The sequence below is a fragment of the Hyla sarda genome, chromosome 4, assembly GCF_029499605.1.
Source record: "Hyla sarda isolate aHylSar1 chromosome 4, aHylSar1.hap1, whole genome shotgun sequence".
Lineage (NCBI taxonomy): Eukaryota > Metazoa > Chordata > Amphibia > Anura > Hylidae > Hyla > Hyla sarda.
The window spans coordinates 3,309,208-3,381,296 of NC_079192.1; the positions used below are offsets into that span (position 1 = coordinate 3,309,208).

A 72,089-nucleotide genomic window follows, 5' to 3' on the forward strand; every position below is an offset into this window, starting at 1 on the left:
AAGGGGTACTCCGCTGCTCAGTGTTTGGAACAAACTGTTCCGAACGCTGGAGCCGGCGCTGGGAGCTTTTGATGTTATAGCCCCACCCCCTCATGATGTCATGCCCCGCCCCCTCAATGCAAGTCTATGGGAGGGCTCATGATGGCTGTCACGCCCCCTCCCATAGACTTGCATTGAGGGGGGGTGTGACATCATGAGGGGCAGGGCTATGACATCATAAGCTCCCGGCTCCAACATTCGGAACAGTTTGTTCCAAGCGCTGAGCAGCGGAGTACACCTTTAAAATGAAGAGTCATGGACAGCAGAAGAAGAAAGGTTAACCCTCTGGCTACCTCTACAGTGGATTGAGCTGCTGGCCGACCCCTTGTTGTCTATATCTCCGAGTCATTCATCTGCAATTGCCACAACATCTTTATTATTCATTACCAGAGACATTTCTTACAGGTTCAGGTCTATACAAGTGCTGTCTGTAGCTCAGTTCAGGAGAATTTTTTTTATTGAATTGTTAGCACCGCAAAATAGTTTAGAACTAGAGATGAGCGAATAAAATCTGACGAATCCGAATTCGTTACAAATTTCATGAAAAATTTGATTTGCAACGTATGGGAATATTGCCGCGATTCTATCCCGCGAATCACTTCATTAAACTCCATTTAGTGCGGTCCAGGCTCCAGGGCATCTAAAATGGCGGATCCACATGTCAGTACATGGTGCAAGGAATCCTGGGAAGACGGGAACAAGGGTAGGTGCGATTACACTTAATCACATGCAGTATGCAGCCTATCAGCAGCCAGATAGCCCTGTAATGTCACAGCCCTATATAATCGGCAGCCATATTCTGGCTCGTCACATCATCCTTTCACTGCAGAGAGATAGGACTTCACTGTATGTTACACAGAAGAGCAATTTCCAGCAGCATTTGACCTCCTAGTCACATCAGTGTTCTATTGGACAGCGAGCAGTGCGTTTTTCACAGAAAACATTTTTTACTGCAGTCATTAACCCCTTAAGGCATTTTTCACCTTAAGGACTGAGCCCTTTTTCGCAATTCTGACCACCGTCACTTTACGAATTAATAACGTGAAAACGCTTTTACCAAATATTCTGATTCTGAGATTGTTTTTTCGTGACATATTCTACTTTATTTTGTTGGTAAATTTTTGGCGTTACTTGCATCCTTTTTTGGTGAAAAATCCCCAAATTTCATGAAAATTTTGAAAATTGTGCATTTTTCTAACTTTGAAGCTCTCTACTTGTAAGGAAAATTGATATTCCCAATAAATTTTATTTTTATTCACATATACAATATGTCCACTTTATGTTCGCATAATAAAATGGACATATTTTTGCCTTTTGAAAATATTAGAGAGCTTCAAAATAGAGCAGCAATTTTCCAAAAATTCATGAAAATTGCTAAATCTGAAGGGACAGATGTTACAGAACTACAACTCCCAGCATGCCTGGGCAGTCCAAGCATGCTGAGAGTTGTAGTTTGGCAACAGCTGGAGGGCTACCCTTTGGGCACCACTGTAACAGTGGTCTCCAAACTGTGACCCTCCAGATGTTGCAAAACTACAACTCCCAGCATGCCCAGACAGCCTTTGTCTGTATGGGCATGCTGGGAGTTGCAGTTTGGCCTTCCTTGTGGTTGCCACACAGTAAAGATCGTTTTACTTTCACTTTCAATTCCCCCCCCCCCCCCCCCCACACCGTCGCTTCCCTACCTGATCCAGTATCCACCAGTCTTGAGCGAAGATCCGGGGTCCCCAGGCATCTTCTCCTGCAGGCACCGGCCTCCACCTTCTTCCCACGATCCCTTCTACATTCAGGGGTGGGCAGAACGGTGGCTTGCCATGGCAACCTACTGTCCTGCTCTGCCATTTGTCAGAATCAGTTCTGACCAATGGCAGGGGATAGGAGGAGATCGCAGCTCTGCGATCTCACTCCTAGCCCTCAAGATGACCGGGGCTGTCCCTGACAGCTCCGATCATCGCTATTTTGCGGGTGATCAGGTCACCAGAGACCCGATCAGCCCGGAATAGCAGAAAATCGCATGTCTGAATTGATATGCGATTTTCTGCGATCGCCGACATGGGGGGGTCTCAGGACCCCCCTGGGCGATGTGCCGGGGTGCCTGCTAAATTATTTCAGCAGGCATCCCGATCCGGTCCCCAACCGGCTAGCATCGGGGACCGGAATTCCCACGGGCATATCCATACGCCCTCAGTCCTTAAGGACTCGGGATGCAGGGCGTATGGATACACCCGGCATCCTGAACAGGTTAACCTCACAGTTACATTCTACTGCATTGTATTACAGGGGCAGAGACCTGTGTGTTGCCTCATACATTTGAACAAGCTGTCTCAACTTCATAAACCTTAGCAGAGTATGGAGGAAAAAGTTTTTAGCACAACTCTGTGTCTTTGTTCCACAACAAATGGTCTGCTGGTTATACTAGTCTGTAGATGGTATAATACCCAGCAGTCCATTCCTAACAGTCTTTTGGGTTTAGTACACAGCGACTGTGTGCTGCAGCACTGTCATGTACTGCTGGTGCTGTGCACAAATACGTTTTTAAAGCATACTGTATGGCATTTTTCTGCCCTCATAAGTGCATATCACATACCTACATCTAAATAGTGTACTATTTTGTACCTGTTAATCTGTCAAGGGCCAAGATCCTGAGAAAATCCAGGCAAAAGTAATCACCGGCTGGTGTTTTACTCCAATACTTTTTTGAGCATACTGTAGCCCATTTTTCTGCTCTCATAAGTGCATACCACATACCTACATATGAGTAGTGTACTATTTTGTACCTGTTAAAGTCTCAAGGGTCTAGATACTGTGAAAGGACAGCCAAAAGTACACTTCTGCTGCTGTTCTAGACAAATACTGTTTTAACCCCTTAAGGACCAGGCCATTTTACACCTTAGGACCGGAGCTTTTTTTTGAACATCTGACCACTGTCACATTAAACATTAATAACTCTGGGATGCTTTTACCCATCATTCTGATTCCGAGAATGTTTTTTCGTGACATATTCTACTTTATGTTATTGGTAAAATTTTGTAGATACTTGCATCGTTTCTTAGTGAAAAATTCCAAAATTTTATTAAAAAATTGAAAATTTTGCATCTTTCTAACGTTGAAGCTTTCTGCTTGTAAGGAAAATGGATATTTCAAATATAAAAAAAAAATATTCACAAATACAATATGTCTACTTTATGTTTGCATCATAAAATTGACGTGATTTTACTTTTGGAAGACACCAGAGGGCTTCAAAGTTCAGCAGCAATTTTCAAATTTTTCACAAAATTTTCAAACTCACTATTTTTCAGGAACCAGTTCAGGTTTGAAGTGGATTTGAAGGGTCTTCATATTAGAAATACCCCACAAATGACCCCATTATAAAAACTGCACCCCCCCCCCCAAAGTATTCAAAATGACATTCAGTCAGCGTTTTAACCCTTTAGGTGTTTCACAGGAATAGCAGCAAAGTGAAGGAGAAAATTCACAATTTTCATTTTTTACACTCGCATGTTCTTGTAGACCCAATTTTTTTATTTTTACAAGGGGTATAAGGAGAAAATGTATACTTATATTGGTAGCCCAATTTCTCTCGAGTAAGCACATATCTCATATGTCTATGTAAAGTGTTCGGCGGGCGCAGTAGAGGGCTCAGAAGCGAAGGAGCGACAAGGGGATTTTGGAGAGCACGTTTTTCTGAAATGGTTTTTGGGGGCATGTTGCATTTAGGAAGCCCCTATGGTACCAGAACAGCAAAAAATCCCCACATGGCATACCATTTTGGAAACTAGACCCCTTGAGGAACGTAACAAGGAATAAAGTGAGCCTTAATACCCCACAGGGGTTTCACGACTTTTGCATATGTAAAAAAAAAAAAATAATTTCACTAAAATGTGTGTTTCCCCCCAAATTTCACATTTTTGCAAGGGTTAATAGCAGAAAAGACCCCCCAAAATTTGTAACCCCATCTCTTCTGAGTATGGAGGTACCCCATAAGTGGACCTGAAGTGCACTACGGGCAAACTACAATGCTCAGAAGAGAGAGTCATCCTTGGCTTTTGGAGAGCAAATTTTGCTCGGGGGGCATGTTGCATTTAGGAAGCCCCTATGGTGCCAGGACAGCAAAATAACCCCAACATGGCATTATATTTTGGAAACTAGACCCCTTGAGGAATGTAACAAGGTGTACAGTGAGCATTTACCCCCCACTGGTGTCTGTCAGATCTTTGGAACAGTGGGCTGTACAAAATTTTTAATTTGCACAGCCCACTGTTCCAAAGATCTGTCAGACACCAGTGGGATGTAAATTATCACTGCACCCCTCATTATATTCCGTGAGGGGTGTAGTTTCCAAAATGGGGTCACATGTGTTTTTTTTTTTTTTTGCGTTTGTCAAAATCGCTGTAACAATCAGCCACCCCTGTGCAAATCACCTCAAATGTACATGGTGCACTCTCCCTTCTGGGCCTTGTTGTGCGCCCCCAGAGCACTTTGCGCCCACATATGGGGTATCTCCGTAGTCGGGAGAAGTTGCATTACAAATTTTGGGGGGCTTTTTTCCCTTTTACCTCTTGTCAAAATGAACAGTAGAGGGCAACACCAGCGTTAGTGTAAAATTATTATTTTGCACTAACATGCTGTTGTAGACCCCAACTTCACCTTTTCATAAGGGGTTAAAGGAGAAAAAGCCCCCCAAAATTTGTTAGGCAATTTCTCCCGAGTACGGCGATACCCCATATGTGACCCTAAACTGTTGCCTTGAAATATGACAGGGCTCCAAAGTGAGAGCGCCATGCACATTTGAGGCCTGAATTAGGGATTTGCATAGGGGTGGACATAGGGGTATTCTACGCCAGTGATTCCCAAACAGGGTGCCTCCAGCTGTTGCAAAACTCCCAGCATGCTTGGACAGTCAACGGCTGTCCAGCAATACTGGGAGTTGTTGTTTTGCAACATCTGGAGGCTCCATTTTGGAAACAGTGGCGTACCAGATGTTTTTCATTTTTATTGGAAGGGGAGGGGGGCTGTGTAGGGGTATGTGTATATGTAGTGTTTATTACTTTTTATTTTATTTTGTGTTAGTGTAGTGTAGTGTAGTGTTTTTAGGGTACAGTCACACGGGCGGGGGATTACAGTGAGTTTCCCACTGCGAGTTTGAGCTGCCGCGCAAAATTTGCTGCATCGCAAACTTGCAGCCTGATACTCACTGTAAGCCCCCTGCCCATGTCAATGTACCCTGTACATTCACAGAGGGGGGGGGGACCTCCAGCTGTTGCAAAACTACAACTCCCAGCATGCACAGTTTATCTGTGCATGCTGGTAGTTATAGTTTTGCAACAGCTGGAGGCACACGGGTTGGGAAACACTGAGTTAGGAAACAGACAATGTTTCCAAACCAGTGTGCCTCCAGTTGTTGCAAAACCAAAACTCCCAAACATTCTCAGGCATGCTGGAAGTAGTAGTTCGGCAACATCTTTAGAGTCAGATGTTGCCGAACTACAACTCCCAGCATGCTTGGAATTGTAGTTTTGCAACATCTGGAGGACTACAGTTTGCAGACCACTAATACAGTGGTTCCCAATCTGTGCCCTTCCAGATGTTGCAAAACTACAACTCCCAGTATGCCAAAGCTGTCCAGGCATGCTGGGAGTTGTAGTTCTGCAACATCTGAAGGGCCAGATGTTACAGAACTACAACTCCCAGCATGCCTGGACAGTAAGGGCATGCTGAGGATGTGTAGTTTTGCAACATCTGGAAGGGCACAGTGGTCCAAAAACTGTGGACCTCCAGATGTTGCAAAACTGCAACTCCCAGCATGCCCAGGGCATGCTGGGAGTTGTAGTATACAGGGTCCCATTACAGCAATGCATGTCGCTTTACGGCTACGTGCATTGCTGTAAAGGGCCCGACAGCGGCTGAAGAGGAACTCACCTGTCGCCGCCGCCGTCTTCATCGCCGGGATCCGGGTCTTCCTGGACGAGGTAAGTACCGGGGCCGGGCTCCAGCACTCCCCCGCCCCCTGCCGCGTCCTCCGGTCTTCCTCCCACCCTCTCCGGACTTCCAGGGGCCGGGCAGGACGGGAGGAAGTAACCGCTCCCCCCTTGCGATTGGTCGGTTAGTTAACCGACGGATCGCAGGGATCGGAGAAGATGGCAGGCTTGCCACCTTGCTCCTAGTCTTCAGCATGGTTCTGGCTCTCTGTGACAGCCGGGATCATGCAAAATTACCGGGCGGTCGGGTCCCAGAGACCCGATCAGCCCGGTATCGCCGCAGATCGCAAGGGCGATTTCCCTTGCGATTTGCGGCGATCGCCGACATGGGGGCCTACATGGCACCCCTCGGCGTTTGCCCTGGATGCCTGGATGCATTTCAGCAGGCATCCGGTTCCGATCTCTGCCCGGCGAGCGGCAGAGACCGGAGAAACACCAGGACGTTCTCTAACGTCCTTGGGCATTAAAGCCCAGGTAGCGGGGACGTTAGAGAACGTCCTATGTCCTTAAGAGGTTAAGCATAGTGAAGAGTATTGTAATTCCCTCATATACGCACTAAACATGTCAGGCAGAGAAGTGCCAGGACGTGCACAGAGGAGTGGCAGAGTCCTAAATTCATCAGGTACAGGTCGCAGCAGACTAGGGGCGAGTGGCAGCAGGGGTCGCAGCAAGAGGCCTGAGCTCCCGGTATCAGCTAGCGGTCGTGTCTCGACCAGCAACCCATCTGCCGTCATCGATTGGTTAACACGGTCATCCACTTCCTCACAAGTGACATCTGACACCCCCAGTCAACAGTCGGTGGGTTCCTCAGACACAACCCTCAGTTGGCATGGCCCGGGAGCAGTCCCTGTCCTCCCATTGCCTCTGTCCTATGCTGTTCACTTCCCTAAGAAGCATCTTATTCTGTGGGTTCAGCTCCACTATTTACTGAGGACGATCTAATAGAGGACAGACAGCAGCTACTGGACAGCCAAGAAGGGGAGGAGACATGCGCCGCTTCCTCCTCTAGGCGGCCAAGTAGTGATGCGGAGAGTGACGTGGGAGGCGGTGTTGCAAGGGTTCAAGGTCCTAAAGCAGACACTGTTGAACCTGAGGAGGACATCAGTGATGTGCACACATCTGTTGATGATGATGAAGCTGATCGCAATTGGGAGCCGGGTGCAGAAGGGGCTTCATGATCATCAGGAGTAGAGAGTTGCAGGTTAGTATGGTGGCAGAAGTGGAAATTCTGGAACCAAACGTGCCCGGGGGAGACCACCTGCTTAGTGGCAGCCTACCTTCCCTGAAGGTAGTGGAACAGGGGTTCCTAAAAAAGTCGGCGGCAGTAGCAGTCAATTACTGTGGACTGTTGGTGGGAAAATCAGATACTCGGTGGGGTGGCAGTTTTTCATCCATCTGCAAGATGTGTCGGCAGAAGGTGAAGCGAGGCCAGGGTCCCAATGTTGGCACCACGGCCCTGCATCAACACATGCTTCACCACCATAAAGCGGCCAGGGAGAACCGTGGCTCTGATGTAGTGGTCCAGCCTGCTACATCACCTAGTGGACAGCTGCTCCCTCCTTCATCCAGCCAAGGCTCCACCACCTCAGCCGAAGGGAGCTGTGTGTCATACCCTCCTTCTGTCGCTCCAGATGCTCCTGCTTCTCCTACTTTTAGTCAGTCATTCCACCAGCAATCCATCGGTGAAGCCATTTTCAAGAGACAACAGTATGCGCCCACTCATCCAACGGCGCAGAAGTTGAATGTGCTCCTGTCCAAGTTGCTGGTGTTGCAGTCCCTCCCTTTTCAAGTTATGGACTCTGCACCTTTCAAAGAACTGATTGCTTGTGCCGAGCCGAGGTGGAGAGTGCCAAGCCGTCATTTCTTTGTGAAGAAGGCAGTACCAGCCCTACATAAATTTGTACAAGAGAAGGTGGGCCAGTCCTTGAGCCTCTCGGTGTGTTCAAAAGTGCACGGCAGCTCCAACGTCTGGAGCTGTAACTATGGTCAGGGACAATACATGTCTTTTATGGCCCACTGGGTGAATGTGGCTCCTGCACAGCCAGAACAGCAATTTGGACAGGTCACGCTGCTTCCTCCTCCACACTCTTAGGCCGTTGGTCCTGTGACAGTGTGTGACTTCGCCTTCTCATCCTCCACCGTGTCCTCAGCCTCCACTGCACTGACAAGTCTCAGTGGCCCTTCATCGTACCATGTGTGTAGGGCATGTGTTCTTCACATGGTTTGCCTTGACAAACGTAGTCACACAGGGGAGGAACTGCTAAAAGTCATTCATAAAGAAATAGGAGCATGGCTTACTACTTAAAAACTGGAAATGGGAACCATCTGACCGACAACGGGAAAACATCTTGTCTACACAGCGACAAGGAAGGCTGAGCCATGCACCCTGCATGGCACACGTGTTCAATCTGGTTGTCAAGCGGTTTTTGAAGTGTTCCCCCCCCCCATTTGCAAAACGTCCTAACAATGGGAAGGAAACTTTGCATGCACTTCAGGCAGTCGTACACCACGAATCACACCCTCCTTGAGCTGCAGCGTCAGAACGGTATCCCCCAACATAGTCTGATTTGCCACATGTTGGAATTCCACCCTCTATATGTTGGACCGACTATACGAACAGAGAAAAGCCATCACCGATTTCTTGATGATCCAAGCAGATAGGAGTACTCCCCTGTGTAACTTTAATGTCAACCAGTGGCAGCTCATACGTGACACCTGCTGTCTACTCAGGCCCTTTGAGGAAGCCACATTATTAGTCAGTCGCCAGGATTACGGGATGAATGACATCATTCCACTGCTTCATTTCCTACAACAAATGTTGGAAACAATGGCTGGTATGGGCACTGGAGATGTGGCGCCTACATCTCACGGCCACATGAGCCCTGTGGGGGCTGAATTGGAGGAGGAGGGGGAGGGGTACAGTGGAGCACAGTTTAGGTTTAGAGAAAAGGAGCCGCTTTTCTAGTCATCTGACAGGAGAGGAGGAGCAGGAGCAGCCAGCGGAGCTAGAGGGTTATGAGGAAGACGAGACAGAGGACCCAGACACACCGTGGCAGTATGCAGTGGAGATGGAGGCAGGGAGTCTCTCTGAGTTGCTTGCATATTGACCGCCGTATTGTCACCAGCACCGTCAGCGGGATTACTTTTGGCTCTCGACCTTATTGGCCACTCGATTCTGCCACAAAATGAGGGGGGACAAACTGACCTACTACAGAGACATCCTATGTAGTCAGTTGGCCTATGCCTATCTGAGCCATCGTCCATCTTCTTGTAGGTCTGACTCAGGGGGCCCTCTGTGCACACCTTCTACTGCCATGGCTGCTGGGAAGGGGTGGGGTGGCAGGAGCAGAACCAGCTCCATCAGCAGCAGCCTGAGTCTACAGTCGCTGATGAGTAGCTTTCTTCACCCGCATAGTGAAGCAACTCATCAGCAGCAGGTAGACATGGAGCAGGAGCTGAACCAGCAGGTGGCGGCATACCTTGACATGCCCATGCCAACACACCTTGAAGATATGCTGGACTTCTGGACAGCCAATCTTGATTTGCAGAGTTTGCCCTGGAAAAGCTGTCCTGCCCGGCCAGTAGTGTGCCATCATAGCCGGTGTTTAGTGCGGCCGGGGCCATAGTCACCCAAAGGAGAACTCGTCTGTCCACGAAAAATGTGGAGAGACTGACCTTTGTGAAGATGAATCAGGCATGGATCAGCCAGGATTTCCACCCACCAATGCCTGATGCATCAGAGTAGATTGACCATGGTGCCACACCAACACTGCACAAATATGGATAGTGCCAAACAGATTTAAGATGCTGCTTTTTTCACCCACCTTCTTCACCGGCTATTGGTATTGCCACCCACCGCACCACTCTGTCATCGGGTCACTTTCAGGACTCCTGATGCTGCTGCTGCCAACTCCAGGTTCTCTCATTCCACCACCATAAAGTCTCATCATGCTTCTTACACCTCCAGGCTTTGCCATTCAGTTACTTTATGTTCTACTCATGCTGCTGCCAACTCCAGGCTGTGCCATTCAGTAACTATATGGTCTCCTCATCTGCCACCAACTCCAGGCTGTGCCATTCAGTAACTATATGGTCTCCTCATCTGCCACCAACTCCAGGCTGTGTCATTCAGCCACTATATGGTCTCCTCATACTGCTGTCAGCTTCAGCTGTGTCACTGTACCACCATGTGATCTCCTCCTGCTGCTGGCACATTAAACAAAACTTTTTAGTTTTTTTTTTAGGTTCATCTATTTGAAATCTTCAATTTAAATGTTAAAAAATTTCTTCAATCTTTTCAATTGTGAGGCTCTATGGTCTCGTCAGGCTGTTGCCACCTCCAGGCTGGGTCATTTTTGGGAAAGTTCGGTGATATTAACCATATTCGGTGTATTGTGTGTAGACTTAATCCAGAATTACTTTCACCTTCTTTATTCCAGCTGTAATCACCACAAAAAACACTTTTCTTTTCAGTCACTGACAGGCGGATAGATTTGGACAGGGGTTCGCAATGCCCCACTGCCGCCACGCCTATCACCTATACCTCATCGCTGGGACTGCTGTTTGATTGACATAAAGGTCCCATCACATGTGTCCCTTCTGACCTTGTGTGCTCTGACCACCAGGAATTTACACAGCAAGCGCTAGCTCCCCCGACTAGCAATCGCTCTTGCTATCTGACATCACCGCCAGTACAATGCAGGGAGCCAGCGAACTATCTTCCTCTAGTGAATGCAGTTACAAACAGAGAAGAAGAGGAGAATGAGCACTGTTGTCGAGTCCCCACCAAGCACCTTCTCCCTCTGTCTGACATCTCTGTGCGCCTGTGCAATGCTAGAGAGCTCGCTCCCTGCCTCTTGCATTGTACAGGCGGCAATGTCAGACATCAGGAGAGAGTGCTGGCACACACAAAAAGATCAGAAGGGTGCATGCGCTGCGACCTGTGTTTGAATCACACAGCGGTCCCATTGCTAAGGTATAGGGGATATACATGGTGGCAGCGGGGCATAACAAACTCTGGCCAGGTCTATTCAACTGTCAGTTGTGGTGTTTTTGTGGTGATTACAGCTGGAATTAAGAAGGTGAAAGTAATGCTGGATTAATAGTGATGGTGAAAGTGACATTTGTGCTTTAAATACAGGGAGAAAGTAGAGGCAGGCAGCACAGATCCCGGTCAGCAATCCATGTGAGCAACAGGAGAATAAGAAACCAGGAGACAGGCACAGGTCAGGATACATAGTGTATCAGGATCAGGAGAGATCACCTCTAGAGATCAACAATGCTCAGGAACAAGATGCTGGGCTCAACCACCTTATATAGCTGCTGCCTAACATAGATAGGTGTTGGAAGACTTGGAAATGGTCGCAATTGCCATTAAAATTGGTGAGAATACGTGCAGCGGGCTCCTAGGGGCCAAGCCTGGAGACACAGCAGTAGAGCTGCGGCTGAGTGAGGAGTGGGACACAGCCTGGAGGAAAACATTGTGCCGGCAGGGACCTGTAACAGAAGAAATGGTAGAGAACAGACGGCATGGGACCTGGGATAGGAGCGGTAAGACAAGGAGCACCAGAGGGAGCGCTACAGGAAGTAGTGCAGGTGAGTAGTCAATGAGCTAGGTCAATAACAGATTTTAATCAGATAAAAGTTACATTTATCAAAGGAAAACACCTAGAATTGGCACAGAACTGAGTGTATTTCAATTTGATATATGGCAGCCTGCTCTTTGGTTTGCTGGATACATGGGCTGTCTCGGCATACACTGCCCAGCATCTCTACCAGCCTCCGGAAACTTATTGTGGTGGAGGTTAGAGGGGCTGATAGGTGGCACTGCAGTGTAGAAAATGAATACAGATAAAGTTTAATCAACTGATCATTTATAGCATTATATTTATTAAGGTTGTGCCTAAGATGTAAGTCTCAATATTCTTGAAATTTATAGCATAAAGTCCAAGCTATCCTACGTGTAAATATTGGACACTAATGGTCTCTAGAAAAGTTATTTTGAAAAAAAAAGTTTTGCCTATAGTCATTTTGATGTCTTTGTTCCGTAAGCTATAGATGATGGGGTTACACAGGGGAGTGACAATGGTGTTAAGTAGAGATAATATTTTATTCAGATTTACAGAGTATCTTCTTGATGGAGCCAGATAAAGAGTAATGAGGGTCCCATAATAAGTGGATACGACAATAAGATGAGAACTGCAGGTGGAGAAGACCTTCTGTCGGCCATTGATGGAAGAGATCTGAAGAATGGAGGAGAATATGGAGATGTATGTCCCAACGACAAATAATAATTGAGATATACCAATTGCAATGACTGTAATGGACACCTGAACTTCTACACTTTTTGTATCAGAACATGAAAGCTGGAGAAGAGGAGCGAGATCACAGAAAAAATGGTCAATGAGATTAGGACCACAAAAGTCTAATTGAAATATAAGGATTTCCGTAATCATTGACAAAAGGAAACCGAACACCCAACATATCGAAGCCAAACAGTGAGGAAGATTCTGGCTCATAATGGCTGTATAATGCATGGGGTCACAGATGGCCAAGTAGCGGTCATATGACATCACCGCAAGGAGCATACATTCTATGAGAGCAGAAGCACCAAAGAAATATAACTGTGTGTCACATGACAGAGCAGATATGGGACATTGACCCCATATGATGACTCTCAGAGTGTTCGGACCAACATTTGTACTTATTAGTATGTCACATAGGGAAAGGTGAGTGAGGAAGATGTACATGGGTGACTGCAGCCGAGAAGTAGAGGACACCAGCCCGATAATGAGAACGTTTCCCAGCAGAGTGACCACATAAACTACCAGCAAAAGGAGGAACACAAACAACCAGAACATGTGAAGGTCTGGAAATCCCAAAAGAATGAACTCAAAAACTGTGGTCTGATTGTATCCGGACATTGTGCGAACATGAGGAGAGACTAAAAGGAGAAATTATAAGGTTATTGGTGAAGGTCTCAGGACTGAAATTTCAGTAAAATAATAATTACTGGAAGATATCTAAATATCAATAAATGTGGGTAATATCTGCATCTTCCTGGAGAACTTCTAACTACTATTAATGTAAAAGACCAGGAACCGGGTCATTGGAGATGCTGGTAGGAAATCGAGAAGAGGAGATGAGAGGGAATGGAGTAATAGGACTGAAAGCATGCATGTGGAGAGATGGAAACTATTTAAGTCAAAATCCACTCGAAAGTATTTTGTTGGCTCTTTATAGGTCATTCAAGCAATGGACAGAACATTGTACTTCTGTGCTCCTCGCTGCCTCCGAAAACTCCCGATTTCTGTTTTTCTCCTTATTCAGGTGCTGGGGCCAAATTCATTGAATGCCATCCAGCCAATCAGTGTCCTGCCTCAGCCTGTGGTTAATTTGCATTTAATGTATTTTCTGTACTTTCTGGTTCAAGGGCCTAGCACCCAAAGGTACCGAAGACCAGGAGCAGCATTACCGGAGGGAGCCGGGAAGTGCTGAAGGTTTGTACTGTATAGGATTATTTCTTAACAGACAGCCTGATCATATTCATAAAACCTTCTGCAAGACAACCCCTTTAATACTCCTGGTTATTCGCACTCAGTTCATCCTGAGGATATGGTCTTATGGTAGCACACAATGTCCAGCACACCTTCAGCTAAACAAAAATTCTAAAAGCCATTAAAAGCAAAACAATCACAGTAAGGTTTAGAACACCATGTTTTGAGAGCTATTTGCGTCACCATGAGTAAGAGCACATGTAGCCCTCATAACGTGTCAGCGTGCTAAACCTGTCTGTGATGGATTTCCTATGTTTTTAATGGCTCTTTGGAATAAAATATACGTTTTATCAGAAGGCATGTTGGGTATTGTATGCATTTTGCAGGGATCCAGGCTGCTCTCTGATGTTTATTCCACATCTGGGTGAGCTGGTGAGTTTTTTTGTATTTTCCTGAGACACATTTTTATAGTATTTAAGTTGTTTCAGAGTTTTTATTCTTCTAAATCTATGTCTTTCAATTCAAAATGTACCATAGATTTTTATTTTTAGTTTGTTTATTATACTTAAAAAGACTCCCATACCACTGACCTGACATCAGATTTGTCGATAACTACATAGATTTATCTCATATTTTGTATCAGATATTGTGTGATATTGTTTCTTATAGCTATTTTCTGAAATTTTGTATATGTTATTTATTATATAGTAAAATTCTTTTTAAAATTTAAAATAAAAAAATTATCATAGTCATGTTTTTCCTGAGGTTTCATCACCAATACCAATATCCTTCCCATCATGGTGAATCTTTTTGATACCATTTCTATTCCACATTTGGAGATTATGTGATGAAACTAGCATCTGGATTTTGCCCCTTTGTATGGCGGCTTGGAAAGTCATCCTTCTTTATAAAAATGTACCGTATATACTCGAGCATAAACCGAGTTTTTCAGCATGATTTTTCGTGCTGAAAACGCCCCCTTTGGCTTATACTCGAATGAACTCTCCGCCTGTCAATCCCTTCTCAGTGGTCTTCAACCTGCGGACCTCCAGATGTTGCAAAACTACAACTCCCAGCATGTCCGGACAGTCATCGGCTGTCTGGGCATGCTGGGTGTTGTAGTTTTGAAACCTCTGGAGGTCCACAGGTTGAAGACCACTGCGGCCTTCGTCATCATCCAGACACCCCCCCTTTTGTTTTGTACTCACCTCCCCTCGGTGGGAAGTTAGGGTGAGCTGGTTCGGGCCATCTATGCTGCAGGGACCATGCGGTGGGAAGGGTAAGTCATTGCGGGCTGTCAATTTTAACCGGGGGGCCCACTTCTCCGCACTTTGGGCCCTGCCCGGGACTAGTGACGTTGCCTTGACGACGACACACAGGGACGTTCATGCGCAATGTCCCTGTGCGTCGTCGCCAAGGCAACGTCACTAGTCCGGACAGCCCGCAATAACTTACCCTCCCCACCGGACGGTCCCTGCAGCATAGATGGCCCGGACCAGCTCACCCTTCCTTCCCGCCGAGGGGAGGTGAGTACAAAACAAAAGGGGGTGGGGGGCTGGATGATGACGAAGGCCGCAGTGGTCTTCAACCTGCGGACCTCCAGAGGTTTCAAAACTACAACTCCCAGCATGCCCGGACAGCCGATGGCTATTTAAAGGGCCAGTGCGTCTCTGATTGGCGCCTGGCCCAATTAGTAAAAACACCTGTGTCCATGCCTATATTACCTCACTTCCCCTTCCCAGCATCGCCAGATCTTGTTGCCCTTGTGCCAGTGAAAGCGTTCCTTGTATGTCCCAAGCCAGTGTTCCAGACCCTCTGCCATTGCCCCTGACTACGATCCTTGCTGCCTACCATGACCTTCTGCTACGTCCGACCTTGCTCTTCCTAATCCCTTGTACCGCGCCTATCTCAGCCGTCAGTTGCTATCGGGTGGAACGACCTGGGGGTTACCTGCCGCTGCAAGTCCATCCCGCTTTGCGGCGGGCTCTGGTGAAAACCAGTAACCCCTTAGACTCCGTTCCCCTGGTACGGCCCACGTCATCACCCCACTGACACAGAGGATCCACCGCCAGTATCCTCACATTATCCGGATCCTGACAGTAGATCCAGCCATGGATCTCGCTGAGGTCCCGCTGCCAGTTGTAGCTGACCTTACCACGGTGGTCGCCCAGCAATCTAAACAGATAGCGCAACAAGGACATCAGCTGTCCCACTGACAGTCATGCTGCAACAACTTTTGCCACAGCTTCAGCAACCATCTCCTCCGCCAGCTCCTGCACCTCCTCCGCAGCAAGTGGCCGCTTCCAGCCTCCGCTTGTCCCTGCCGGACAAATTTGATGGGGACTCTAAACAATGCCGTGGTTTCCTGTCTCAATGTTCCCTACACTTGGAGATGATATCGGACCAATTTCCCACAGAACAGTCTAAGGTGGCTTTTGTGGTTAGTCTCCTGTCTGGGAAGGCCTTGTCATGGGCCACACCGCTCTGGGACCGCAATGATCCTGTCACTGCCACTGTTCAGTCCTTCTTTGCTGAGGTTCGTAGTGTCTTCGAGGAACCAGCCCAAGCCTCTTCTGCCGAGACTGCTTTGTTGAACCTTGTCCAAGGAAATTCTTCTGTGGGCGAATACGCCATCCAATTTCGTACTCTCGCTTCTGAATTATCCTGGAACAATGAGGCCCTCTGCACGACCTTCAAGAAAGGCCTATCCAGCAACATCAAGGATGTACTGGCCGCACGAGAAATTCCTGCTAACCTGCATGAACTTATCCATTTGGCCATCTGCATTGACATGCGTTTTTCTGAAAGACGCCAGGAGCTCCGTCAGGATATGGACTTTGTTCGCACCATGCGATTTCTCTCCCCGGCTCCTCTCTTCTCAAGTCCACTGCAATCTGTTCCTGTGCCTTCTGCCGTGGAGGCTATGCAAGTAGACTGGTCCCGCCTGACCCTACAAGAGAGGACTTGTCGCCATAACGAGAATCTATGCCTGTACTGTGCTAGTACCGAACACTTCCTAAAAGATTGTCCTATCCGTCCTCGGCGTCAGGAAAAACGCACTCCGATTCCGCACAAAGGTGAGACAGCTCTAGGTGTGAACTCTGCTTCTCCACTTCTTACTGTGCCTGTGCGGATTTCTTCTTCTGCTAACTCCTCCTTCTCAGCTGGCCTCTTTCGTTAATAGGTTCAACATCCCAGTGACCAGTCTCGTTAGACCACTCTACATCTCTTCAGTTAATGGAGAAAAATTGGACTGCACTGTGCGTTACCGCACAGAACCCCTGTTAATGTGCATTGGACTACATCATGAAAAAATTGAATTTCTGGTCCTACCCAACTGCACTTCAGAAATTCTCCTCGGCTTGCCTTGGCTCCAACGTCATTCTCCTACCCTTGACTGGACTACCGGGGAGATCAAAAGCTGGGGTTCTTCTTGCCTCAAAAAATGCCTCACGTCTGCTCCCGGCTCCGTCAGTCAAACCCCTGTGGCTCCTCCTATACCAGGTCTTCCCAAGGCCTACCAGGACTATGCCGATGTTTTCTGTAAAAAACAAGCAGAGACTTTGCCACCTCATAGGCCCTATTGACCTCCTTCCTGGTACTACTCCACCCCGGGGCAGGATCTATCCTCTGTCCGCTCCTGAGACTCAAGCAGTGTCGGACTACATCCAGAAAAATTTATTCTCATCCCCTGCCGGAGCGGGGTTCTTCTTTGTTTCTAAAAAAGACGGTACCTTACGGCCGTGTATTGACTACCGCGGTTTAAATAAAATCACTATCAAAAACCATTATCCCCTGCCTCTTATCTCGGAATTCTTTGACCACCTTTGTGGCGCTAACGTCTTCACTAAATTGGACTTAAGAGGCACATATAATCTCATCCGCATCAGAAAAGGGGATGAGTGGAAGACCGCATTTAATACCAGAAACGGACATTTTGAATATCTCGTTATGCCCTTTGGGCTCTGCAAAGCCCCTGCTGTCTTCCAGGACTTCGTTAATGAAATATTTTGGGACTTGTTATATACCTGTGTTGTGGTTTACCTGGACGACATCTTGATTTTTTCCTCTAGCCTGGAGGAACACCGTCGTCATGTCCACCTAGTGCTCCAGAGACTCCGTGAAAATCAACTATATGCCAAGATGGAGAAATGTCTCTTTGAATGCCAATCTCTTCCCTTCCTAGGTTACCTAGTCTCTGGCCAGGGACTTCAAATGGACCCAGACAAACTGTTAGCCGTTTTAGATTGGCAACGCCCTTCTGGACTCCGAGCTATCCAACGCTTCTTAGGATTTGCCAATTACTACCGACAGTTTATTCCTCATTTTTCCCCCATTGTGGCTCCGATTGTGGCCCTAACCAGGAAGAATGCCAACCCTAAGTCCTGGCCTCCCCAAGCGGATGAGGCCTTCAATCGCCTCAAAACTGCCTTCGCTTCTGCACCAGTACTGTCCAGACCTGATCCATCAAAACCCTTCTTGCTGGAAGTGGATGCCTCCTCGGTCGGAGCCGGAGCAGTACTCCTTAAAAAAACCTCTACCGGACATAATATTACTTGTGGTTTCTTTTCTAAAACCTTCTCTCCTGCGGAAAAAAATTACAAAATTTTTCGCCTTCACGGGCTTCCCACGCATATCGTCTCGTATAGAGGCGTTCAATTTGTATCAAAATTTTGGAGAGCTCTCTGTAATCAATTAAAAATCAAATTACATTTCTCGTCCTCCTATCATCCCCAATCCAATGGGCAAGTAGAGAGAGTTAACCAGATCCTTGGTGACTATTTGCAACATTTTGTTTCCTCCCGCCAAGACGATTGGGTCGATCTTTTACCCTGGGCTTAATTCTCGTACAATTTCAAAAACTCTGAATCCTCCGCCAAATCCCCATTCTTTGTGGTGTACAGCCGTCACCCACTGCCCCCCCTCCCCATTCCCACTTCTTCTGGATTGCCTGCTGTTGATGAAGTTACCCGGGACTTCTCTAACATCTGGAAGGAAACTCAAAAGTCCCTCCTACTGGCCTCATTCCGATTGGGAGAATTGTGGACCTGAAGAGAGGTCTTGGGAACACGAGGATAACATCCTCGACAAGGAGCTCATTCACAAGTTTTCAGGTTCCAAAAAGAGGGGAGACCCAAGGGGGGTACTGTTACGCTGAGCGCTCCGGGTAGCATTCACCTTGTCACAGAGCCCCCGTCAGACCCGCTGACCGGGAGCACTGCATTAATGTCACCGGCGGGGATGCGACCCGCGAAGCGGGACGCGCCCGCTCGCGGTTCACATCCCAGTCTCCTTACCCGTCCTGTCCTCCGTCGGTTCAGTCCCGGCGCGCGTGGCCCCGCTCCCTAGGGCGCGCGCACGCTGGCTCTTTGCGATTTAAAGGGCCAGTGCGCCTCTGATTGGCGCCTGGCCCAATTAGTGAATACAACTGTGTCCATGCCTATAAGCGTTCCTTGTATGTCCCAAGCCAGTGTTCCAGACCCTCTGCAGTTGCCCCTGACTACAATCCTTGCTGCCTGCCCTAACCTTCTGCTATGTCCGACCTTGCTCTTGCCTAATCCCTTGTCTCAGCGGTCAGTTGGGGCTGAGTCGCTATCGGGTGGAACGACCTGAGGGTTACCTGCCACTGCAAGTCCATCCTGCTTTGCGGCGGGCTCTGGTGAAAACCAGTAACCCCTTAGACTCCATTCCCCTGGTACGGCCCACGTCATCTCCCCACTGACACAGAGGATCCACCACCAGTATCCTCACAGTATCCGGATCCTGACACTAATACAGGACATCCCCGATCGCGGTGATGCCCTGTATTAACCCTTCAGACTCGGCGATCTAAGCTGACCGCCGCGTCTGAAGCAAAAATAACACTAACCCGGCTGTTCAGTCGGGCTGTTCGTGACCGCCGCGGTCAAATCACGGCGTCCCGAACAGCTTACAGGACACCGGGAGGGAACTTATCTGCCTCCTGGGTGTCTGCTCCGTGCCGGGATCCCCTGCATGGCCGGTGCTCTCCTTCGACGTCATCACATCGTCGCGCACGTTGTCCCGTCATCTAGTAGGAGCGGCATGCGTAGCGACGTGATGACGGCGACGGAGAGCGTGGATCCCGGGAAAGAAGACATCTGGAGCGTCAGGGACACCACAGGGACGCGGCGACAGCGAGTGAGCGACATCCAGGGCAGCGGTGACAGGTCCGGAGCGGCGGGGACACGTGAGTACTACCTTCTATACCAGTGGTCTTCAACCTGCGGACCTCCAGATGTTGCAAAACTACAACTCCCAGCATGCCCGGACAGCCAAGGGCTCTCCGGGCATGCTGGGAGTTTTAGTTTTGCAACATCTGGAGGTCCGCAGGTTGAAGATCACTGTTGGGTGAAGAAGCTTTTTTTCTAGATTTTGCACCTTTAAAATACGGTACATACAACGGAGGTTAAATAAACAGGCTTGTAATTCCCGGGGTCACTTTTTGACCCTTTTTTAAATATTGGCACCACAGTTGCTATGCGCCAGTCCTGAGGAACCGTCCCTGTCACTATAGAGTCCTTGAATATTAGATATAGGGGTCTGTCTATTACTTTACTTAACTCCCTTAGAACACGGGGGTGAATGCCATCTGAACCTGGTGATTTGTCTATTTAGATTTTTGTAGGCAGTGGTCTGTTACCCTGTTACACAATCCATGATCCCCAAAAAAAGGGATAATTTAGGGGGGGGGGGAGGGAGTTCATACAAAAGCTTTTTCTTCTTCATCATTTTAGGACACCGATCCTGTTACCATTTCCAAAAGTGATAATTTTTGGAGGGCTTTAAAAGATCCATTGCATTTTCCGATCCCTCCGTATACATTCAAAGACCGGCAGGCATCTGACAACTACCAGGGATACTTTATGCATTCATTTTAGTGTTGAAAAGCCCCAAGTGCATTAAAGGGGTATTCCAGGAAAAACTTGTTTTTTTATATATCAACTGGTTCCAGAAAGTTAAACTGATTTGTAAATTACTTCTTTAAAAAAAATCTTAATCCTTTCAGTACTTATGACCTTCTGAAGTTAAGGTTGTTCTTTTTTGTCTAAGTGCTCTCTGATGACATTTGTCTCAGGAACCGCCCAGTTTAGAAGAGGTTTGCTATGGGGATTTGCTTCTAAACTGGGCGTTTCCCGAGACAGGTGTCATCAGAGAGCACTTAGACAGAAAAGAACAACCTTAACTTCAGAAGGTCATAAGTACTGAAAGGATTAAGATTTTTTAATAGAAGTAATTTACAAATCTGTTTAACTTTCTGGAGCCAGTTGATATATAAACAAAAGTTTTTTCCTGGAATACCCCTTTAAACAAGCTGTTAGTTACCATGGGTTAACATATGTCGCCATAACTGAGCCTTGAAACCACTTTTAAGCTACAAAAATATATTCCTAGGTGACCCTAGCCGTGTTCTGCACACATTTTTAGCATTATTGCATTGCTGGTTTAAATAAAACTTATTTGCCAGAAAGCAAACTTTTCAGATCCCCGCTCACCTCTCATCACAACCGTCCATGAACCTTTTATATATCTGGTATCCAAGTCTGTTTTCCTCTTTTGTCAATAATTGTGACTTTATTAGTGTAATTTAATAAACATTTTTTTTTTTTTTACTATTTGGATTGATAGAAAGAATGGACGCCTCATCATGACTGTGAGAGCGGGTAAGAAGATAAGTGATGTCACTAGATGAGCATTTCTACAACAGCTACACTGTCCAATATTTTCATTTATTTTTCAATATTGCATAAAATCTGGAGACATCCTAGATGGCCGCCTACAACCCCCTGCTTCTCATCCTGGCCTTGTTTTAGGAACAAAACGTCAGAGCCTGGGCCATTATAGGATGCTCTGATATTGTATTTGATAAGCCTACAGGTACTATCATTATATATATTGAATATTATCCATGATATGACCTAACATGTAGACAGGGCTTCACCATGTCTCCTCCCCTGATGGAGTCCTATGGATTACGCTGCTATGGACATTGGGCTTATTAGCTGCTCCACCTCACTGGTAAGGACATTATTAAGGTTGGGAAAACACTAGAGCATACAGTGGGGATCAAAAGTTTGGGCACCCCAGGTAAAAATTTGTATTAATGTGCATAAAGAAGCCAAGGAAAGATGGAAAAATCTCCAAAAGGCATCAAATTACAGATTAGACATTCTTATAATATGTCAACAAAAATTACATTTTATTTCCATCATTTACACTTTCAAAATAACATAAAACAAAAAAAAATGGCGTCTGCAAATAGTTTGTGCACCCTTCAGAGTTAATATCTTGTACTGCTCCCTTTGGCAAGTATCACAGCTTGTAAACCCTTTTTGTAGCCAGCCAAGAGTCTTTCAATTCTTGTTTGAGGTATCTTTGCCAATTCTTCCTTACAAAAGTCTTCCAGTTCTTTGAGATTTCTGGGCTGTCTGTCACGCACTACTCTATTAAGGCCTATCCATAGATTTTCAATTATGTTGAGGTCAGGGGATTGTGAAGGCCATGGTAAAACCTTCAGTTTACGCCTCTTGATGTAATCTCCCCTGGATTTCGAGGTGTGTTTAGGATCATTATCCATTTGTAGAAGCCATCCTCTCTTTAACTTCAGCTTTTTCATGGATGGCATCAAGTTAGCAAATTTACTGAAATTTTATTGAATCCATTTTTCTTTCTACTCGTGAGATGTTCCCTGTGCCACTGGCTGCAATACAACTCCAAAGCATGATTGATCCACCCCCATGCTTAACAGTTGGACAGAAGTTCTTTCATTAAATTCTGTTCCCCTTCTTCTCCAAACATACCTTTGCTCATTCCGGCCATAAAGTTCAATTTTAACCTCATCGGTCCACAGAACTTGTTTCCAAAATGCATCAGGCTTGTCCATATGTTCATTTGCAAAGTTAGAACGCTGATTTTTGTGGTGAGGATGTAGAAGAGGTTTTCTTCTGTTTACTATGAAGACCATATTTGTACAAGTATCTCTTTATAGTGGAATAGTGTACCACAACTGCAGTGTCTGTCAGATCTTTCTGGAGGGATTGTGAAGTCAAACGTGGGTTTGATTTGTTTTCTTCACAATCCTGCAATCTGATTTTTCTTGGTCTTCCAGATCTTGCTTTAACTTCCACTGCTCCTGATGACTGCCATTTCTTAATTACATTCTGAACAGAGGATATTGACATCTGAAAACGTTTTGCTATCTTCTCATAGCCTTCTCCAGCTTTGTGAGCGTCATCTATTTTCAGTTTCAGATTTCTAGACAACTGCTTAGAAGAACCCATGGTGCTGATTGTTGGGGCAAGGTCAGATGAGTCTGGGCATTTAAAACCTTTGAGATTGACAACACCTGGTCTTTGTAGATGATGACTGAGAACAATCCATGACACTGGCAGGTCTCAGCTTTGCAAAGGGGGCAGTGCATGCTATAAATCCTGCAGGGTGCCCAAACTTTTGCAGATGCCATTTTTTTGTTTTCTGTTATTTTGAAAGTATAAATGATGGAAATAAAATCTAACTTTTGTTGACATATTATAAGAATGTCTAATCTGTAATGTGATGCCTTTTGGAGATTTTTCCATCTTTCCTTGGCTTCTTTATGCATATTAATACAAAGTTTTACCTGGGGTGCCCAAACTTTTGATCCCCACTGTACATATAATCTACAGAAGAAGACCACATCATGTGACTGCTGCCAGACATCAACCTTGAAGGTTGTTAAATTACAATCCCTACAAGATCAGGGTTTTGGATTACCTATATATTATATTGTATATAGTTCACCAGATCTCCCTCTTATGAATCGTTTCCTGTACAGCTTCCTTAATGTCTTTATTCCTCAGACTGTATATAATGGGGTTGACCAAAGGAGTAAACACAGTATATAGCAGGGAGAGGATCTTACTCATGGTCAGTGTTCGGCCTTTTGTTGGGACAACATAAACACTGAATATAGTCCCATAGAATATGGAGACCACAATGAGGTGGGAGCTACAGGTGGAGAAGGCTTTCTGTCTACCAGTATTAGATGGGATCCTTAGGATTGCTAAAATAATATAAGTATAAGACAATACAATGATGGTGGTTGGAATGAGGACAACTGGACCACCTATTACATAAAGCTCCAAATGAACAAATGAAGTGTCAGAACAGGACATTTCTAGTAAAGCAAGAAGATCACAGAATAAATGGTCAATGATATTTGGTCCACTGAATCTTAGCTTTGCTGTTGATATAGTTGGAATTAGAGTAACAGAAAATCCAGACAACCAACAAATGACGGTCAGTATAACACAATGTCCACTTGTCATGATAGAGGAGTAACGGAGAGGATTACAGATGGCCACATATCTGTCATAAGACATCACAGCGAGGAGAAGACACTCAAATATTTCTGAGGAACTGAAAAAATAAAACTGAGTCATACAACCAATAAAAGTCATGGTCCCCCCATTATTCAGGAGCATGTGGAGCATATTGGGGACAATATCTGTGGATAACAAGATGTCACTGATGGACAGATGTGAGATGAAGAAGTACATTGGGGTGTGGAGGTTCTTGCTGGTGGACACCAGGGTGATGATCAGGAGATTCCAACATATTATCAGACAATAAACCACAAGGAACAGACAGAACAGGAAAAGTCTTAAACCTCGACTGACCTGAAATCCTAAGAGAAGGAACTCTGTGACCTCCGTCCTGTTGTTCTCCTGTATGTAGATCTAGGCAGTAGGTATAATGTGATATAAATCCAGAAGAAATGACTCTTATCATAAGACACAAGACTTAGAGTGACCTCAATATATGACCCATGGAGAAATGTTATGACATATATTGTCTACTATATGTAACTTTATATCTTTATATTATTCCAAAGTCAAATAACACAACACAATGGGAAATGAGTATTAACCGGTTGCCGTCTAAGGACGAGCCGACTCGAGCGCACGTCATACCGGCCAGCCGCCAGCTGATTCTTCTAGCTGGGGGCCGGCGTTAATATGCGGCGTTAACATGCGGCTTTTGTCGCGGCTGGCTATTAAACCCCATAGATTGTCGCTGTCAAAGTTGACAGCGGCATCTAAAGGGACATTTAAACCATCCCTGGTGGTCCAGTGGGGTGGATCTCCCCCCCCACCTGCAGCGTGATCGCGGGTGGGGGGGGTCAATCCACTGCTGAGATAGCCTGTGGGATTACCTCTCCTTCCATGCCGGCTCCTGCGCTATCAGTCGAGCGCAGAGCACACAGATCAATGTGGTTTTAGGAAACCACATTGATCTGTATGAGGAATCTAATGATTCCTCCTAAAAATCATAAAAATATATAACCATAATAGAAATAAACATATGTGGTATTGCCGCATGTGTAAATGTCTGAACTATAAAAATATATAGTTTATTAAACCGCACGGTCAAAAGTCCAAAACTGCTTATTTTTGGTCACTTTTTGCATCATGAAAAAATTAATTGTGTTTTTTTCTTCAATTTTGTCGCACAATGATTTTTTTTTTTGTTTTGCCGTAGATTTTTGGGTAAAATGACTGATGTCACAAAGTAGAATTGGTGGCACAAAAAATAAGCCATCATATGGATTTTTAGGTGCAAAATTGAAAGGGTTATGATTTTTAAAAGGTAAGGAGAAAAAAATGAAAGCACAAAAACGGAAAAACCCTGCGTCTTTAAGGGGTTAAAGAGAGAAAAAAACACTGCTCAAAAAAATAAAGGGAACACTTAAACAACACAATGTGATGTCTTGGTCACTTTTTAATGTTGGCGGTGCTTTCACTCTAGTGGTAGCATGAGATGGAGTCTACAACCCACACAAGTGGCTCAGGTAGTGCAGCTCATCAGGGATGGCACATCAATGCGAGCTGTGGCAAGAAGGTTTGCTGTGTCCGTCAGTGTAGTGTCCAGAGCATGGAGGCACTACCAGGAGACAGGCCAGTACATCAGGAGACGTGGAGGAGGCCGTAAGAGAGAAACAACCCGGCAGCAGGACCGCTACCTCCACCTTTGTGCAAGGAGGAGCAGTAGGAGCACTGCCAGAGCCCTGCAAAATGACCTCCGGCAGGCCACAAATGTGCATGTGTCCACTCAAACGGTCAGAAACAGACTCCATGAGGGTTGTATGAGGGCCCGATGTCCACAGGTGGGGGTTGTGCTTACAGCCCAACACAGTGCAGGACGTTTGGCATTTTCCAGAGAACACCAAGATTGGCAAATTCGCCACCGGAGTCCTGTGCTATTCACAGAGGAAAGCAGGTTCACGCTGAGCACATGTGACAGACATGACAGAGTCTGGAGATGCCGTGGAGAACGTTCTGCTGCCTGCAACATCCTCCAGCATGAACCGTTTGGCGGTGGGTCAGTATTGGAGTGAGGTGGCATTTCTTTGGGGGGCCGCACAGCCCTCCATGTGCTTGTCAGAGGTACCGAGATGAGATCATCAGACCCCTTGTGAGACCATATGCTGGTGTGGTTGGCCCTGGGTTCCTCCTAATGCAAGACAGTGCTAGACCTCATGTGTCTGGAGTATGTCAACAGATGCTATGGACTGGCACAACCGTTCCCCAGACCTGAATCCGATTGAGCACATATGGGTCGTCTCGCTCCATCCAGCACAGACTGTCCAGGAGTTGGCGGATGCTTTAGTCCAGGTCTGGGAGGACATCCCTCAGGAGACCATCCTCCACCTCATCAGGAGCATGCCCAGGCATTGTAGGGAGGTCATACGGGCACGTGGAGGCCACACACACTACTGAGCCTCATTGTGACTTGTTTTAAGGACATTACATAAAGTTGGATCAGCCTGTAGTGGGGTTTTCCACTGTGATTTTGAGTGTGACTCCATATCCAGACCTCCAGGGGTTGATACATTTAATTTTCATTGATAATTTTTGTGTGATTTTGTTGTCACATTCAACTATGTAAAGAGGAAAGTATTTCATACAATTAGTTCATTCAGATCTAGTATGTGTTATCTTAGTGTTCCCTTTATTTTTTTGAGCAGTGTACTTTGACATTCCTGACAAAACTCTTCTCCCATCTATCAGAATGATAAAGGTGAAACAAGGGCAGATATTTAAGGAGGACAATGAACCCAAACACACCGCCAAGGAAACTCTCAAATGGTATGACCAATCACCTGACTTATATCCCATTGTAAAATCTATGGAAAAAAACTGAAGATTCATAGAAGAGGCCAACGGAACCTTCAGGATAGGAAGACTGTTTGTGGTGAAGAATGGGCCAATATCGCCCCAGAACAATGCAGGACACTACTGTCTCCATACAAAAAATGTACAAAGTATTACAGAAATATCAATGTGTTCAATACTTTTCCTGTGTCATTTTACATTTTTAAACGTAACTTTTTTGATCTGGTTTCTTTGTATATATGGATTACTTTATATGTTACCAGCATCGGGTGAAAATTTGTCCACGGAGGAAAATTACAGAAAGGAGTCAGTTCACTCAGTAAATTGCAGTTTCCAGTGTAAGGGGTTGTGTAATCGTAGGCCAGTCTGAGGGCCCGTGCTGACCCGTTTCCAACACCTGAAAAGCTTCTCTATAATCATTTAGGATTTCCTTTACACAATGTGCACCAGGAAGCACTATGGGAAATGGGTGATGGGATGAACTAAAAAGAAAACAACCTGGGACCTGGCATCATGTGGATATTACTGGAATATTTTCCCCTACTTGAACATTGTGCAGATAAAGCCTTCGTCCTTCATAGCAGCAGGATCTCCTAATGGCAGTGCCCTCTATCAACAGGATAATGCCCCCGGCCTCACTGCAAACATCATGGTATATTGAAAAAGCAAACCAGCACTGAATAGCTTGAAAAGATTTGTTAACGCCAATGCCAAAATATATATGATAGAAAAATGTAGTTCAATTGTGAAGAAAGATACCTTTGAACTGTCGAGGTGGTACAGGACTCCAGAGTTTCTATTTGTACACAAACTAGCTGATTCAGACATGTTGGCGATGTAACAACATCAAGGGGACACATGCACATATATGGTGGACTTGTCCGGCTATTCAGAAATTCTGGAGAGAAGTTAATTGTATAGTGGAGGAGGTGATGGGGACCTTGATTCCGCTGTTGCCGGCGGCGGTCCTGCTAAATATGCCGTGTCTCGGCTACTCACCGGGTAAACAATCCCTGATATCACACTTATTGGCTGCTGCTAAATCTATTATCCCTCTTCATTGGTTGAGTCCTGTGCCGCCCACAGTTGAAGAATGGCTTGAGAAGGTGCATCAGATTTGTAGGTTTGAGGAAATGCATCACAGAACACTCAGAACTCATGACAGATTTATCACAATTTGGGGCCCTTGGTTGCACTCCATGTATAATAAGGTCCGCACTCCGTGAATCCTGGCGAGAATACAGGGTTACCTGAGGTTGGGTGACGACCTACCCACCCTACCGATACATTGATCTTGACTTCAACTCCTACACACTCATAGACCCTCTTTGGACGTCTACTTCCCATCATCCCCCCCCCTCACCCCCCCACCACCCTACACACATATTCTCTCATGTTATTGAGTTATTGAGGATTAAGGTGCCCACATATGCTCATACTCGATTATTCAGATACTTATATCAGCTTGTTCTAAATGGTTTATGTTTTGCCGTGTTATCACTCTGTATGTACTTAAAACAATAAAAAGATATTTAAAAAAAAAAAAAAAAAGAAAGATACCTTTGAAATCCGACCGGACCAGACTGCTGGAATACGTGGTGGTGCTTACGAAAGAAAAACATGATATATCCATGCAAACAATGAAAAGAAAAAAATGATCGCACTCACCAGGTTTGGGTTTTCAAATAGTTCAGGATTTATTCATACGTGCTGAACATGCAGGTTTAAGGTAAGGGAGGGGGAGCGGACATCAACTCCGTATAGCTGATCAGGAACGACGAGTCATTTCGCAGGAAATCTGCTTGTTCAGCGTGAATAAGCAGATTTCCTGTGAAACAACTCATCGCTCCTGATCAGCTTTATGGAGTGTATGTCCCCTCCCTTCCCTTCAACCTGCATGTACAGCACGTATGAATAAATCCTGAACTATTTGAAAACCCAAATGTGGTGATTGCGGCAATTTTTTTCTCTTTCATTGTTCACTGCAGACATCATTCAGGAATAAGGAACATGACAAAAACATCATTAAGTCTAATTTCACAGACCTCAATTTGATCGATCATTTGTGTTATCTTCCGGAGAAATAAGATCCATCCATGGAGGCCGCACCTCACAACTTACAGGATCTGCTGCTGATACCACAAGACACATCACAGGTCTATGGAGTCCAGGCCTCGATGGGCCAGAGATGTTACACAGTGTGAGGAGGATGTACATAATATTATGGGATTTACAGTTATGTCTGATCTGTGTAGATTGTATAATATGTCAGACATTTCCAGTCACCTATAAGAAATCCTTCTCCTGTAATGTTCTATAAATGTCACTTACATCAGATATTTCTTTATTCTCCATTTTCAGATGAATATCTCTTCTCTTTGCTCTCAGGTCTCTGGGGGGATGGGGGACAATGTTACACAGGAGCAGCGTCAGCTTCTATGACCACCAGACCCCTGAATGTGAAGCATTACCTGCCGATATTTATCTACAAGATGAAGACAAGGGACCAGGTAGAAGAACCCCCTGGAGATATCTCTGCTATCATCTGATGAGTCTACAGGGTTCTGGTCAATGGAGAAATATAGAAATAAATCTGTAATTCATTAGTAGAAGAAGAATTACAATTATTTATTTATAAGAATCTGTGAAACATTCAGTTATACATGACATCATGGGCATAAGAAAGTTCTATTCTATGTACAGATGGTTCCAAACAGAAGAACTTTTCTATGACATATGCAACACAGCCCAGGGGGAGTTCAATGGCATCAGAGAGGCTGTAGGCCGGTGTAGGGGAATGATGATGAGGGTAGTAGTCCTCAGTGGTTGTCATGGTCTAGTCAAGGTACAATTCACAGTGGACTTCACTGTAATCACTGCCTCCACCAGACCACCCATACCCCTTAACCTTGTGCAGTGAAGAGGTGGTTGCACTGAGCTGAAGTCACCTATTGATGCACATCTCTAACGGTTTAGCTTGTTTTTCTACTCTTTAAATCAATATGTTAAGTACATTGATTCCCAACTGTGGGGTGCAGGTCTGTTAAATGTTTGTGATGTGCTTTAGGCCTTGCCATAAGCTTACTTGGGTCCTAGTTTGGGTCTCTGTGCAAAGTCTATGTTCAACCTCTCCTCTAAGGATAAACTTCCCCTTCCTTCTCTCCCTCATGCACTAGTGCAGAGCAAAAGTGGTGCAGTTGGCCATAGCAACCAATCAGGCTGCTTCTTTTATTTTTTAGAGGCCTTTTATAAAAATTAAAAAGCAATCTGATTGGTTGCTATGGGACACTGCACCACTCTTCCTCTACACAGGCTTTGATAATCTCCCCCACTGACTCTACCCTGACTGTCGACTGTCCCAAGGCTGCATCAGCTTCCCTACAACTATTGTCTTCAGCCAGGCTGGGGGGCACTAATGATGACAGACACCAGTGGATCATTATGAGAGAGGACGCACTTCTCACTGCCTTTCCATTAGCCCCTTGCACCTCTGGCTTTGACACTGTCCACAAAAAAGCCTGTACATGGCTGGAAGCTCTAGGCCTGCCGGTCTACATACCACTTTCTCAGGACTATAGGTGTCATCTGGGAGGTGTTACAGTGTGTTCCAGGAGCGGGGACCGGAGCGCTCACAACCCCTGTCCCGGTCCACTAAGTCCCTGCGCGTCCCGGTCAGACACACTGACCGGGAGCGCAGAGTGATCCCCGACGGGGATGCTGTTAGTGCGGCGGGAGGTTCCCGCTCACGCGCCGCATCCCGATACTGTCCCCTACCTTCTGCGGCTCCTCGTCTCCCCTCTGTGTCCCGGCGCGCGCGGCCCCACTTTCTAGGGCGCGCGCGCGCCGGCTTCATGTAATTTAAAGGGCCAGCGCACCATTAATTGGTGCCTGGCCCAAAGTCTCCTATAAATGGTTCCTGCCCCCTCCTGCCCTTGCCGGATATTTTTGTCTCGTGCCAAGAGAAAGCGTTCCCTGTTATTAAAGTGTTCCCTGCCTGTTGCCGACACTTGCCCATGACCACCGCCTCTGAACCCGTGCTGCCTGCCTAGACCTGTTGCTAGTGACTACCGATTCTGATCCTGTGCCGCCTGCCCTGACCTTTGCTACGTCTGACTACGCTTCTGCCTGTTCCTCCTGTACCGTGCTATCTCAGCAACCAGAGGGGTTGAGTCGCTATCTGGTGGAACGACCCGGGGGCTACCTGCCACAGCAAGACCATCCCGCTTTGCGGCGGGCTCTGGTGAAGACCAGTAGCTTCTTAGATTCCGTTCCCTGGGTACGGCCCACGCCATCACTCCTCTGGTCCAGTGGATGCACCTCCAGTCCCCTGTACGGGCCGTTACAGGAGGCATTTAAGACAACAATTTGTGTGGAACTACTGCCCTCCTTAGCCAGAGCTAACCAGCACTGAGAAATACTCGACAGAACTCATTTAGGGCAGAAGCACAGAGAGCGGTGGGTACATAAACAGGGTCAACCTTTGACTGTGTAATTCCTGATCCTAGCTCCAGGGAAACATCATCTCTGCATATGCCTCCATATTTGGGACAGAACACACTGATAGGTACCTTCTCATACTTACCCTCTTATACCATCCTGGATATCAGTGCTGAATAGACAATTTCTTAGGTTATTTGTCCACAATATACACAGTGGATATATAAAAAGTCTTTGAGTCAATTGCAAAACAAACTGCAATCTTTGAGGGGAAATATAAAAATATATACAACAAACTATAACCCGGTAGCATAACTGTGCATACCCTCTTACAAGTGGGGATGTGGCTGTCTTCAGAATCAGTAAATCACATTCAAACTTATGTTTTATAGAAGTCATTACCTTCATTTAACCCCTAAAGGACTGAGCGTTTTTCCATGATCGGAAGTTTTTAGTGGTACCATTTTTGTATTGATTAGACTTTTTGATCACTTTTTATTCATTTTTTCATGATATAAAAAGTGACCAAAAATACGCTATGTTGGAATTTGGAATTTTTTTGTACGTACACCATTGACCGTGCCGTTTAATTAATGATATATATTTATAATTCAGACATTCCCGCACTCGGCGATACCACATATGTTGGTTTTTATTTACACAGTTTTTTTTTTTAAATGGGAAAAGGGGGGTGATTCAAACTTTTATTAGGGAAGGGGTTAAATGATCTTTATTCACTTTTTGTTTCACTTTTTTTTTTGCAATGTTATAGCTCCCATATGGGACTATAACACTGCACACACTGATCTTTTGATTCTGCCGCTTGACTGCTCATGCCTTGATCTTAGGCACTGAGAAGTCATTCGGCGATCGCAGAACAGGAGGCAGGGTAAGGGGATACTCCTGCTGTCCTACAGCTGTTGGGGATGCCGCGATTTCACCGCAGCAATTCCGAACAGCCCTCTGAGCTAACTGGCAACATTTTACTTTCACTTTAGATGCAACTTTCAACTTTGAACACCGCTTCTAAAGGGTTAATAGCAAGCGGCACCATGATCAGTGCCGGTCGCTATAGCCACGATTCCCGGCTGTTGTTAGAGGCCGGGCCCGACCCGCTGTGGCCCACGCGTTATAGAAAAGGAGCAGACTCAGGGCATACAGATACGCCCTCAGGCCTTATGGAGTTAAAGTGACTAAATAATCACCAATAAAGTTCAGCTGTTCTAGTAGGATTTTATTGACATTTTCTTAGTTGAATCTCAAAACAAAAGCTGTCGTGCTTATTGTACTATTGTACACCCCAAAAGGATCACTATGTTGATAAGTGTGACATTTTGTGTATTTCAAAGTTTCTTTTCTACAAATGTGCCAGTCTGAGAAGAATACTTCTTGTCTCCTTAGATATTTATGGCTGCTTCGACTTTGCCATTCTGAGGGGAGTACCTCTCTAGTCACTCCAGATTTACGACAGTGATAAGACAGAGGAGTTTGTTTAAAGGGGTACTCCGTTGTTACGCCGAGCGCTCCGGGTCCCCGCTCCTCCCCGGAGCGCTCGCAACATCCTCGCTACGGCAGCGTCCCGGTCAGATCCACTGACCGGGTGCGCTGCGATACCGCCTCCAGCCGGGATGCGATTCGCGATGCGGGTGGCGCCCGCTCGCGATGCGCACCCCGGCTTCCGTACCTGACTCGCTCTCCCTCGGTCCTGTCCCGGCGCGCGCGGCCCCGCTCCCTAGGGCGCGCGCGCACCGGGTCTCTGCGATTTAAAGGGCCACTGCGCCACTGATTGGCGCAGTGGTTCCAATTAGTGTCTTCACCTGTGCACTCCCTATGTATACCTCACTTCCCCTGCACTCCCTCGCCGGATCTTGTTGCCCTTGTGCCTAGTGAAAGCGTTCCCTTGTGTGTTCCTAGCCTGTGTTCCAGACCTCCTGTCGTTGCCCCTGACTACGATCCTTGCTGCCTGCCCCGACCTTCTGCTACGTCCGACCTTGCTTTTGTCTACTCCCTTGTACCGCGCCTATCTTCAGCAGTCAGAGAGGTTGAGCCGTTGCTAGTGGATAAGACCTGGTTACTACCGCCGCAGCAAGACCATCCCGCTTTGCGGCGGGCTCTGGTGAACACCAGTAGTAACTTAGAACCGGTCCACTAGCACGGTCCACGCCAATCCCTCTCTGGCACAGAGGATCCACCTCCTGCCAGCCGGCATCGTGACAGTAGATCCGGCCATGGATCCCGCTGAAGTACCTCTGCCAGTTGTCGCCGACCTCACCTCGGTGGTCGCCCAGCAGTCACAACAGATAGCGCAACAAGGCCACCAGCTGTCTCAACTGACCGTGATGCTACAGCAGCTACTACCACAGCTTCAGCAATCATCTCCTCCGCCAGCTCCTGCACCTCCTCCGCAGCGAGTGGCCGCTTCAGGCCTACGACTATCCTTGCCGGAAAAAATTTGATGGGGACTCTAAGTTTTGCCGTGGCTTTCTTTCACAATGTTCCCTGCACTTGGAGATGATGTCGGACCAGTTTCCTACTGAAAGGTCTAAGGTGGCTTTCGTAGTCAGCCTTCTGTCTGGAAAAGCTCTGTCATGGGCCACACCGCTCTGGGACCGCAATGACCCCGTCACTGCCTCTGTACACTCCTTCTTCTCGGAAATTCGTAGTGTCTTTGAGGAACCTGCCCGAGCCTCTTCTGCTGAGACTGCCCTGCTGAACCTGGTCCAGGGTAATTCTTCCGTTGGCGAGTACGCCATACAATTCCGTACTCTTGCTTCTGAACTATCCTGGAATAATGAGGCCCTCTGCGCGACCTTTAAAAAAGGCCTATCCAGCAACATTAAAGATGTTTTGTCCGCACGAGAAATTCCTGCTAATCTACATGAACTCATTCATCTTGCCACTCGCATTGACATGCGTTTTTCCGAAAGGCGTCAGGAGCTCCGCCAGGATATGGACTTTGTTCGCACGAGGCGTTTTTTCTCCCCGGCTCCTCTCTCCTCTGGTCCTCTGCAATCCGTTCCTGTGCCTCCCGCCGTGGAGGCTATGCAAGTTGACCGGTCTCGCCTGACACCTCAAGAGAGGACACGACGCCGCATGGAGAATCTCTGCCTGTACTGTGCCAGTACCGAACACTTCCTGAAGGATTGTCCTATCCGTCCTCCCCGCCTGGAAAGACGCACGCTGACTCCGCACAAAGGTGAGACAGTCCTTGATGTCAACTCTGCTTCTCCACGTCTTACTGTGCCTGTGCGGATATCTGCATCTACCTTCTCCTTCTCTACTATGGCCTTCTTGGATTCCGGATCTGCAGGAAACTTTATTTTGGCCTCTCTCATCAACAGGTTCAACATCCCGGTAACCAGTCTCGCCAGACCCCTCTACATCAATTGTGTTAACAATGAAAGATTGGACTGTACCATACGTTACCGCACGGAGCCCCTCCTAATGTGCATCGGACCTCATCATGAAAAAATTGAGTTTTTGGTCCTCCCCAATTGCACTTCCGAAATTCTCCTTGGACTACCGTGGCTTCAACGCCATTCCCCAACCCTGGATTGGTCCACAGGGGAGATCAAGAGCTGGGGTACCTCTTGTTTCAAGGACTGCCTTAAACCGGTTCCCAGTACTCCCTGCCGTGACCCTGTGGTTCCCCCTGTAACCGGTCTCCCTAAGGCCTATATGGACTATGCTGACGTATTTTGCAAGAAACAAGCTGAGACTCTACCTCCTCACAGGCCTTATGACTGTCCTATTGACCTCCTCCCGGGCACTACTCCACCCCGGGGCAGAATTTATCCTCTGTCCGCCCCAGAGACTCTTGCTATGTCTGAGTACATCCAGGAAAATTTAAAAAAGGGGTTTATCCGCAAATCCTCCTCTCCTGCCGGAGCTGGATTTTTCTTTGTGTCCAAAAAAGATGGCTCCCTACGTCCTTGCATTGACTACCGCGGACTTAATAAAATCACGGTAAAGAACCGCTACCCTCTACCTCTTATCTCTGAACTCTTTGATCGCCTCCAAGGTGCCCACATCTTTACCAAACTGGACTTAAGAGGTGCTTATAATCTCATCCGCATCAGGGAGGGGGACGAATGGAAAACGGCATTTAACACTAGAGATGGACACTTTGAGTATCTGGTCATGCCCTTTGGCCTGTGCAACGCCCCTGCCGTCTTCCAAGACATTGTTAATGAAATTTTTCGTGATCTCTTATATTCCTGTGTTGTTGTGTATCTGGACGATATTCTGATTTTTTCTGCCAACCTAGAAGAACATCGCCAGCATGTCCGCATGGTTCTTCAGAGACTTCGAGACAATCAACTTTATGCCAAAATGGAGAAATGTCTGTTTGAATGTCAATCTCTTCCTTTCCTAGGATACTTGGTCTCTGGCCAGGGACTACAAATGGACCCAGACAAACTCTCTGCCGTCTTAGATTGGCCACGCCCCTCCGGACTCCGTGCTATCCAACGTTTTTTGGGGTTCGCCAATTATTACAGACAATTTATTCCACATTTTTCCACCATTGTGGCTCCTATCGTGGCTTTAACCAAGAAGAACGCCAATCCTAAGTCATGGCCTCCTCAAGCGGAAGACGCCTTTAAACAGCTCAAGTCTGCCTTTTCTTCTGCTCCCGTGCTCTCCAGACCTGACCCATCTAAACCCTTCCTATTGGAGGTTGATGCCTCCTCAGTAGGAGCTGGAGCGGTTCTTCTACAAAAAAATTCTTCTGGGCATGCTGTTACTTGTGGGTTTTTTTCTAGGACCTTCTCTCCGGCGGAGAGGAACTACTCCATCGGGGATCGAGAGCTACTGGCCATTAAATTAGCACTTGAGGAATGGAGGCATCTGCTGGAGGGATCAAAATTTCCAGTTATTATTTACACCGATCACAAGAATCTCTCCTATCTCCAGTCTGCCCAACGGCTGAATCCTCGCCAGGCCAGGTGGTCTCTGTTCTTTGCCCGGTTTAATTTTGAAATTCACTTTCGCCCTGCCGATAAGAACATTAGGGCCGATGCTCTCTCTCGTTCCTCGGATGCCTCGGAAGTAGAGCTCTCTCCGCAACACATCATTCCTCCTGACTGCCTGATCTCCACTTCTCCAGCCTCCATCAGGCAAACTCCTCCAGGGAAGACCTTCGTTTCTCCACGCCAACGCCTCGGAATCCTCAAATGGGGTCACTCCTCCCATCTCGCAGGCCATGCGGGCATCAAGAAATCCTTGCAACTCATCTCTCGTTTCTATTGGTGGCCGACTCTGGAAACGGATGTTGTTGATTTTGTGCGGGCCTGCACTATCTGTGCCCGGGATAAGACTCCTCGCCAGAAGCCTGCTGGTCTTCTTCATCCTCTGCCTGTCCCCGAACAGCCTTGGTCTCTGATTGGTATGGACTTTATTACAGACTTACCCCCATCCCGTGGCAACACTGTTGTTTGGGTGGTCGTTGATCGATTTTCCAAGATGGCACATTTTATTCCTCTTCCTGGTCTTCCTTCAGCGCCTCAGTTGGCAAAACAATTTTTTGTACACATTTTTCGTCTTCACGGGTTGCCCACGCAGATCGTCTCGGATAGAGGCGTCCAATTCGTGTCAAAATTCTGGAGGGCTCTCTGTAAACAACTCAAGATTAAATTAAACTTTTCTTCTGCTTATCATCCTCAATCCAATGGGCAAGTAGAAAGAATTAACCAGGTCCTGGGTGATTATTTACGGCATTTTGTTTCCTCCCGCCAGGATGACTGGGCAGATCTTCTTCCATGGGCCGAATTCTCGTACAACTTCAGAGTCTCTGAATCTTCTTCCAAATCCCCATTTTTCGTGGTGTACGGCCGTCACCCTCTTCCCCCCCTCCCTACTCCCTTGCCCTCTGGTTTGCCCGCTGTGGATGAAATAACTCGTGATCTTTCCACCATATGGAAAGAGACCCAAAATTCTCTCTTACAGGCTTCATCACGCATGAAGAAGTTTGCTGATAAGAAAAGAAGAGCTCCCCCCATTTTTTCTCCCGGAGACAAGGTATGGCTCTCCGCTAAATATGTCCGCTTCCGTGTTCCCAGCTACAAATTGGGACCACGCTATCTTGGTCCTTTCAAAATCTTGTGCCAAATTAATCCTGTCTCTTACAAACTTCTTCTTCCTCCTTCTCTTCGTATTCCTAATGCCTTTCATGTCTCTCTTCTTAAACCACTCATCATCAACCGTTTCTCTCCCAAACTTATTTCTCCTACTCCTGTCTCCGGTTCTTCTGACATCTTCTCCGTAAAGGAGATACTGGCCTCCAAAAAGGTCAGAGGAAAAACTTTTTTTTTAGTGGACTGGGAGGGCTGTGGTCCTGAAGAGAGATCCTGGGAACCTGAGGACAATATCCTAGATAAAAGTCTGGTCCTCAGGTTCTCAGGCTCTAAGAAGAGGGGGAGACCCAAGGGGGGGGGGTACTGTTACGCCGAGCGCTCCGGGTCCCCGCTCCTCCCCGGAGCGCTCGCAACATTCTCGCTACGGCAGCGCCCCGGTCAGATCCACTGACCGGGTGCGCTGCGATACCGCCTCCAGCCGGGATGCGATTCGCGATGCGGGTGGCGCCCGCTCGCGATGCGCACCCCGGCTTCCGTACCTGACTCGCTCTCCCTCGGTCCTGTCCCGGCGCGCGCGGCCCCGCTCCCTAGGGCGCGCGCGCGCCGGGTCTCTGCGATTTAAAGGGCCACTGCGCCACTGATTGGCGCAGTGGTTCCAATTAGTGGCTTCACCTGTGCACTCCCTATGTATACCTCACTTCCCCTGCACTCCCTCACCGGATCTTGTTGCCCTTGTGCCTAGTGAAAGCGTTCCCTTGTGTGTTCCTAGCCTGTGTTCCAGACCTCCTGCCGTTGCCCCTGACTACGATCCTTGCTGCCTGCCCCGACCTTCTGCTACGTCCGACCTTGCTTTTGTCTACTCCCTTGTACCGCGCCTATCTTCAGCAGTCAGAGAGGTTGAGCCGTTGCTAGTGGATACGACCTGGTTACTACCGCCGCAGCAAGACCATCCCGCTTTGCGGCGGGCTCTGGTGAACACCAGTAGTAACTTAGAACCGGTCCACTAGCACGGTCCACGCCAATCCCTCTCTGGCACAGAGGATCCACCTCCTGCCAGCCGGCATCGTGACATCCGTGAGTCGGCGGCGGGAGCTCGAGACATCATAGCCCCGTCCCATCATGGCGTCACGTCCCGCCCCCTCAATGCAAGTCTATGGGAGGGGGCATGGCGGCTGTCACATCCCCTCCCATAGACTTGCATTGAGGGGGCGGGGCATGACATCATGAGGGGGCAGGGTTACAACATCACGAGCTCCCGGCGTCGGCTCCAGCGTTCGGAACAGTTTGTTCCAAACGCTGAACAGTGGAGTACCCCTGTAAGTGCTCACTGAAGTATAGAGCCATGTCTGATATCACCCCTACAACTTACTATCTGTTGATGGTACAATTCACCCAAAGTGAAGAGGGGCTGACATTGTGAAACTGTGAAACGTATAATTATGTCTTATCCAAATGTGCATTAGTTCTTGATATATATAAGGTAATCAGAAGGACATATGATGTTTTCACAAATACAATCGTATAGGTAAGGTATCTGATCTGTACAGCTCCTAGCTCCTCTGCAGTCTCCCCACATGTCCTTTATGGCACCAAAAAGGCATGAGGGCAGTTAGGGGTTATGTATCTGGTCTGTACAGCTCCTGTTTTCTCTGCAGTGTCCTCATCTGTACTGTATGGCACTATATAGGACTGCAGGCAGGTATGGGTTATATATATGATCTGTTCAGCTCCTTGCTCCTCTGAAGTGTCCTCCAATGTCTAATAGGGCATCAGAGAGGTCTTCAGGCAATTATAGGTTATGTATCTGATATATACAGCTCCTGACTCCTATGCAGTGTCCTCATTTGTCCGGCATCATAGAGGTCTACAGGCAGATATGAATTATATATTGGATATGCACAGCTCCTGGCACCTATAAAGTGTCCTTCCTTTAGAAGCCTGGAATTTGAATTGTCAGACTTCGTAGCATTATGCTGTTCATATGCAGTATGGGATGAGACATGGAGAGGGGTATCATTGGTAATAGGGGTGGGACAGAGGTGGAGCCAGGGATGTAGTCTCACTTGGGCCCCTAATTTGGGGACCCTGATTGTTTTCAGTCTGCCCCTGTCCAAATCTTACTCAAGTGGTCTGCTACCACAACCTATTTTCCGCAGTGTGTTGTCCCAGTGCTTGGGCCCTGTCAGGTTGAGTCCCTCTGTGCCTTGGGGGCTCTCATGCAGTGTCTCCACCATTATGTTATCTGTATATTAGGTGTATTATGTATAAAGGACCTTTGAGAACCTTTGAGTTAGTCACATGATGCTAAGAGAGCACCAGCTAACCAGGTTACTTGCAGCTTGACCTTTGGGCTCTTTGCTCAGCCACCATTTATTAGAGGGGGAGGCCCTTTTTAAGGCCATTGGATATTGTAAGTAGTACCTAAATACCCTTGATAAATTTTCTTTTTTTTCCGAATAATTTTGTTTCTTTATATACTGTTATTGTATTCTTATTTAATATTGCATATACTTATTGTTCTGTAGTTTATTATGTTGCAAAATAAAAATAAAAAAATTATAGAAAGAGGGGGAGGTACTACAATCTCTCTCTTAGATCCTATGGTCAAGTTCAGTCCAGACGTCTCAGAGCCAGTGTCCAGCACACCTGGAGGCCTCAAGCCTAACCAGCAGCCACATGTCAAGTCGTCTTTGTCTGCTGTCACTGCCTACAGTCAAGTCAAGTCTATAGTCAAGTCTATTATAGTCAGCGTGACTGAATTGAAGTCTGTCCAAACACTGCAAGTCCCAGCAAGCTGCAAGGTCCCCTCTGTGTTAGTGGACACCTCTCTGGGATCCTGGCCAAGCTGTAAAGACTATTACCATCTGTCTACTTCAGTAAAGCTACCGTTAACCCTAACCTGGTTTTGTACTATTATTACCCTGCCTAACCTAGGGATTTTATGTTACCTGGCCGATTAGGATTAGGTAACCCTGACTCCAGGGACGGAGGGGATTAACATATTACACTAGGGGTTATCCCTCTCACTTCTGGATCTGGATGGGAGGGGGTTAGTGGGTACACCCAGAGGCTATATTAAGCCCTCCCTTCCCTGCCTTATCCTCTTTGTACTCACCAGCATCTGAAGGTACAGGATGGCTGATGAGGGCTTGGGGTCTGTGAGCCGGGAGCGGGTGCTGGCTGACGCTGCTTTCCTGCCCCGGCTGCTAGCAGAGCTTGGGGACACAGCTGCAGTACGTGCCCCTGCTCCCCCGGTCGCTGCGGCTGCCCCTGTTGTTCCACCGGCTGGTGCGGGCGGTCGCCCCATGCGGCTTAGCCCCAGCCCCCCACGTTTTAACTCTGGCGGTTGGAGGGGAAGAGCTGTGGCACGATCGTTACCTGCACAACAGGGCTCTGGGCTTAGGGCAGCTGCAGCCACGGCCAGGTCCCAAGTGCTTCCGCATAGTCTGTGCAGCTCTCGGCACTCAGTGAGGAGTGAGAGCGCAGCAGGCTGTAGCAGAGGCACAGTGAGCATGGGTACCAGCATTTATCAGAAGTCCCAGACATCCTCTTCGGATGATGAGGTACCTCAGGTCCCCCTTTATTGCCCGTGGCAAGTAATGCTTTGCACCAGCCTGCACAAATAGGTCCTCCAGAGGATCCCAGTAGTGAGCCCCACTTTGAGGCTGCCAATGAGTATGTATGTGGTGGCCAGGTCGTGCCCCTGCCCCCCCAGTCACAGCACCCCCCCCCAGTCCCCCTGCTGTTTAATGATAGTATGCAGCCTGTCAGTCGGCAACCTTGTGACAGGCTTCATATTCCCCTAGGCGCAATTCCAGATCGTCATCCCAGGGTTCTGGCGGCTCTAGGCGGAGCAGGACCGCTTGTCTTCCAGGAGGTACCGAGACATTACCGCCGGGAGTCCAGGAGCAGGGGTAGATCCTGTAGGTCCAGGTCCTCCTACTGGCGGTCGCCATCATCCTTGAGGGAGAGTTCCACCACGTTTGCGGTTCCTGCGCCAGTGGAGGTTGTGGAGCCGGTTTCTACAACGTCCTAGGGTGAACCATCATCGTGAACCTTCATCGTCTTCGGTGGGTGTTCCTGCGCAGACTGGTGAGTTTAATTCCGGTGGGGTTTGGGGTAATACGGGTGGGGTGGCTGAGTTGTTGTCCACACTCAAGGCCGTTCTTACTAGATTGGAGGCGTAGACGTCTGGCGCTTCGGCCTTGGGTAGGTAGGTGTCCCCTGTAAGGGTGGGTGTTCACAAGGAAGCATTCTTTTGTGGCATTAGTCCTTTCGGGGTGCATGTGGAGGAGGTGGTGAAGGGAAAAATCTGGCGTAACCTTTATGTGGACTTGTGGTACCTGGTGTTGGTGGATCAGCACACCATTGGCAAGGAACGTAGGCCCCAGTCTAAGAAGTCCTTCCCTGCTAGGCCTCAGGTGGCGAAGACAATGGGGAATTGGTTGCAGGCGTTCTCTGTCTTGGGCTGCATTACGGGCGAGATGCACCCGGAGCGGTGTTCAGAGCTTTTTGTTTATATGGATTTGGTATACAACGCCTATTAGGCTAATGGTGGCATGGCCTGGTGGCGTTATGACAAGGAATTTCGACACCGTCTGGTGTTCATGCTGGAGGTGGGTTGGGGGGTCAAGGCAACTGACATATGGTTGCACTTGATGATGACCCAGAAAGGTTCAATCCGGTGATGCGGGATTAGTGGCTGTATGTTGACCTGGCGCCTGTTGGCTATACAATGAGGGGCAGTGTAGGTTCCTCAGCTTGTGCAAGTAAAAGCACGAGTGCTCGTCCTGTGGAGGTGGTCACGCGACAGTGCGTTGTCCACAGGCTCCGAAGCAGCCAGAGCGGACTTCAGTGCTGGCTGAAGGGAAGGACACCGGTTAACGTAGCCACGATGGGCCAATGGTTAGAGTGTTACCCCAATAGGGAAAGGGCGACGGTATTGCGGGATGGTTCTACGTTTGTTTTTTTCATTCCTTTTGTGTTGGGGTCGGTGGCTGAGGCGTAGCCGGGTGAATTAAAATCTGCCAGGGAGCATCCTGACGTGTTGAAAGATAAAATTGGTAAGGAAGTTGATTTGTGGCATTTTATGGGCCCGTTTGTTTCCCCCCCTTTTTCAAACTTGAGTGTCTCCCCTCTCAGAAGGTGGTTGCTAAGTTTCGGCTCATTCACCACCTTTCCTATCCGAAAGGTTCCTCTGTGAATGACAGCATTCCTAAGGAGGATGCTTCTGTCTCATATGTGTTTGACGGGGCGGTGGCATTGGTTCGGGGTGCATGGGCTTCTGCGTTGATGGCTAAGTCCGAGATTGAGTCGGCTTTTCGGTTGTTGCCGGTACACCCGCAGTGTTACCACCTGGTCCTGCCACGGTTCTGTCTTTTTAGGGTGTGGAGATTGATTCCGTCAACATGGTTTTCCGGTTGCCGTCTGACAAGTTGGAATGTTTGTTACAGTGGGTAGAGAGTTTTTGTGAGGTGCACAAGGTTACGCTCCGCCAGATGCATTTGGTTTTTGCCTGTCGGGTGATGCCAATGGTTCGAGTTTTCTCGAGGCAGCTGTCTTTGGCCATGAAGGGCGCATTTCGAGGTGCATGTGTTCTGATCTGTTGGTGTGGAGGGAGTTTGTTTGGAAGTATAATTGCCGCACCTGTTGGCAGACCGCGGAGGTCTGTAATGTTGAACTTCAGTTGTTTACAGATGCGGCTGGGTCTTGTGATTTGGGGGCATTTTCTGCCGGTGAGTGGTGTGCGGAGGCGTGGCCTCTGGAGTGGGGGAGTGTGGTTGGTGTCGGAACTTGACCTTGTTGGAATTGTTTCCTATCATTGTGGCACTTGAGATTTGGGGTGGCCGCTTCGTGAATCAACGTGTGTGTTTTTGGACTGACAATGCGAGTGTGGTGCACTATATTAATGGTTTATCTTCATCTTCCCTCCCTGTGCTGTGCCTCCTGCGGCACCTGGTCCTGCTTAGAATTTAATATTTGGTTTAGAGCTCGGTACGTTTGACAATGTTATTGCTGACTCTCTTTCACGTTTTCAGTTTCAGTAATTTTAGAGACTGTGCCCAGCTGCAGCGTTGGAGGGCTTATCCTGCTCGCCGTTGGTATGGGACTTGGTGATGGAAGACTGATGCCCCTGTTTGAATCTTCGGTAGCAGCGTCCACATGGTCCAGGCATGATAAGGCGTGGAATGAGTAGTGTGCTTTGGTTGCTGGGCGTAATGTGGTGGTGAGTGTGGAGGTCCGGTTGGCTGTTACGGTGGATTATTTACTATCTTTGCGCTCTGCGAATGTCTCTGCGTTGGTGGTTAATGGGTTGGGAGGATGTTACCAAGTGTTTCACAATTCAGCAGTAGCTAAAAGATTGGCAGCACACGCATGTCCGGAGAGAACAGCGCAGGCCGGTGTCAAACCCGCTGTTAGTTTCGCTGTTGCAGGCTAGTTGTTGTGCCTCGGCTTTTTAGTCAGTCCTATACTTGGCCGCATTTTGCGTGGTGTTTTTTGGGGCTTTGCGAGTTGGGGAGTTAGTGCTGGTCTCCAAGTTGAGTACTGGGTTGCTATTTGAGGATGTTGTGTGTTACAATGGCGTGTTGCAGCTGCGGATCCATCTGACGAAAAACTGATCAGGTTGGTAGAGGTGCGTGGGTCCGCCTTCAGTCGGTGGAAGGGGTGGCGGTAAGGGAATTTTTGACGGTTCGGGTGGCGGGTGCTTATTTTTTCGCACATGCGGATGGTGCTCCTCTGATGCGGTACCAGTTTCAGGCCGTGTTTAAGCGTTGCCTGGTGTGGGTTGGTGCACCGGACTCCGAGTTTGGGACGCATTCCTTTCCGATTGGTGTGGCAACCGAGGCCTCGCGGGCGTGCCTTTCTGTGCCAGAGATTCAGCGGATATGGCGATGACGCTCTGATTGCAACGCAGGATATGTGCGTCCTGAATTACTGCTTTAACCTGTTTTCTTTTTAGATCCTCCAGTTGCTACTGTTGTTTTCCTGGGACATTCCTACTTCCATCGGGTGGCACAGAGGGCTGTGTTATTGAATGTTGTGTTTCCTGTGCAATGCTGGCCACGGGCCCTGTTGTGGGGCTTGTCGGTCTTCGTTATCCCTGTGTAAAAAAAATAATAATAATTATATTTATAAAGAAAAATAAATAAATAAGATACAGTTATATCAATTTTACGGGCTTCTTTCTATCTTCCTTGTATTGTATTCTGGTGCTTTGCTCTTCTTCCTCAGGTATTTTTAAATCATGTTAATGTTACTGCTATGCAATGGTTCGGAGTTAAATATATTTATTTATAGTTATGTTATAATAAAAGAGCTGTGACCATCACCCAGCCTATTTAAAATTAGAACAGTTGTGTAGTGTTTTATTTAAGGGGAGAATGGGAGGGAAAAAAGGTCCTGTTAGGAAGACTGTTGGTCCATGCAGTCAGTGGTGCTAGCGTTCAGGTGGTTACCGAGAAAACCACGCCCTGGCATCACGAACATTTAGGGGTCAATACCATCTGCCCCTGGGCTACAACATCTGCCCCATATACCTCACCTTCACACCCCGTGGTGGACCACAGCAACATTTACCAATGGACTTTATTACCATTTTACAACTATCTGAGTGTTGACCAATTGTTTCTCCTAGATGGCTCCCTCATCCCTCTACCAGGTTTCCCCTCTTCTACAGCCACCAGGTAACCTGCACTCTCCATGCTGTGGTCCGCACTCCTTCCAGCTGTCATACTCCTGCACTTGGTGCTGGCACTGCTCATAGGGTCCATACATGCTCTCTGTCTGCTTCCTAAAGGAACTGTCTGCTTCTAAATCCTTACAAATTCAACTCTTATTCATCACTGAAATATAAAGAGAACCCCTTCCTGAAACATAAAATTTTACTTAGTATAATTTACTAGTGTCCTGCATAGATGTTCCTATTCTATGCTATCTAGGCTTGTTACCTGTCCTTGTTTCTGTCCTGGACTCTGATCCATACCTGTATTTGGCCCTAGTCTATTTCTCACCACTAGGGCTATGCTTCCCACCCAGAGCAATTGTCTGACCTGACTTTTTAGGTCTTGGCCTGTTCCTGGACATCTCTCTTGCCTGGCCCCTTAGCGCTTCACAACAGTGTGTCTTGGCCCACTTGACCAACTATCACCTACTTAGAACCAGTCCTAGAGGTGGTGACCTGGTGGTCTCCTGCAGCAAAGTCAAGATCTCTGTAGAGGATTTGTTGAAAACCAAGAGACCACATAGACAACTCCTCAGTGTAACCCTAAGCTAAATCTCTTACAATCCAGATCATCAGTATTTGTCCAGGTAGACCTCCAGGAACATAGAAGTCTAGTGACCCTACTGTACTTTTGTATTCCTCTAATGTCTTATTGAAGTGTTCATTCCACATTCCATCATATTTCCCATTACAGAATGTTCATAGCATTGGTTCCAGGGGAGAATATTTCCATAATATGGTACCATACAGAGCGTCATATGGCAGCACATGGGGTGTCTACGGCTCTATAGTACTGAGGGCTTTGTATTATATATGTGGCTTTTCCATGTTACTTTGTTATCACGTTCACTAGAATCATATCAGCAGCCTATGAGAATGTGAGGTAGAGGGATAATACAATATACACTGAGCTGGTGGAGGGATCGGGGCCTGTATAACACTATATACATTGGGTTTACAATGATCAGTAACTATAAGTTATCAATCTGAATGACAGAACATTGGTATCATTGTAATAATAGGAAACATTGACCTGGAGTTACCTCATTGCTATTGTGCTTATTAGAATCAGTAAATTATCCCAAATTCTATGGAGACGATAATCATTTCTATTACCATCCGAGATAACTAATCCCATCAGGACGTCCCCGGTACAATGTCTATAGTCACAATGTAATGATTCACTTACATTCATCCCTAATGAGGCCATTACATCATCTCTAGATCTAAGTGAGGAGAGAAACCACCAGAGGAATGGAGAGGAGAGATGTGAATGATGTGTGGTTAACTGTGTGATGGCGGCTCAGATCACACTGACTATAGACATAGGATATTACATTATGTTCTATCAGTCTATAGTGGTTGTACCCACACAGTATACATTCATAGGGATTATATCACATATTATACAGCTAAAATAATACATTAGTAATAAAAAACAATTGTTAAAAAATAGAATAAAATAATTTGCCAATAGTCGTGGTAATGTTTAGTCAATAGTTTATTCCTATATAGTAAACACACTAGCGCGCCCCAGTACATTCCAAGGTTACATTTTATCCAATGGAAGGATGCCTTCAGGGCTATATCCTACATTACCATATTACAATGTATATTATTCGGATGGTTTGTGTTATTGGGAAATTATAGGCTGATCCCCTCTGCCCTATCAGATCAATTGTGAAGTCTCACCAAAGGGCCACATTATAAAGAGGGGTCACAGGGCGAGTATCCTCTGATCTCTAATCTGCTCATCTCAAGGTCTGTCATCTCTGACCATAACTGGGGTCACCAGCCGGCCTATGACGGTCCAGTCATATGTATGTGTGAAGCAAATGTCATGCTCCCTTTGGGCTTTATTTATCTCCTTCTGCCCTATAGGACACTTGTACACCTTTTTCTGTCCGCTTAATGGGCCAGTGTGTCCTAAGGATCTGCTTGCTTGTCCACTGACCCATGACCTCAGACCCATCACCTAAGTCTTTCTCACATTGTCTTTGCCTTATAGATAAGGTTCCAAGGTTTCTGTATAGCACCATAGAGGTCTGCAGGCAATAATAGGTTATATGTTTGATCTATACAGCTCCCGGTCCTTCTGCGGTGCCTGTATCTATTCTGTATAGCACCATAGAGGTCTACAGGCAGTTATTGGTTATCAAAAGAATGATGATCCAGCACTTGCAAAACAAACAGCTTTATTGAAGATCACCGGACACAGGTAAAACCAACCATATCATCAGACACGTTTCGAGCGCATGCGCTCGAAACGCATCTGATGATATGGTTGGTTTTACCTGTGTCCAGTGATCTTCAATAAAGCTGTTCGTTTTGCAAGGGTTGGATCATCGTTCTTTTGCTTTCCATTGGAATGTCCTGCCGGGCATAGATCCGAACACTGCTACGAGGTGGTGAGCTGGAGCACTTTGTTCTTTGTTTGTGCACGTTATAGGTTATGTATCTGATATGTACAGCTCCTAGTCCTTCTGCATTGTCCTTGTCTGTCCTATATGGCACCTTTATAGAGAAGGGAGGAATAAAAATAAATGAATCTTGGTCTCATCGGAACAAAGGATTTGGTACCAGTAATCCATGTCATTAGTCTAATTGTCTCCAACAAGCTGTTTATGGGCTTCCCTGTGCTTTATCATTAGTAGAGACTTTCTTCTGGGACACCAGCCATGCAGACCAATTAAGTGCAGTGTGCAACGTATATTTATAGAACTGACAGGCTGACCCACCACCCCAGGCCCGTCACTAAAGGTCAGGCAAACCAAGCAATTGCTTGGGGCCGCAAGCTGGCCCAGGGCCCCAAGCAGAGCCGGTGCTTGTTGTTCTTCCTATAAGGCTGTAGCCGCCTGAGCGCTCTATAGAGAGCATTCCTGGTCACCTCCCGAGTTCCTCCCATTTCCTGTAGCGTGGTCAAGCTCCCCTTCCTCCTGGCTGTCTGTCCGACCGGGTACCGCACGGTACAGGAACAGGAGATTCTGTTCCCTGTTCCCGGCCGGACTGACAGGAAGTGTACACTGAGTGCTCACTTCCCTTCAGTCCGGCCAGGAACAGGAAACTGAATCTCCTGTACCACGTGGTACCCGGCCAGACTGAGTGACAGCCAGGAGGTAGAGGAGCTCGTCCACGCTACAGGGTCCAGGGATTGAGCCGGAGGAGATAACTGAGAACATAGGTAGGGAGGGGGGGGGGGGGCTTCATGTCTATTTTGCTTGGGGCCCCCAATTTCCTTTAAATGGCCCTGCCCCACCCCCACCCCTTTAACCACTGCAGCAATGCTGGCAGCACCAGGGCCGGCCCAAGACATTGTTCTACCTGGGTCCAGGAGTAAAATGCAGCCCCCCCCCCCGAAAAATAAATAAAATAAATAAAAAGTACTATGCCATTGCTTATCAGGAGTACGTGATAAGAATCAAAAAAACAAAAACACAATTCTAGGGTTTGGTATTTTTTTTTACTTTTACGGCATTTACAGTACAGGATTAATAATGTTATATTTTAATAGCTTTGACAATAATCCAGTGATAACAAATATGTTTATTTATATTATGTTTACATGTTTTGTATATGGAAAATGGGAAAGGGGGGGAGTGATTTGAACTTTTAAAATGGAAGGGGTTAATGTGTGTTTTATAAATCTTTGTTTGTTATCATGGTGACCAAAAATATTCAAACTATTAAAATATGATTTTATTAAAACTGCACGATGAAAGGAATACAAATGGCAGCATTGTGTTTATTAAGTCACACAAAAAAATGGAATAATAAGCGGTCAAACGTCCAATCAACGCCAAAATGATACCAATAAAAACTGCAGATTATGGTGCAAAATGAGCCCCAAAACAGCTTCTTAGACAGAAAAGTAAATACATTTTAAGGGGTCAGGAAATGATAATTGACATTTATTTTTTTAACTTCTAAACTTTTTTAACCCCTTGAGGACTGAGCCCTTTTTCGCAATTCTGACCACCATCGCTTTACGAATTAATAACTCGAAAACGCTTTTAACAAATATTCTGATTCTGAGATAGTTTTTTCGTGACATATTCTACTTTATTTTGGTGATAAATTTTTGGCGTTACTTGCATTCTTTTTTGGTGAAAAATCCCAAAATGTCATGAAAATTTAGCATTTTTCTAACTTTGAAGCTCTCTACTTGTAAGGAAAATGGACATTCCAAATAAATGTTATTTTTATTCACAAATACAATATGTCCACTTTATGTTGGCATTATAAAATGGACATATTTTTGCTTTTTGAAAAAATTAGAGGGCTTCAAAGTAGAGCAGCAATTTTCAAAAATGTCATGAAAATTGCTAAATCTGAAGGGACAGATGTTACAGAACTACAACTCCCAGCATGCCTGGGCAGTCTATGCGTGCTGAGAGTTGTAGTTTGGCAACATCTGGAGGGCTACCGTTTGGGCACAACTGTAACAGTGGTCTCCAAACTGTGACCCTCCACATGTTGCAAAACTACAACTCCTTTGGCTGTCTGGGCATGCTGGGAGTTGCAGTTTGGCCTTCCTAGTGGTTGCCACAGTAAAGATCACTTTACTTTCACTTTCATACCCGCAACCCCCCCCCCCCCCCACATCGTTTCCCTACCTGTGCCTGTCTCCAGCGACGATCAGAGGTTCCCACGCATCTTCGCCTAGAGGTACCGGCCCACTGTCCTGCGCCGCCATAGGTCAGAATCAGTTCTGACCAATGGCAGGGGATAGCAGGAGATCGCAGCACTGCAACCTCGCTCCTAGCCCTCAGGATGATCAGTGCTGTCACTGACAGCTCCGATCATCCCTATTTTCCGGGTGATCGGGTCACCAGAGACCTGATCAGCCCAGAATTGCAGAAAATCACATGCCTGAATTGACATGCAATTTTCTGCGATCGCCGACATTGGGGGGTCTCAGGACTCCACTGGGCGATGTGCCGGGATGCCTGCTGAATGATTTCAGCAGGCATCCCAGTCTGGTCCCCAACCGGCTAGCGGCGGGGACCGGAATTCCCACAGGCGTATGCATATGCCCCATGTCCTTAAGGACATATGCATACGTCCTGAAGAGGATGTGAAGTAGTAAAGTGTCATATCTTACTAAGGATATAATCACACCTTGTTTTGGGGATCTGGCACCCAGATAAGGCAGGGTTTTGAAATTCTCCGACCATATCCGGCTGCCAGATCCACAAAATGAGATGTCAATGCATCTAAATCTGTCAACAACCACCCAAACTACCATTTTCACTTGTGACACCCCAGAAAAATATTAGCAAATACATTTATCATAACTAGAGATGAGTGAACATTTCAGAAAAAGTTTTTCGATCCAAATTTTTTTGTGGTGAATCTGTATTAAAAAAGGCTATTTCTAGCCTACATACAGCCTCTATAGGGGTATAGAACACTTTGCTGTGTTCTAACACCCATATGGAGTGTGCTGGGGTAGTGAAATAATACTGTTATTCGGAATACCATGCAGATTACCGGCATCACTTTTAGAATCACTGCCGCACAGCAGCACAATGACAGAGCCCGGTGGTGGCATCAGTGTCAGGAGACCATGTAGTGACTGAATGACACAGCGTGGAGATGTAGGCAGCATGAGGAGACCATATAGTGGCTGAATGGCACAGCGTGGAGGTGTTGGCAGCATGAGGAGACCATATAGTGGCTGAATGGCACAGCCCGGAGTTGCCAGCAGCATGAGTAGGCACTAGGCCTTCACAGTCCCTAAGATTAAAAGATGAATTTAGAAATTTAAACCGAAGATTTTGGATAGCGGGTGCTACCTATGATAACATTTTAATTTCCCAGACCCAGGCCCAGCAGCGGTATCAGTAAACCATATATTGCCTGAATGACATAGCCTGGAGTCGGCTGATGCATGAGGAGACCATTGAAATGTCTGTTTTTTTTATTTGAAATTTAAATCAAACTTTGAGGGGCCCAGACCCCAGCATGTGGGTACGAAGGACCAAATACAACAAGCCCCCACAGCGCTCATGTAGCCGTGAGATGAAGGCGCAACGTCTCCATTGCCCTGACCGGGCTTTTTTTTTTTTTTTTTGTACCTTTGTTTAAGAACAAGCGCATATCCAAGAGTCCAGAAGACTCTATAATGCAAGACGGTCGACCACAAAAAAACATTCTACTCTAAAGTAATGTTTTCTGAAATAAAGAAGCAGAGTTCATCCATCTCCATATTATTTTTGACAATTTTAATAAAAAAAATCACACACAACAAGCGTTCAATGGTGTAATGGTTATTATCCTGGAAAATTAAAGTTTATTACAGAGAAAATGATCACAACATTTGAAAAAAACAGTACCCAAGAGGGTTTAATAACCCCCTACATTGCACCATAAATGTTGACATTTTAATTAAGCATGTATGTATGTATTTCACAAATCATAAAATTAAAGGCCCAAGCCTGGAAGCATCATGAAGGCAAGTAGTTCCTGAAAGACACAGGAGCATTCAGGAGTAGGTATCAGCAGTACCCAAGAGGCTTTCATAACCCCTTACATAGCACGATCAATCGAGAGATTGAGCAATAACAGGTGCTTGATGCCCTCAGATGTCTGGGGCTGCACGTGCACTACACTAAACGGACCAGCGTGTGGCTATCCTTCACCGACAAGTGCGGGTAACCCGCTCAACCCCGTTCGTGCTAGGGATCGGGGATTGCAATTATTTGCCATGAAAGAAGAATTCCAACTAAGTGCAGGTCATAAGCTCGGGTTCATTAAGTCCCTTGCCTTTGTACACACCGCCTGTCTCTACTACCGATTGGATGGTTTAGTGAGGTCCTCGGTTCGGCCCCGGCGGTTTAGGTGACGGCCCTGGCAGAGCGCCGAGAATTTAAAGATCATTGTTGAAATGAGCATTAAGCATGTATTAGCTACTGCTAAACCTCCAAAAATTAAAGGCCCAAGGCCAGAAGCATCTGTGAGGCAAGTAGTTCCTGAAAGACACAGGATGAGTCAGGAGCAGGCATTCGCAGTACCAAAGAGGGTTTAATAACCATAATTGAGAAGTTTTGGTGTAGCAGCATGGTCAATCTACTCTGAGGCATCTGGCATTGGTGGCTGGAAATCCTGGCTGATCCATCCCTGATTCATCTTGACAAACGTCAGTCTCTCCACATTTTTAGTGGACAGACGAGTTCGCCTTGGGGTGACTATGGCCCCGGCCGCACTAAACACCCGCTCTGATGGCACACTACTGGCCGGGCAGGACAGCTTTTCCAGGGCAAACTCTGCTAGTTGCGGCCATAAATCAAGTTTGGCTGCCCAGAAGCCCAGCAGATCTTCAATGGTTGTTGGCAGGGTCATGTCAAGGTATGCCACCACCTGCTGGTTCAGGTCCTGCTCCATGTCTACCTGATGCTGATGAGTTGCTGTCACGATGCCGGCTGGCAGGTAGTGGATCCTCTGTGCCAGAGAGGGATTGGCGTGGACCGTGCTAGAGGATCGGTTCTAAGTCACTACTGGTTATCACCAGAGCCCGCCGCAAAGCGGGATGGTCTTGCTGCGGCGGTAGTGACCAGGTCGTATCCCCTAGCAACGGCTCAACCTCTCTGGCTGCTGAAGATAGGCGCGGTACAAGGGAGTAGACAGAAGCAAGGTCGGACGTAGCAGAAGGTCGGGGCAGGCAGCAAGGATCGTAGTCAGGGGCAACGGCAGGAGGTCTGGAACACAGGCTAGGAACACACAAGGAAACGCTTTCACTGGCACTAAGGCAACAAGATCCGGCGAGGGAGTGAAGGGGAAGTGAGGTGATATAGGAAAGTGCACAGGTGTAAACACTAATTGGAACCACTGCGCCAATCAGCGGCGCAGTGGCCCTTTAAATCGCAAAGACCCGGCGCGCGCGCGCCCTAGGGAGCGGGGCCGCGCGCGCCGGGACAGAACTGACGGAGAGCGAGTCAGGTACGGGAGCCGGGGTGCGCATCGCGAGCGGGCGCTACCCGCATCGCGAATCGCATCCCGGCCAGAGGCGGTATCGCAGCGCCCCGGGTCCGTGGGACCGACCGGAGCGCTGCAGTGAGAGGAGTGTAGCGAGCGCTCCGGGGAGGAGCGGGGACCCGGAGCGCTCGGCGTAACAGTACCCCCCCCCTTGGGTCTCCCCCTCTTCTTGGAGCCTGAGAACCTGAGGACCAGACTTTTGTCCAGGATATTGTCCTCAGGTTCCCAGGACCTCTCTTCTGGACCACAACCCTCCCAATCCACTAAAAAGAAGGTTTTCCCTCTGACCTTTTTAGATGCTAAAATTTCTTTGACGGAGAAGATGTCCGAGGAGCCGGAGACAGGAGTGGGGGGAACAGATTTGGGAGAGAAACGGTTAATGATAAGTGGTTTAAGAAGAGAAACATGAAAGGCATTAGGAATACGAAGAGAAGGAGGAAGAAGAAGTTTGTAAGAGACAGGATTAATCTGGCGCAAAATCTTGAAAGGACCAAGATAGCGTGGTCCCAACTTATAGCTAGGGACACGGAAGCGGACATATTTGGCGGAGAGCCATACCTTGTCTCCAGGGGAAAAAATGGGAGGAGCTCTTCTTTTCTTATCCGCGAATCTCTTCATGCGTGAAGAAGCCTGTAAGAGAGAATTTTGGGTCTCTCTCCATATGATGGAAAGATCACGAGAAATTTCATCCACAGCGGGCAGACCAGAGGGCAAGGGGGTAGGGAGGGGGGGAAGAGGGTGACGGCCGTACACCACGAAAAACGGGGATTTGGAGGAAGATTCAGAGATTCTGAAATTATACGAGAATTCGGCCCAAGGTAGAAGATCTGCCCAGTCATCCTGGCGGGAGGAAACAAAATGTCGTAAATAGTCACCCAAGATCTGGTTAATTCTTTCTACTTGTCCATTGGATTGAGGATGGTATGCAGAAGAAAAATTTAATTTAATTTTGAGTTGTTTACAGAGGGCCCTCCAGAATTTAGACACAAATTGGACGCCTCTATCCGAGACGATCTGCGTAGGCAACCCGTGAAGACGAAAAATGTGTACAAAAAATTGTTTAGCCAACTGAGGCGCTGAAGGAAGACCAGGAAGAGGGATGAAATGTGCCATTTTGGAGAATCGATCAACGACCACCCAAATAACAGTGTTGCCATGGGATGGGGGTAAGTCAGTAATAAAATCCATACCAATCAGAGACCAAGGTTGTTCGGGAACAGGCAGAGGAAGAAGAAAACCAGCGGGCTTCTGGCGAGGAGTCTTATCCCGGGCACAGATAGTGCAGGCTCGCACAAAGTCCACCACATCAGTCTCTAGAGTCGGCCACCAATAGAAGCGAGAGATGAGTTGCACAGATTTCTTGATGCCCGCATGACCTGCGAGATGGGAGGAGTGACCCCATTTGAGGATTCCGAGGCGTTGGCGTGGAGAAACAAAGGTCTTTCCTGGAGGAGTTTGCCTGATGGAGGCTGGAGAAGTGGAAATCAGGCAGTCAGGAGGAATGATGTGTTGAGGAGAGAGTTCAATTTCAGAAGCATCTGAGGAACGAGAGAGAGCATCGGCCCTAATGTTCTTATCAGCAGGCCGAAAGTGAATTTCAAAATTAAATCGGGCAAAGAACAGAGACCACCTGGCCTGACGAGGATTCAGCCGTTGGGCAGACTCGAGGTATGAGAGGTTCTTGTGATCGGTGTAAATAATAACTGGAAATCTTGATCCCTCCAGCAGATGCCTCCATTCCTCAAGTGCTAATTTAATGGCTAGAAGCTCTCGATCCCCGATGGAGTAGTTCCTCTCCGCCGGAGAGAAGGTCCTAGAAAAAAAACCACAAGTAACAGCATGCCCGGAAGAGTTTTTTTGTAGAAGGACAGCTCCAGCTCCCACTGAGGAGGCATCAACCTCCAATAGGAAGGGTTTAGATGGGTCAGGTCTGGAGAGCACGGGAGCCGAAGAGAAGGCAGACTTGAGTCGTTTAAAGGCGTCTTCCGCTTGAGGAGGCCAAGACTTGGGATCGGCATTTTTTTTGGTTAAAGCCACAATAGGAGCCACAATGGTAGAAAAATGTGGAATAAATTGCCTGTAATAATTGGCGAACCCCAAAAAACGTTGGATGGCACGGAGTCCGGAGGGGCGTGGCCAATCTAAGACGGCAGAGAGTTTATCTGGATCCATTTGTAGTCCCTGGCCAGAGACCAAGTATCCTAGAAAAGGAAGAGATTGGCATTCAAACAGACATTTCTCAATTTTAGCATAGAGTTGATTGTCACGAAGTCTCTGAAGAACCATACGGACATGCTGGCGGTGTTCTTCTAGATTGGCCGAAAAAATTAGGATATCATCAAGATATACAACAACACAGGAGTATAACAGATCACGAAAAATTTCATTAACAAAGTCTTGGAAGACAGCAGGGGCGTTGCACAGGCCAAAGGGCATGACCAGATACTCAAAGTGTCCATCTCTGGTGTTAAATGCTGTTTTCCACTCATCCCCCTCTCTGATGCGGATGAGGTTATAGGCGCCTCTTAAGTCCAATTTAGTAAAGATGTGGGCACCTTGGAGGCGATCAAAGAGTTCAGAGATGAGGGGTAAGGGGTAGCGGTTCTTAACCGTGATTTTATTAAGTCCGCGGTAGTCAATGCAAGGACGTAGAGAGCCATCTTTTTTGGACACAAAGAAAAATCCGGCTCCGGCAGGAGAGGAGGATTTACGGATAAAGCCCTTTTTTAGATTCTCCTGGACGTATTCAGACATGGCAAGAGTCTCTGGGACAGAGAGAGGATAAATTCTGCCCCGGGGTGGAGTAGTGCCCGGGAGGAGGTCGATAGGACAATCATAAGGCCTGTGAGGAGGTAGAGTCTCCGCTTGTTTTTTGCAGAAAACATCCGCGAAGTCCATATAGGCCTTAGGGAGACCGGTTACTGGAGGAAGCATAGAGTTACGGCAAGGGTTACTGGGAACCGGTTTTAGACAGTCCTTGGAACAAGAGGGCCCCCAACTCTTGATCTCCCCAGTGGACCAATCCAGGGTTGGGGAATGAAGTTGAAGCCAGGGAAGTCCAAGGAGAATTTCCGAGGTGCAATTGGGGAGGACCAAAAGTTCAATCCTCTCGTGATGAGATCCGATGCTCATTAGAAGGGGCTCCGTGCGGAAACGTATGGAACAGTCCAATCTTTCATTGTTTATACAATTGATGTAAAGGGGTCTGGTGAGACTGGTCACTGGGATGTTGAACCTGTTGACGAGAGAGGCCAAAATAAAATTTCCTGCAGATCCAGAGTCTAAGAAGGCCACAGAAGAGAAGGAGAAGGCAGAGGCAGACATCCGCACAGGCACAGTAAGACGTGGAGAAGCAGAGTGGACATCAAGGATTGTCTCACCTTTGTGCGGAGTCAGGGTACGTCTTTCCAGGCGGGGAGGGCGGATAGGACAATCCCTCAGGAAGTGTTCGGTACTAGCACAGTACAGGCAGAGGTTCTCCATGCGGCGTCGTGTCCTCTCTTGAGATGTCAGGCGAGACCGGTCGACCTGCATAGCCTCCACGGCGGGAGGCACAGGAACAGATTGCAGGGAACCAGAGGAGAGAGGAGCCGAGGAGAAGAAACGCCTCGTGCGAACAGAGTCCATATCTTGGCGGAGCTCCTGACGCCTTTCGGAAAAACGCATGTCAATGCGAGTGGCTAGGTGAATAAGTTCATGAAGATTAGCAGGCATTTCTCGTGCGGCCAGAACATCTTTAATGTTGCTGGATAGGCCTTTTTTAAAGGTCGCGCAGAGGGCCTCATTGTTCCAGGATAATTCAGAAGCAAGGGTACGGAATTGTACGGCATACTCGCCAACGGAAGAATTACCCTGGACCAGGTTCAACAGGGCAGTCTCAGCAGAAGAGGCTCGGGCAGGTTCCTCAAAGACACTTCGAATTTCCGAGAAGAAGGAGTGTACAGAGGCAGTGACGGGGTCATTGCGGTCCCAGAGCGGTGTGGCCCAAGCCAGGGCTTTTCCAGACAGCAGGCTGACTACGAAAGCCACCTTAGACCTTTCAGTGGGGAACTGGTCCGACATCATCTCCAAGTGTAATGAACATTGGGAAAGGAAGCCACGGCAAAACTTAGAGTCCCCATCAAATTTATCCGGCAAGGATAGTCGTAGTCCAGAAGCGGCCACTCGCTGCGGAGGAGGTACAGGAGCTGGCGGAGGAGATGGTTGCTGGAGCTGTGGTAGTAACTGTTGTAGCATAACAGTCAGTTGAGACAGCTGTTGGCCTTGTTGCGCAATCTGTTGTGACTGCTGGGCGACCACCGTGGTGAGGTCAGCGACAACTGGCAGAGGAACTTCAGCGGGATCCATGGCCGGATCTACTGTCACGATGCCGGCTGGCAGGTAGTGGATCCTCTGTGCCAGAGAGGGATTGGCGTGGACCGTGCTAGAGGATCGGTTCTAAGTCACTACTGGTTATCACCAGAGCCCGCCGCAAAGCGGGATGGTCTTGCTGCGGCGGTAGTGACCAGGTCGTATCCCCTAGCAACGGCTCAACCTCTCTGGCTGCTGAAGATAGGCGCGGTACAAGGGAGTAGACAGAAGCAAGGTCGGACGTAGCAGAAGGTCGGGGCAGGCAGCAAGGATCGTAGTCAGGGGCAACGGCAGGAGGTCTGGAACACAGGCTAGGAACACACAAGGAAACGCTTTCACTGGCACTAAGGCAACAAGATCCGGCGAGGGAGTGAAGGGGAAGTGAGGTGATATAGGAAAGTGCACAGGTGTAAACACTAATTGGAACCACTGCGCCAATCAGCGGCGCAGTGGCCCTTTAAATCGCAAAGACCCGGCGCGCGCGCGCCCTAGGGAGCGGGGCCGCGCGCGCCGGGACAGAACTGACGGAGAGCGAGTCAGGTACGGGAGCCGGGGTGCGCATCGCGAGCGGGCGCTACCCGCATCGCGAATCGCATCCCGGCCAGAGGCGGTATCGCAGCGCCCCGGGTCCGTGGGACCGACCGGAGCGCTGTAGTGAGAGGAGTGTAGCGAGCGCTCCGGGGAGGAGCGGGGACCCGGAGCGCTCGGCGTAACAGTTGCTTCACTATGCAGATGAAGAAAGCTACTCATCAGCAACTGTAGACTCAGGCTGCTGCTGATTGAGCTGGTACTGCTCCTGCCACCCCTCCCCTCCCTTGCAGCCATGGCAGTGGAAGGTGAGCGCAGAGGGCCCCCCAAGTCAGACCTTAGAGTGGATGGACCATGTGGCCGATAGGCATCGGCCAACTGACTATGTAGAATCTCTCTGTAGTAGGTCAGTTTGTCCTCCCTCTCAGTGGGTATAAAAAAAGGCTCCCGTTCTGGGATGGTAGCGAGGGTCCAATAAGGTGGAGATCCAGAAGTCATCCCGCTGATGAATTTTGACAATTCGGGGGTCACTACGCAAGCAACTGAGCATGCATCGTGCCATTTGCGCCAGTGACTCAGAGGGACTACCTGCCTCCATCTCCAATGCATACTGCCACGGTGTTTCTGGGTCCTCTGTCTCACCTTCCTCATAACCCTCCAGCTCCTCTGGCTGCTCCTGCTCCTCCTCTCCTGTCCAATGACTAGAAACACCGACCATCTCATCCAACCTAAACTGTGCTCCGCTCTGCCCCTCATCCTCCTCCTCCAGTTCAGCCCCACAGAGCTCATGTAGCCTTGAGATGTAGGCACAACGTCTCTATTGCCGTTACCAGCCATGGTTTCAATAATTTGTTGTAGGATATGTAGGAGTGGAATAACGTCGTTCATGGTGTAATCCAGGTGACTTACAAATAATGGGGCTTCCTCAAAGGGCCTCAGCAAACGGCAGGTGTCACGTATGAGCTGCCACTGGTTCACATTGAAGTTACACAGGGGAGTACTCCTATCTGCTTGGATCATCAAGAAATCGGTGATGGCTTTTCTTTGTTCATATAGTCTGTCCAACATATGAAGGGTGGAACTCCAACGTGTGGCAACGTCACAAATAAGACTATGTTGTGGGATACCGTTCTGATGCTGCAGCTCAAGGAAGTTGTGCTTGGCGGTGTACGAGTGGCTGAAGTGCATGCACAGTTTCCTTGCCATTGTCAGGATGTTTTGCAAATGGGGTGAAGACTTGAGGAAGTGCTTGACAACCGTGCTACCGCCTTGCTGCCTCAAGGACAACCTTCAACTCTCTTCTCCTGATGATGATGAAGCCCCTTTTGCACCCGCCTCCCAATTGCGATCGGCTTCATCATCATCGTCAACAGGTGTGTGCACATCACTGATGTCCTCCTCAGGTTCCCCAACATTGTCTGCTTCAGGACCCTGAACCCTTGCAACACTGCCTCCCACGTCACTCTCCACATCACTACTTGGCCGCCTAGCAGAGCAAGCAGCACATGTTTCCTCCCCTTCTTGGCTGTCCAGTAGCTGCTGACTGTCCTCTATTAGATTGTCCTCAGTAAATAGTGGAGCTGAACCCACAGCATAAGATACTTCTTTAGGAGAGGGAACAGCATAGGACAAAGGCAATGGGAGGACAGGGACTGCTCCCGGGCCATGCCAACTGAGGGTTGTGTCTGAGGAACCCACCGACTGTTAACTGGGGGTGTCAGATGTCACTTTTGATGATGTGCATGAGCATGTTAACCAATTGACGAAGGGAGATGGGTTGCTAGTCGAGACTGCTCCTGCTGCCCCTCACCCCTAGTCTGCTGCCAACTCTGCCTGAAGTATTTAGGCCTCTGCCACTCCTCTGTGCACGTCCTGGCACTTCTCTGCCTGACATACTTAGTGCGTATTACAATACGCTACACTACTCTTTAAACAGTATTTGTCTAGAACCGCAGCAGGTGATTACTTATGGCTGTCCTTTCACAGTATGTAGGCCCTTGACAGATTAACAGGTACAAAATGTTACACTACTTGGATGTATGTATGTGGTATGCACTGATGAGGGCAGAAATATGCGCAACAATACGCAGAAAAAAATCAGTAAATTTTTAAAAACACCAGCAGGTGATTACTTTCGCCAGGAGTCAGGACTTTCCCTGTATCTAGATTTGTTACAGATACAGAATAGTAGACTGCTTTGATGTAGGTATGTGTTATGCATGTATGAGGGCAGACAAATGCACTACAGTCCACTGAAAAATCACGTATTTGTGAACAGCAGCAGGACCCAAAAGTGCAGTACCACAAAAAAAAAAAAAAAAAAAAATAAGGGATCAAACTCTAAATTGCACTCACACAATTCTGAGCAGCAGATGATTTGTGGAGGGAAAAAAACACAAAAAAAAACACTGAATTGCGCTGAAAAATGAGGAGATAAGATGGTTGATAAAGTTCAGGCAGCTTGTTGATCTGTATGAGGCAGCTGACAGCTATCTGCCCCTCTCTGCTGCAATGCTCAATAACGTGAATAGGAGGTTTAGCTATCAGTCTTTCCCCAATGCTTATGTGACTAGGATAGGTCCTCTCTATCTGAGTGCATGGATGAAATGAAGAGAGGCAAGATGGCCGCCGATTATATAGGGGCTGTGACATCACAGGGGTCAATTAATGCTGATAAGCTTCATTCCCGCTGCTGTTTCCCACCCTCCCATAATCCGCTGCCCCATGTACTCACACGTGGATCTGCCATTTTAGGTCTCCAATAGCCTGGAGCGCTGTAAAATGGAGTTTAATGAAGCGATTTGGGCGATCGAATCGCGGTGATATTCGCATTCTTTGCAAATCAAATTTTTCATGAAATTTGTAACACATTTGGGTTCGTCAGCTTCGGTTCGCTCATCTCTAATGGTGACCACAACTCTTCCTCTTCACGCTCATCTACGGCTTCATGCTCATCTACGGCCTGATCCAGCACTCTTCGCAGGGCACGCTCCAGGAAGAAAGTAAATGGTATGATGTCGCTGATGGTGCCTTCGTTGTGACTGACTAGGTTTGTCACCTCCTCAAAAGGACGCATGAGCTTACAGGCATTGCGCATGAGTGTCCAGTACCGTGGCAGAAATATTCCCAGCTCCGCAGATGATGTCCTAGCACACCGGTCATACAAATACTTGTTAATGGCTTTTCCTTGTTGGAGCAGGCGGTCGAACATTAGGAGTGTTGAATTCCAACGTGTCGAGCTGTCGGAAATCAAGCACCTCACTGGCATGTTGTTTTGCCGCTGGATAGCTGCAAAGTGCTCCATGGCCGTGTAGAAACACCTGAAATGACCACACTCCTTCCTGGCCTGCTTCAGAACATCCTGTAAGCCTGGGTACTGATGTACAAAGCGTTGCACGGTCAGATTACACACATGTTCCATGCACGGCACATGTTTTAACTTGCCCAAATTCAATGCCGCCAACAAATTTGTTCCGTTGTCCCAAACCACTTTGCCGATCTCCAGTTGTTGCAGAGTCAGCCACTGATCCACCTGTGCGTTCAGGGCGGACAGGAGTGCTGGTGCGGTGTGTGACTCTCTGCTTTCAGGCAAGTCAACCCCAAGATGACGTGACTGTCGTATCTGGGATGTTGAATAGCACCTGGGGGGGGGGGGGGGTGCCGTTGATGTGGAGCAAGGTGCAGCAGTAGAAGAGGACTCGGCCAAGGAGGTTATGGAAGAGCATGGAGTAGGAGGAGTAGAGGAGGTGGCAGCAAGCCTGCCTGAAAGTGGCGGTGTCACCAACTCGTCTTCAGAGCCACGCATTCCAAGCTTGTCAGCCGTCAGCAGGTTTACCTCATGCGCAGTGTAGGTGATATACCTGCCCTGACCATGCTTTGCAGACCAGGTATCAGTGGTCCGATGGACCCTTGCCCCTACACTGTATGCCAGACATGCCATTACTTCCTTTGGCACAATTGAGTACAGGTTGGGGATTACCTTTTGTGCAAAGAAATTTCAGCCGGGTATCTTCCACTGCGGTGTGCCAATAGCTAAAAATTTTTGGAATGCCTCAGATTCCACCAGGTTGTATGGTAAAAGCGGACAGGCTAAGAGTTCAGACAAGTCAGCTGTCAGACGCCGGGCTAGGGGGTGAGTTTGCGACATTGGCTTTATACTCTCAAACATCTCCTTGACAGACACCTGACTGTGGGCAGATGAGCAGGAACTGCTCAAGGCGAGAGACGGAGAGGCGGATGGTTGAGAGGGGGCAAGGAGGAAAGCAGTGGTTGACGTGGCTGAAGATGCTGGACCAGGAGGAGGATGGCGGCTTTGACTTTGTGTGCTGCTTGTACTGACGTGTTGATCCCATAGGCGTTTGTGATGTGACATCATGTGCCTTCACAAAGCAGTTGTACCTAGGTCGGTGTTGGACTTCCCATGACTCAGCTTCTTTTGGCACAGGTTGCAAATGGCATCGCTGTTGTCAGAGGCAGACACACAAAAAAAATGCCACACTGCTGAGCTCTGCGATGATGGCATTCTGCTGGTGGCAACAGCATGCGTTGATTGACGTGCTGTCTGGCTGACCCCGGGTGCTGATGCCTGCTGTCTGACTGTTCCACTAGCTCCTTGCGATGACATCCCCCTGCTTCCAACTCGTCTCCTCCTCCTCTCTGTCTCCCCATCTGAACTTTCCCCCTCTTCTTCTTCTCTTCTAGGGGTCACCCACGTGATATCCACGGACGCATCGTCATCATCAACCGCTAAGCTGGAGGAGGATGGTGCGTCAAGGTTCCGAGCGGAAGGTGTAGAAGATGGGTGTCCTGTGTTAGCAGTCAACTATGTACTCAGAACTTTGCGGGTTCAGGGTATGTGGCCTCTGAACACTGGCCATTATTCTAGGGCCCAAGGGAATCACAGCACCACGACCACGATTGCTCCTGTGGGGTGGCCTGCCTCTGCCTGCCATTTCTTTCTTCAATTAGTGGTACTATTTGTGCAAGTTACTGTGACAACAGATATGAGTGGCACTGTGCACTGGCAGAAGTTGGCAGAGTAGACGCTGTAGGCCTGACACAGACGCTTACAGACAACTAACTGCTGTTCAAACTATTATAGTCAAAAAAATTTTTTTTTTTTAAATGTACACTACTGTTACACTAGATATGAATTGCACTGGTGTGACACTGTACCCAGGCAGGCCCAAAAACTCCCAAGTGTGAAGTGAACTGACTGATTTTATTTCATAGTCAAAAAAGTTTTTTTTGTTTTTTGTTAAATGTACACTACTGTTACACCAGATATGAGTAGCACCATGTTTCCTCACCTGATTGAATCATACGGATTACTCTGCTATGGACATTGGGCTTATTGGCTGCTCCACCTCACTAAAAAGGAAATTATTAAAGGGGTACTCTGCTGCTCAGCCCCCTCCCATAGCCTCTTGGGGACGCAGGGCGTATGCATACGGCCTGCATCCCCAATCCATAAGGACTCAGGGCGTACCAGTACGCCCTGGTCCCTTTTATTGAGTTTAAACCGTTCTCACCAGCAGAGAACGGATTAAACCCGGTGGGTCCCGATTGCTACAGGCAGATGCCCGGCATTAACCCTTTAGATGCCACAATCAAAGTTGATCGCGGCGTCTGAAACAAAAGCAAAATAATCCTGGCAGCTCAGCGGAGCTAATCGTGACTATCATGACAAAATTGTGATGTCCCAATCAGCTTACCAGATGATGGGAGGGACCTCACTTGCCTCGTCCGATCGGCGATCTACTGCTCCATGCCTGTGCAGCAGGCAGGAGCAGCATAGCGTCGTTTACACTGAACGGTGCTTTGCAATGGCAGAGCACTGATCAGTGTATGCAATAAGAAGATTGCATGTTGTAGCCCCCTTTGGAGGCTAAAAAAATAAAAATAAAGTGTAAAAAAATGTAATAAAGGTTCATTAACCCCTTCCCTATTAAACATTTAAATCACCCCCTTTTCCCAATTTTTAAATAATGTAATGTAATAAAGAATAAAAATAATCATATGTGGTACCGCCGCATGCATAAATGTCTGAACTATTAAATTATAAGGTTAGCTAAACCACACGGTAGATGGCGTACATTTAAAAAAATACCGAAGTCCAAACTTGTGCATTTTTTGGTCACTTCATGTACCATAAAAATACTAATAAAATGCGATCAAAAAGTCCCATCAAAACAAAAATGGTACCTCTAAAAACTACAGATGATGGCTCAAAAAATTAGTCCCCATACCACCCCGTACACGGAAAAATAAAAAAGTTATAGGGGTCATAAAATGCCAATTTTAAACGTACTAATTTTGGTGCATGTAGTTTATAATTTTTTAAAGTATTAAAATAAAATAAAAACTATATAAATTGGGTATCCTTGTAACCATATGGACATACAGAATAAAGATAAGGTGTCATTTTTACCAAATTTTGCACTGCTTAGAAACGGGAGCCCCCAAAAGTTACAAAATGGCGTTTTTTTAATTTCACCCCACAAATATATATATATATATATATATATATATATATATATATATATATTTGTTTCCCTGCAGGTTATATTCTAAAACAAGTGATGTCACTGCAAAGTAGTTTTAAACGCTGAGCAGCGGAGTACCCCATTAAGGTTAGGAAAACACTAGAACATGCATATAATCTACAGAAGAAGACCACATCATGTGACTGCTGCCAGACATCAACCTTGAAGGTTGTTATATCACAATCCCTACAAGATCAGGGTTTTGGATTACCTATATATTATATTGTATATAGTTCACCAGATCTCCCTCTTATGAAGTGTTTCCTGTACGGCTTTCTTAATATCTTTATTTTTTAAACTGTATATAATGGGGTTCACCAAAGGAGTAAACACAGTATATAAGAGGGAGAGGATTTTACTCATGGCCAGTTTACGGCCTTTTGTTGGGACAACATAAACACTGAATATAGTCCAGTAGAATATGGAGACCACAATGAGGTGGGAGCTACAGGTGGAGAAGGCTTTCTGTCTACCAGTATTAGATGGGATCCTTCGAATTGCTAAAATAATATAAGTATAAGATACTACAATGATGGCGGTTGGAATGAGGACAACTGGAATACTTACTACATAAAGCTCCAAATGAACCATGAAAGTGTCAGAACATGAAAGGTCTAGTAAAGCAAGAAGATCACAGAATAAATGGTCAATGATATTTGGTCCACAGAAGTTTAGCATTGCTGTTGTTATGGTTAGAATTAGAGTAACAGAACATCCAGACAACCAACATATGACGGTCAGTATAACACAATGTCCACTTGTCATGATAGAGGAGTAACGGAGAGGATTACAGATGGCCACATATCTGTCATAAGACATCACTGTGAGGAGAAAGCACTCAAATGCTTCTGAGGTGCATAAGAAATAAAACTGAGTGATACAACCAATAAATGTCATGGTCCCCCCATTATTCAGGAGGATGTGGAGCATATTGGGGACAATATCTGTGGAAATCAAGATGTCACTGATGGACAGATGTGAGATGAAGAAGTACATTGGGGTGTGAAGGTTCTTGCTGGTGGACACCAGGGTGATGATCAGGAGATTCCCACATATTATCAGATAATAAACCACAAGGAACAGACAGAACAGGAAAAGTCTTAAACCTCGACTGACCTGAAATCCTAAGAGAAGGAACTCTGTGACCTCCGTCCGGTTGTTCTCCTGTATGTAGATCTAGGTAGTAGGTATAATGTGTTATAAATCCAGAAGAAATGACTCTTATCATAAGACACAAGACTTAGAGTGACCTCAATATATGACCCATGGAGAAATGTTATAACATATATTGTCTACTATACTGTAACTTTATATCTTTATATTATTCCAAAGTCAAATAACACAACACAATGGGAAATGAGTATTAACCGGTTGCCATCTAAGGACGAGCCGGCTCATCCTGAGACGGCAACCGTTGTATGGCACGGGCTCCCGACTTGAGCCCGCGTCATACCGGCCATCCGCCAGTTGGTTCTTGTGGCTGGGGGCCGGCGTTAATAGCTGACATGTGGCAATTGCCGCGGTCGGCTATTAACCCTTTAGATCAATTTTGTCAGTGGCGTCTAAAGGGACATTTAAACCATCCTTTGTGGATCCCCCCTCCCCCGCAATGTGATCGCAGGGGGCGATCCACTGCTGAGATGGCCCGTGGGCTTACCTCTCTTTCCATGCCAACTCCTGTGCTGAGAATGATAAAGCCTGGCAGGCCCAGGCTTTATCAATCGAGCGCAGAGCACACACATCAATGTGGTTCTATGAAACCACATTGATCTGTATGAGGAATCTAATGGATCCTCCTAAAAGTCCCCTAAGGTAGCTGAAAGTGTAAAAAAAAAAAAAAAAAAAAAAAAGTTTATTAAAAGTTTAAATCACCCCCCTTTTCCCAAATTCCATATAAAAAATATATAACCATAATAAAAATAAACATATGTGGTATCGTCGTGTGCCTTAATGTCCGAACTATAAAAATATATTGTTTATTATACCGCACGGTCAAAAAAAAAAAAAAAATTCCAAAGTCTAAAATTGCATATTTTTGGTCACTTTTTACATTGTGAAAAAAATGTATAAAAGTGATCAAAAAGTCTGATCAATAAAAAAATGGTACCACCAAAAACGTCAGTGCCCATCACAAAATATGAGCCCTCATACCGCCCCATACGCAGAAAAATAAAAAGTTATAGGGGTTAGAAATGACAATTTTAAACGTATACATTTTCCTGCATGTAGTTATGATTTTTTCCAGAAGTCCGACAAAATCAAACCTATATAAGTAGGGGATCATTTTAACCGTATGGACCTACAGAATAAAGATAAGGTGTCACTTCTACCGAAAAATGTACTGTGTAGAAACGGAAGCCCCCAAGAGTTTCAAAATTGTGTTTTTTCTTCAATTTTGTTTCACAATGATTTATTCTTTTGGTTTCCCAGTAGATTTTTGGGTTAAATGACTGATGTCACGGCAAAGTAAAATTGGTGGCGGAAAAAAATAAGCCATAACATGGATCTTTAGGTGCAAAATTGAAAGGGTTATGATTTTTAAAAGGTATGGAGGAAAAAACAAAAGTACAAAAAACGGGAAAAACCTTGAGTCATTAAGGGGTGAAAGAGATAAATACGCTGCTCAAAAAAAATAAAGGGAACACTTAAACAACACAATGTAACTCCAAGTCACTGACACTTGTGTGAGATCCCACTGTCCACTCAGTAAGAACACTGATTGACAATCAATTTCACATGGAACAGACAACAGGTGGAAATTATAGGCAATTAGCAAGACACCCCCACTAAAGGAGTGGTTCTGCAGGTGGTGACCACAGACCACTTCTCAGTTCCTATGCTTCCTGGCTGATGTTTTGGTCACTTTTGAATGCTGGCAGTGATTTCACTCTAGTGGTAGCATGAGACGGAGTCTACAACCCACACAAGTGGCTCAGGTAGTGCAGCTCATCCAGGATGGCACATCAATGCGAGCTGTGGCAAGAAGGTTTGCTGTGTCTGTCAGCGTAGTGTCCAGAGCATGGAGGCGCTACCAGAAGACAGGCCAGTACATCATGGGACATGTAGGAGGCCGTAGGAGGGCAACAACCAAGCAGCAGGACCGCTGCCTCCACCTTTGTGCAAGGAGGAGCAGGAGGAGCACTGCCAGGGCCCTGCAAAATGACCTCCAGCAGGCCACAAATGTGCATGTGTCCACTCAAACGGTCTGAAACAGACTACATGAGGGTGGTGTGAGGGCCCGACGTCCACAGGTGAGGCTTGTGCTTACAGCCCAACACCGTGCAGGACGTTTGGCATTTGCCAGAGAACACAGATATTGGCAAATTCCCACTGGCGCCCTGTGCTCTTTACAGATGAAAGCAGGTTCATATTGAGCACATGTGACAGACATGACAGAGTCAGTGGAGAACGTTCTGTTGCATGCAACATCCTCCAGCATGACCGGTTAGGCGGTGGGTCAGTAATGGTGTAGGGTGGCATTTCTTTGGGGGGCCACACAGCCCTCCATGTGCTTGCCACAGGTAGCCTGATTGCCATTAGGTATCGAGATGAGATCCTCAGACCCCTTGTGAGACCATATGCTGGTGCGGTTGGGTTCCTCCTAATACAAGACAATGCTAGACCTCATGTGGCTGGAGTGTGTCAGCAGTTCTTGCAAGAGGAAGGCATTGATGCTATGGACTGGCCCGCCGTACCCCTGAATCCGATTGAGCACATCTGGGACATCTCGCTCCATCCACCACAGACTGTCCAGGAGTCGGCGGATGCTTTAGTCCAGGTCTGGGAGGACATTCCTCATGAGATAATCCTCCACCTCATCAGGATCATGCTCAGGCATTGTAGGGAGTTCATACAGGCACGTGGAGGCCACACACACTACTGAGCTTCATTGTGACTTGTTTTAACAGATTTAACAGATTTTTTAATAGAAGTAATTTACAAATCTGTTTAACTTTCTGGCACCAGTTGATTTAAAAAAAAAAGTTTTTCACCGGAGTACCCCTTTTAGGTGAAAATGGGCTTGGTCCTTAAGGGGTTAATGACATTACATAATGTTGGATCAGCCTATAGTGGTGTTTTCCTCGGTTATTTTGAGTGTGACTCCATATCCAGACCTCCATGGGTTGATACATTTGATTTCCATTTATAATTTTTGTGTGAATTTGTTGTCAGCGCATTCAACTATGTAAAGAGGAAAGGATTTCATACGATTAGTTCATTCATTCAGATCTAGGATGTGTTATCTTAGTGTTCACTTTATTCTTTTGAGCAGTGTACTTTGACATTCCTGACAAAACTCTTCTCCCATCTATAAGAATGAGGAAGGTGAAACAAGTACGGATATTTCAGAAGGACAATGATCCCAAACACACCGCCAAGGAAATTCTCAAATGGTCTGACCAATCACCTGACATTGTAAAATCTATGGAAAGAACTGAAGATTCATAGAAGGGGCCCATGGAACCTTCAGAATATGAAGACTGTTTGTGGTGAAGAATGGGCCAATATCGCCCAGAACAATGCAGGACACTACTGTCTCCATACAAAACGTGTACAAAGTATTACAGAAATATCAGTGTGTTCAATACTTTTCCTTTGTCATTTTACATTATTACACATAACTTATTTGATCTGGTTTCTTTGTATATATAGATTACTTGGGTTGTTACCAACATCAGGTGAAAATTTGTCCACGGAGGAAAATTACAGAAAGGAGTCAGTTCACTCAGTAAATTGCAGTTTCCAGTGTAAGGGGTTGTGTAATCGTAGGCCAGTCTGAGGGCCCGTGCTGACCCGTTTCCAACACTTGAAAAGCTTCTCTATAATAATTTAGGATTTCCTTTACACAATGTGCACCAGGAAGCACTATGGGAAATGAGTGATGGGGTGAACTAAAAAGAAAACAACCTGGGACCTGGCATCATGTGGATATTACTGGAATATTTCCTCCTACTAGAACATTGTGCAGATAAAGCCTTCGTCCTCCATGGCAGCAGGATCTCCTAATGGCAGTGCCCTCTATCTACAGGATAATGCCCCCGGCCTCACTGCAGACATTGTTCAGGAATAAGGAACATGACAAAGACATTAAGTCTAATTTCTCAGATCTCAATTTGATCGATCATTTGTGTTATCTTCCGGAGAAATAAGATCCATCCATGGAGGCCGCACCTCACAACTTACAGGATCTGCTGCTGATACCACAAGACACATCACAGGTCTATGGAGTCTGGGCCTCGATGGGCCAGAGCTGTTACACAGTGTGAGGAGGATGTACATAATATTATGTGATTTACAGTTATGTCTGATCTGTGTAGATTGTAAAATATGTCAGACATTTCCAGTCACCTATAATAAATCCTTCTAATGTAATGTTCTATAAATGTCACTTACATCAGATATTTCTTTATTCTTCATTTTCAGATGAATATCTCTTCTTGTTGCTCTCAAGTCTCTGGGGGGATGTAGGACAATGTTACACAGGAGCAGCGTCAGCTTCTATGACCCCCAGACCCCTGAATGTGAAGCATTATCTGCCGATATTTATCTACAAGATGAAGACAAGGGACCAGGTAGAAGAACCCCCTGGAGATATCTCTGCTATCATCTGATGAGTCTACAGGGTTCTGATCAATGGAGAAATATAGAAATAAATATGTAATTCATTAGTAGAAGAAAAATTACAATTATTTATTTATAACAATATGTGAAACATTCAGTTATACATGACATCATGGAGATAAGAAAGTTCCATTCTATGTACAGATGGTTCCAAACAGAAGAACTTTTCTATGACATATGCAATACAGCCCAGAGGGAGTTCAATGGTGTCAGAGGGGCTGTAGGCCGGTGTAGGGGAATGATGATGAGGGTAGTAGTCCTCGGTGGTTGTCATGGTCTAGTCAAGGTGCAATTGACAGTGGACTTCACTGTAATCACTGCCTCCACCAGACCACCCATACCCCTTAACCTGGTGCAGTGAAGAGGTGGTTACACTGAGCTGTAGTCACCTATTGATGCACATCTCTAACGGTTTAGTTTGATTTTCTATTCTTTAAATCAATATGTTAAGTACATTGATTCCCAACTGTGGGGTGCAGGTCTGTTATATGTATTTGATGTGCTTTAGGCCTTGCCATAAGCTTTCTTGGGTCCTAGTTTGGATCTCTGTGCGAGGTCTATGTTCAACCTCACCTCTAAGGATGACAACAATGTTTCATTTTGGATATGCTGTATGCCTCCTGCTCAGAGAACACTCACTAGGCCGGGCACATAGCACATGACTAAGCAAGTGTAAGGGCCAATACTTAGAACATTACCTTTTACCTCTGGGTGGCTCATATTGGCCATGGACACTCTACACCCGGCCCAGTAAATGTGAACGTCACATGAAGCACCCATCACTGTGGTATTGTGCCTGGGCAGGGTTTTTTCCGGGTCAGTCCCTGGCAGAAGAGGAAGATCTTCCTATATTCCTACAGAGCTTACAGATGATTGTAGATATTGTGCCAAAGTGAAGTAAGAATTACAAGACCCCCTGCTCACAGAGGTTGGCACAAAAGGGACGCTATGTTTAAATGGGCACTGTCACCAACTTTATTTTTTGATATGTTGTAGTACTTATGTACTACAACATATCTCTAATATACCTTTATTTTTATTTTTTTTCATTAAAAAGGTTTAATTTACATTTAAAAACCGGCCACTGAAAAAGGACTGATTTTGGAGTGGCAATCAGTCCTTTTTCAGTTAGGCTGCACTCGCTCCTTGCCTGTCAATCAGACAGGCGGGAGCGAGCGCATTGGCTCCCCGACTACTGGCTGGAAGGCCACTCCTCTCGCACATCGCAGCCGCCTCCTCATTGCGGCCGCTGTCCCTGCACGCCCGCTGCTGGACTCTGCAGTAACTACAAGTGTAATGAGGGAACGGAGTATGCGGGACGGGGGGGGGGGGGGAGGAGGGAACGGGCTAGTGCCGTAGCAGGGGGGGGGTAATGGGCTAGCAAAAAAAAAAATAGGATGGTGGGAGCTACCCTTTAAATGTTTTGAAATTGAATACTGTTCAATAATATCTGCATCGTATTGAGCTTAGTGATTTAGTGTTAGTTAACCCTTTTCCTGTACAGATCCTGATTCCTATGCAATGTCATCACCTGTGTTGTTTGGCTACCATAAAGGTCTCCAGGCAGTTAAGGGTTACAAATTATATCTGTACAGCTCGTGGATCCTCTGCAGTGTCCTCTACTGTCCTGTATGGCACCATAGAGGTCTGCATGCAGTTTTAGGTAAAATAATGTATCTTTACAGCTTCTGTCCCTTCAGCAGAGTCCTCACCTGTCCTATATGGAACCAAAAAGCTCTGCAGGCAGTTATATGTTATGTATCTGATCTGTGCAGCTCCTGTTTTTTTCTGCAGTGTCCTCATCTTTACTGTATGGCACTATATAGGTCTGCAGGCAGGTATGGGTTATTTATCTGATGAGTACAGCTCCTTGCTCCTCTGAAGTGTCCTCCAATGTCTAATAGGGCACCACACAGGTCTTCAGGCAGTCATAGGTTATGTATCTGATATATACAGCTTGTCACGCCGAGTGTGCCTCCGTCTGCAGCGCTCCGGTCGGCATTGCCGACCGCGAGCGCTGCTCTCTGGTCCCCGGAGGGGACGGGATCCGAGGCACGGCTCGTGTCCGCCCTCGGATCGCGCCGCGTCTCACTCACCTCTCGCCCCGTCTGCTTCCTCCCGGCGCGCGCGGCCCCGCTCCCTAGGGTGCGT

General features: G+C 47.0%; 2 protein-coding genes across 2 annotated transcripts; both read right to left on the minus strand.

The window, feature by feature from the left end:
• Positions 1-23,307: 23,307 nt before the first annotated feature.
• On the minus strand, positions 23,308-40,503 carry LOC130366695 (olfactory receptor 1009-like). Its single transcript, XM_056569016.1, has 3 exons — positions 40,312-40,503; positions 29,157-29,249; positions 23,308-24,249 (listed from the first exon to the last, which is right to left on the minus strand). Exons 1-3 carry the CDS (start codon positions 40,501-40,503, stop codon positions 23,308-23,310), a joined length of 1,227 nt encoding a protein of 408 aa, XP_056424991.1.
• Positions 40,504-64,550: 24,047 nt separating this feature from the next.
• On the minus strand, positions 64,551-69,734 carry LOC130366696 (olfactory receptor 476-like). The gene is made up of 2 exons (XM_056569017.1): positions 69,711-69,734; positions 64,551-65,492 (listed from the first exon to the last, which is right to left on the minus strand). The coding sequence occupies exons 1-2, from the start codon at positions 69,732-69,734 to the stop codon at positions 64,551-64,553; spliced, it is 966 nt and encodes a 321-aa protein (XP_056424992.1).
• Positions 69,735-72,089: the final 2,355 nt, after the last annotated feature.

Bases quoted from the DNA above. Each gene is read 5' to 3' on its own strand.
- LOC130366695 (XM_056569016.1), bottom strand. From the start codon at position 40,503: ATGGGGCGACCGCCCGCACCAGCCGGTGGAACAACAGGGGCAGCCGCA. The intron at 29,250-40,311 runs GTGAGTACAAAG...TCCATTGACCAG, and splicing joins TCCTGTACCTTCAGATGCTG to AACCCTGTAGACTCATCAGA. The intron at 24,250-29,156 runs GTAATGCTTCAC...CCTACTGCCTAG, and splicing joins TTGTAGATAAATATCGGCAG to ATCTACATACAGGAGAACAA.
- LOC130366696 (XM_056569017.1), bottom strand. From the start codon at position 69,734: ATGAAGAATAAAGAAATATCTGAT. The intron at 65,493-69,710 runs GTAAGTGACATT...CCTACTACCTAG, and splicing joins AGAATAAAGAAATATCTGAT to ATCTACATACAGGAGAACAA.